Here is a 70269-nt window from a genome sequence, read left to right on the forward strand (position 1 = left end):
GGGCAGTGGGCAGTGGGCACAGTCGGCAGCCGGCACAAAAACTTCCGTTTCAACTTGTGCGCTAACAATTTCCCAGCTCTTGCTCAATAAACCGCTAGAGGCCACACACACACACACAAGCACACACACACATGCACATGCAGTATTGCCAAGACAGCAGCTTGGGGCTGACTTAGGCCCAAAAGATTTCGCTGCTGCTTAAGCAGTAAAAGTTAAGCAGTAAAGCAAAAGTAATTTAAATTTTTAAATTTTTATTTATAATAAATTTCGCTTGCTTTTGTTTATATTAATTTTAGTTGCAGCGTATACAGCATACGGCTTATTCTATTTGCTATTTATTGTATATATTTTGCTTGGCTCGACTGCATTGTTGTTATAGCTATTGCTATAGCTGTTGCTATTGCTATTGTTGTTGCCATTGTGATTGCAGCTGCAGCATTTGAAGTCACCACCTAACCCGCCCGACATACAAAACACGACCAATGGCCCAGCAGTCCTGCTGCTTTTTCTTAACTTACAGCTGCCCCCCCTGCCCCCCCTGCCCACTCCTGCAATTCACAACGATCAGCATATTGGGGAAAAATGCTTACACATTTCAGTTCAGTTCAGCTCAGTTCAGTTCAGTTCGGCTTCAGATTTTCATGGCTCGCACAGTTTGAGCCTTGCATATTTTGCATTTATGCAAAAGGCGCCGTCTAGCAAAACCGACCCCCCCCTCGGCCTTAGCGCCAGCAACGCTTTAGCTGTCATACAAAAAATTAAATGGAGCGCAGCTTGCTGCCCAAAATAGCAAAAGGGAGCTGCTGGCCACGCCCACTGCGAAAACTTTTAACTTTTGTGTCTGTGTCAGTGTCTCTCCCTCTCTCTCTCTCTCTCTCTCTCTCTCTCTCTCTCGCTCTCTCCTTCTCTCTGTGTGTGTTGCGTGCGGTTTTTCTGTGACATTTTCCTAGATTTTACTTTTGGGAACCAGCACAACATCCAAACCTTCAGAACCACCCCCCTCAGCCCCAGCCTCAGCCCCAAGACTAACACCTTACCACTTTAACAAGTCTTGTTGCAACTGCCACAGCTGGCGCCGTGTGCTGCTTTCACCGCCAGGCTTTATGAAATTCTTCAGCTGCTTTTCCAGTTCAGTTTTCATTCTTTTCTCTCTGTCGCTCTCTTTGGCATTTTTGGCTTTGCTTACAGGTCGCCTCGTCTTCGAACATTTGTGGTTAATGAATATTGCTTGCAGTTCTTTTAAATAGTTTCTGAGCCATGTGCACAGACTTATTCTCATTTACTTTGCAATTCACTTTTAACTGCATGGAGAAATTTCTGATTCTCATATTTGAGTTGAAATGATCGCATTGACTCGCATTTTTTATTTCAATTTCAATTTTTTACTATTCAAAGCTTTTTGTTTTAATTTCATTTTTTGTTATTTTGATAACAATTTTCTATAAACTGGCAAAACAACAACAGAGCACTAATGGAAATGATTTCGTGAGTTAGCAATTTAGCAATATACGAGATATAATCAAAGCTATTAAATAAGCTGCATTTTACTTCAAGGCCAACTATAAATAAACTATCTAATAGACTCAAAATTCTTCTATATATATACTTAATGTAGACTTGGGTCTTTTAACAAAATACTTACGCTTGGGAAAAAATAAATGCGCATTGTCATTTAAATAATTGAAACAGACTCAACATTTATTGCGGTAATTGGGAAAATTTGAAACAAAAGTTAATGCTAATGCTGTTTGGCAAATTAACTGAACAATTTCAATTAAAATTTCAATCGATTGGCTTAAGCTAATCCCATGCACTTGAGCTGCCTGATTGCTTATCAAGCTGCAGCTGCTGAGCGAGTGCAATGCCCAAAGAAATGAAAATATTATAAATAGATATATGTGTGTAATATGCTAAAATAAGCATCAGCTAAGCATTGCATAACTGGCTATAGAAACCCTGTAAATCATGAGCATATCAATTTTGAAGTTTTTTTTATCATGTTCTATCTTTAGTTAGAATTGCGTTGGCGACTATGACTTGGCGAAATTGAATATCAAAGGCAAACAGAATTTAATCAAGATATACATCAGTCAGCAGTGGTGCCTGGCTGGGCGCTTTGTAGGGCATGAAGCTTCGATGATTTCATAGTTGTGGCGCAGCTAAGGCTCTGAGACTTACAAGCGGCTATCAGTGACGGCGGCGGCGGCGGCGTCGGCGTCAGCTGAGCAATAAAAAAGAACAACAACAAACGAAACTTTTGCGATTGCAAGCGATTGTACACAATATATAATCGCACATATTAGTGTCATAGCGACAGACATACAAAGCGACATATATATAAATTTTTATATACATGCATAAAAATCAACTCGTTGTTAAGATCGCGCCGGGTTTACCCCAAGCGAGCAAAGCGACGCGCGCGCATTGGAAAAGCCACGTTGGAGGTCACTGCAGCTTGAGGCAGCAGCAGCAGCAGCAGCAGCAGCAGAGCATTGATCATATATTGATAGCATTCCAGTGTCTCAAGCTCAAGCTTGAGTGCAAGTTCGAGTGCGAGTCAAGTGAATCCGTTGAATTAGTTGATTGCCAGCAATTGAAGCGAACTAAGCGCAGTGATTAGCAGTGCAGCAATTAGAAAAACAAGATGCCAAATCAGTTGCTTCTGTTGTTGTTGTTGTTGTTGCTGCCACTAATAGGCGCTCAACAGACGTTGACCAGGCAACAAACAGCAAATCGTAAGTTGTTGGCGCTTTTGTCAGCTCAAAGTCAGCTTAACGTTTCTGATTCTGCACAGTGGCCACCACGCATTACGGCAATTGCTTTACGGCGGACTATGGAGCGGGACGCTGCGTGTATCGCAATGATTGCGACTTCTACGATGTGGATTTGCTGGATGCGTCCAGCAAGCGCCAGTGCTACTCACAGCAGCGACCCGAATTGGTGAGTGCCTGACGTATACGTAATATGCATTGCCTGCAATTGCGCAGCATTAAGTCGATGCTTTTATTTTTCATTTTCAGCAGCATAACAGTTTCATTAGTTAATAAACAAAGCACAGCGACGTTTGTTTAATTAATTTGCAATGCTTAAACTGGTTATACAAATCACTAAACTGATTTATGCTTAAGCTTAAGCAATTCAAATTTGTTACGTATACGTAATGTGTGTCTCTTTGCTGCAGGTTTGCTGTCCACGCGAGCAGAACGCGCTGCCCGCGCTAGCAGCCAGAATTAGCAACAAAACGGCGCCAGCAGTTGCCAAGTTGAGCGTCGCCAGCGTTGGCGCTGGCGCTGCCCCCAAGCCGCTTGGTCAGGCCGATGCGTTGCCTCAGCATCCGCACTGCGGCACCAGCTTCGCCTTCAAGGTGTACGGCGGCAACGACACGGGCCTGCTGGAGTTTCCCTGGACCACGCTGCTCGAGTATACGCGCCAGTCGAACCAGCGCAAGGAGCACGCCTGCGGCGCCACGTTCATCGCGCAGCGCTGGCTGCTGACGGCGGCGCACTGCGTGCACGAGCATTTCCTGGGCGCGGACCGACTGCTGACGGGTGCGCGGCTGGGCGAGTGGAATCAGTCGAGCGATCCGGACTGCATAACGCTGTGGAACGGCAAGCGCGAGTGCGCGCCGCCGCATATACAGGCGCAGATCGAGCGCGCGCTGATGCATCCGGAGTTCGAGCTGGGCAATCTGACGCACGATATTGCGCTGCTGCGTCTCAAGCAGGCGGTCGACTGGCGGCAGCTGCAGCATGTGGAGCCGGTCTGCTTGCCGCCGGTGCGTGGCAGCGCCGCGGATCAGCTGGCGGGCAGCGCTGTCGACGTCTCCGGCTGGGGACTGAACGAGAACAGCACGTCGAGCGTCATAAAGCAAAAGGCGATGCTCTATGTGCTGCCGCAGTCAAAGTGCCGCAGCGACTACGAGCAGCAGGGCTATGCGCTGACCGAGGGTCAGCTGTGCGCCTCGGGCGGCATCAATGTGGACTCCTGCTCCGGCGACTCGGGCGGCCCGCTGACCGTTGAGGCCTACACGCCGCAGCGCGATCGCTTCGTCTACTTGGCCGGCATCGTCTCCTACGGCAAGAAGCGCTGCGGCCGCACGGACTTTCCCGGCGTCTACACACGCGTCAGCAGCTACATGGACTGGATTGAGCAGACGATACGCGACAATAGCGACAGCTAAGCGGGGGAATTTTCACGCAGTTCAAATGTTCAACTGACGTCATTTCAAGAACTGACGTCACTGCTTCCGCTTCCGACCAACCAAGCAACCAACCAATCAGCTGTTGAGCAGTTAAACTAGATTAAATTCCTGCTGCATAACTTGAAACTCTCTACGCGTGTGTGTGTGTGTGTGTGTGTGTGTCTGGTTCATTGTACTCGGACGCTGATTAAGCAAAACGCTTTGCAAACTTTCCATTGGCTGCAGCTTGCACTTTTTCTATTTTTAATTCTATTTCGGTCGATCGGGCTGCAGTTTGTCGTGTAACTCGTTTGTCGTGACTCTCAACTAGTTTGCATAGTCATTTGCTTAGCATTCGCCACTATTCGCGGCAATGAGTAATTTATTAGCCAACACTATCGCCACTAACTCAGGCATAAACCAAATTATTTATACACAGGCGCCCAGCAATGGCAGCAGAAAAAAAAACCCCAGATTTCTATTGAAAAAAATCTCAAATTGCAAACACTTTTAAATCACTGCAACTAAATTTAGTAAGCGTTATGCTGCTTCACTAATTAGCCCCAAAATTTATAATATAACATTATAATATTTACTTTTTTTTTTAATATTGTTTTAAAAGTCTTAAGTATCCGTTTTTTTTTTATAATTTTTTTTTAATTATAAGATTATAAAAGTTTTTCTACAATGAAACTATTTTTTTAAGCAATTTTAATTTATAAGCGTAATATTCAATATTCAAATGTTTGAAAAAGTTCTTCATAAATATTTGCAATTAAGGCAGAGTAGCAATTTAACTGAACATTTAAAAAAAATACAAGAAATTACAAATAATTACAAATTACAAAATAAAATACAAAGAAAATTAATTCTGTAACAATTTATTTAAGAAATGAGCGCTGTTTTATTTCAAATTATTAAACAGCTTTAGCTAACAAATTAAATCGCTTTGTATATTGAAACTTGTCGACTTATTGCTTATATGCAATGCTTACTGTAACAGTTGCTTACATTAAAAAAAAGAAAACCTTAGGCTATTTTTAATTTTTGTTATGATGACATTAGTTATAAATACAAAGCTCTATTGGCTTAATCAGTTTTGCTCAGACCCTTAGCTGCTTTAATTGCAATTGTTAACACACACACACACACACACACATAAGCATAAAAAACAACTAGTTTTGTTTCTTGAATATTATATTTAAACTTAGCTTAGATTTGTACATGCATATAAAATAAATATGCGTAGCTTATTATCGAAATAAACGTAATCAATAAATATTAAAAACGAGTTGGCAATAAATTAGCGCTTACTACGTCGTAAGCGAACAAAAAAAAAAAAAGAAACACAAACAAACAATTTATGAAGATTGAAGTCTGATGAGTGGTGTGGCAGGCTGCACCCGCTGATTATTCCTGTTGTCCTGGATGGATATTCACTTGTTGCGGACAAAGATGACGGCGCGCCGGCAACGACCGCGATGATCGCGCATCTTGCCCACCGGACACTCGGGGCGGAATCTTTGCGAGACGAGCAGCTGGCTGTGATAGGTGCTGGGGTGCTTATTGTAGAAGATGAGGCGACGCGCCTCTGTCGTCTGGCTGCACTGCAGCAGCAGCAGCGTGATGAGGCAGACAGCGGATAAGAATAAACGTTGCAGTTGCATTTTGTGTTTGGAATGGGAACTGGGTGCGCGCTTTGTTCGTTTGGCCTGGCGTCTGGCACGGCGAGCGTTACTTTTATGACTGGGCGTGATCTGCAATTGTTGTGCCGATATATCGACGTGAACTAATACCGCGCTGCGCTGCGCTGCCCTGCCCTGCCCTGCGCGCTGTTCTCTGATTAGATAAAGAGCATTCCATTCCATTTCCATAGCAAATGTAGCGGCGGCTCGCGCGATAAGCGTGCGACGTCTGTTTTTCTTTTTCGTGTTTTTAATGCCTTTGCTGCTTTATGAGCTCTCAAGGGCGGGCGGGCGGTCAGGTCGGCGGGCAAGGTGCGCAGTGTTGCCCCTGGACAGGCACAATAATCTCACCCAACTCGGCCCCAGTGAGCACACGCAAACGCAACTGGCTCGTGACGAAAACTCTTTGGAATTCGATTAAATTCGACGTTGCTTGTTGCTTTCTATGATTGTGGGGTGGGCTCTTCGTCAGCAAGACGTGTGTCGAATCAATGACGTGACTACATCCGGTGTGCAACGGACTGTGGACTGTGTGTTGTTTCTTATAAATGCCTAAAATTATGCTGCAGCGATCGCTGAGCTTTTGCCTTGGTATGGAAATTAGTTAACACTGTGCAGCAAGTTTGCGCTTGTTTGCTCAGCTGCTGTTTTCTATTTATATGCAACTCAATTATTTATATTTAATTGCCAAGCACATGAAGCTAATTACCTCACTCATGAGACACTCTTATCTATCACTGCCCTTAAATGCAAAGTGGAAATCACACGTTCTGTGACGTAGTGCGTCGACTTCGGTGCAAGGTTCGATATTAATCCATAGAGCAAAAAGGCTGATTCACACTGATTTCTGTTCAAACTGTTATCGCCTCAGCGTCGCGTCGGCGCCCACACCCGCAACCACTACAACTACCAGGCCTGCAAGTCATCTAATCATCGCTCTTCCAGGAACAGTCAGGACTTACATATGTTGACTAAGTTCGGCGTTCGCCGCTATCTTCGAGCTCAACTAATCAATGCTAATGAATTCGAATACAGCAAATCAATTTATTTATCTAAAAGGCGTGACAGCTATTCAAATTTCAGTTAAGCCTGCAAGCTAGAAATGACCTTGGGACAAAAGAAAATTAAGTAACGCATAGTTTACAGTTTTATTTATTATTTTATTTTAAATTAAACTAGCTTTACTTATATTTATATAAATAAATTTTCAATTATTCGTTGTCATTCCAAAATAATTTCAAATAACTTTTTTATAGTTGTAAGTTTAACCTCAAATACTTTACGTATTACGGCAAAATAAAAAACAAATATTAGCATATAGCAATCTTTATTTCAAATAAACAAAAATTGCTTAACCAATTTTTTCTTAGTTTTAGTTATTTTGAATAAACTCATTGGAATTGGAAAAGCTTTTCAATTATTTGTAATCAAATAAAATCAGAAATTGTATAAATATAATTTATAATTATAATAAATATAATTACCAAACATTAGTAACATTTCTATAATTTTTACGACTATTGCTATTCAGTTTCATTACTATACATATAAATTTCTTGAATATATTTGCTCAGATTCATTTGAATCGATTGAGTGCGGTAGGTTTTTCCATTGATAAATAGAGCATTAGGTTTGGCTTGAAGTCAACTTTATCATTAATTTCCAATTGTCAGTATGTGCAAATGCTAGAGCAAAGTTCATCATTATATATTTTGTGTATATGTTCTCAACAAATTGACGCTTTCTAATTAAAGACAAAACAAAACAAAACATCACTTCAATCACAAGAGTGTCAAATGAGTGATAATATCGCAGGTTGGATGTCATAAATATATATAGTATGCATTAATATTGGGATTGCTTGGATGATTCTAGTGCATTCCGATCTCGAAATGTGATATTATTATAAAGATATTAAAGACTTGCTACTTTACTAATAAACACATTAGAATTCAGTCGAAGAAAATATAGTTTAGTGACTTTAAGCTCTTTGAATTAATCTCTTTGAATTATGCAGAAATAAAAATATTATATACTTACTCATTTATAAGTTACACCAATAGCAATAATTTAAAAGCCATTCACATTTATTAAGCATTTTTGTTGTTGAATTTTTATTCATGAATTTCTTTTATAAATTGTGAAAATTATCATTAACATTGTGTGCATAAAATTCCACAAAAGAATTAAATTTGTATGTAGTATAAATAGGCATGTTTAAAAAAAAAAAAGTAAAGTGAATAGAAATGTAATAAATAGTGCAATAAATAGGAGTTGGCTTTGCTGCGAGAGAGAGAGTGCGAGATTCAATTGATGGCGGATTCTCCGGATGCGATGATTGATTCAAGGTCAGCAGCCGTTGCCATCTGTGAATAGAATGGGGCATAGAATAAGTAAAGAGGGAACTTCAGATGAGTCGAGCTTGCTTACCAGTGTTGTAGGATATCATGCGACGGCAGTGGCCACGATGATCTTTCATGTGGCACTTGGGGCAATCATTTTTCATGCTACGCGTGTCGAGTATTTGGCCGCGACTGATGGTGGGTGCCGCCAAGAAGATCACACGGCGCGATTCGGCGCAGGTGGGGGCGCAGATCAGGGCCAAGGCGAGCAGGCAAAAGGCGTAGAGGGCCAAGTGTTGAAGGCGCTGCAGCATCATCTCAATTGAATTGCAATTAAATGTGAAATTCTCGACTCGCGATCGCGATCCGAGCTATGGTGCGTGTGTTGTGAGTCGATTCGCCGTCTCTTTCTATTTCGGTTTGTAGTGCGGCTGGCTTGTTTGCTGTCGCCTTAGTTACTGACACACTCAAATGCCGGCATTTAACTGATTATATACGATTTGGGCAAGCACTTCTTAAACAAAATGCGGCGGGCTCTGGGCTCTGGGCTCTGTGTGTGCCATAGAGACTACTATTGATAAATATTATACAGGCTGCGGCCGCAGTTCTCTCCCAGCCGGCCAATGTGCGCCCTTTTAAATTGTAGTCATCGTCACCCTGTATGGGTCGCCGCGTCTACGAATCTTATCTGGGCCACGAAGCGCTCGATGTCAAACGCAATCTGTGTAATTGACTGTCTTTGGCTTTGGGCTTTTACTTTGCTTTTGGCTTTGCACAACAACAAACAAACAAATCAAATAAATAGATAAATGCAAAAAGAAAAAAATATATAATAAACACTTATAATCGAAAGAAAGAACCAGAGCATACAAACGTCACAGGCCAACAGGCGATCCCTTTTATTGATTATGAATTTAACTACGCAAACAGACACAGAGATAGAGAGAGAGAGAGAGATATAGAGAACTATCTTTGATTTTATGAACGTGTAGCTATGCACATTTATGAATTAACAATTAATTCAAATTCAGCAAAATGATCATAAAGCCAGACGCCCAACACATTTATGATTCGTGCTAACAAAGTCTTATGCTTTGTTCTAAGCTAATTAAGTATTAACAAATAAGCAGTTGTAACTGTTGTTGTTGTTGTTGTTGTTGTTGGCTGATAAGTGCGGGAATAACTACGTTGCCAGGCACAGGCGACTTGTTATGATTATAAACCAAAAGCCACAGCAGGCCAATGAATGTGCCAATTGGTAATAGCCCTAAGTGGCTGTCTCATGGCTTTCTCGGTAAGCCGCTAAACGCACGACGTCATGGAGCAGCTGCCAGTGCTTCTGCTGTTTGAGACATGTGCCTGATATTACCCGAAAAATAATAGGAAATGTGACCGAAGCGGCGTGTGTGGGGTTAATGGCAAACGAAATGCGCTCATATCAATGCGAAAATAGCTGCTTGAGTCAGCGTGGGCGCCTTTATCTCTTCGCTGAATATATTTTGTGTGTGTCGTCGTCGTCGTCGTCGTCGTCTTGTTGCTGTGTGTATCTTGTAATTGCGGCTGTATCTCTGGCGTATACGTAACGTAAATACCGCATTTGATTTCATCATAAGCACTAATAGATATAGCATACATATATATATATAGAGAGAGAGATAAGTGCACCAGCTGCGAGCTAGACAATCTGTAAAATGAAATGCATCAAAGCAAATCGCGCATCACACCAGAGTCTGAACTTACCCGTCGACAGCGATTGTGATGATCGGGCATGTAGCCATGTCTACAATGTGCTCCTGAGATCAACAGCATCGCCTTAGTTGTCGTATTCTGCTCCTCGCTTGGCTTATTGAAGTAAATAACGCGTGCATTGCTGCACTGCAGCCACAGACTCGAGATGATGAAAGCGACCAGCAGGCAACAGAACAAAGCGCTGCGTCTGGCTGCCATTTATTTTTTATTTCCTTACCGTTCACGCTGCTGTCTGACCAACGTTTGGGCAATGAGAACTTCGACGTGGACGTGGAGCGCGCTGTTTGGCTTATCAGTTTGTTTACAGCAAATGCGATTATCGCTTTAATTTCATGTGTGATTAAGTCTAATGCTGCGCAGTTTCTTTCATTTTGACATGCTGCTACAAAAAGCGTTGCATACTCTTGGGCTGTTCGGTTCAACTTAACAGGCGCGCTGTTAAGCTAACATGTTGTGGCACTGTTAGCAGCTGCTTAATTGCTCAATTGACTGTTGCCCTTGAAACTGAAGCAGCGGCCTTATAAACTGCGCTTTGAACTTTATTAACTAATTGTAAGCTAAAGTAGCGACCTTGACACAATAAGTTGCCAAGCATTTAGCTCAGATATATATTGCATTAACCCTCTAAGACTTTCTCGCCTCTTCTTGCTTTATTATGATATTTAGCTATGCGGCATACAGTGCAAATCATTGGTATAAATTAATAATTAGTAAATGTAATCAGCAGCAATTTAATTTTATAACAAATTGTCTTTAAGCTTCGACAGCCCATAATCAACTTTTAATAAATAAAAGATTTACATAATAAAATTAATTTTATTTTATAGGCGCACTAATGATTAAATTACAATTATTACAGTTTCGCTCAACAACTTTTCGAATACGATTACAAATAATTGAAAAATAAAGTGGCATTATTAGAGATAGTTAAAGTATTTTGAACACAATTTCAATTATTTTGATTTCAATTATGTTATATATTTTCAAGTACCATAATGCCGCATTACTTTTCGTTTTATTGTAATCATTATCAATAAGTAATTGAAAATATCAACAATTAATCAATAATAATTCAATTAATTTTGAACAGTAATCGAAATAATCGTTTTCCAATACTGCTTGTCAATTAAATGTTTAGCTAGCAAAATAGAGTTTGAACAAAATGAACGCTCAGAGTATAAAAATTTAAACTAAAATAAATCTAACTGAAGAAGTCTAACAGCATTCACTGCTATAGAACTTCAGCATTAAAATTATTTTGTTTATATATATTTAGCTATCTCTAGCTTCATTTTCAAGCAGTTAATGTGTTAAATTTTGCTGAGCATTTATTTTTGTGCAAAACATTGAATCAATTGTTAAATATTTTATTGACAGGCAGTGTTGGAAAATGAATTTTGATTAGCATCTAGCCAAGTTAGCTAGCGAACTATTTAGTTGGCCTAATTTTTTATACAGATTTAACTCAACTGTAAATAAAAATCCATAAAAGACACTTTTACGTCTTAGAGGGTTAATATACATACATAAGAAAAAGATTGTTTATATATAATATACTATAATATGTATGTGTGTGTATTTGGTTTATGTGCTACTTAGTTGTGTTTTGTTTTCTTCTTTATACAATGGACAACAACAAAAACAATGCCGCTGCGGCGAGGAACGAGGTGAGCTGCATACATATGCATATGCATACGTATGTGTGAGTCGCTGGCGTCATCATGGCTATGCAACGTCATTAGCGTGCCGTGGCGCGTTGTACACAATTCCCCGGATCGACCGTGATAAGCTCTGCGATGCGAAAGAGATGCGCAGCATGAGTGAGTGAAAGAGACAGAGACAGAGAGAGGGCGTCACTCACCTTGTGCTGCAGCATCCTTGCCACAATTGCGCTGATTGCGTCGCAAGCGCGGTTGCCTGCCTCTTGCCCGCTCCTCATGCTGCTCCTCTGCCTCCGAGCTGGACAGCTGTGGCTGTGGCTGCTGCCGCTCCCGCGTGCGTACTCTGCGCGCCGCGACCTGCACGACGCTGCTGCTGCGCTCGGCCTGAGCGCTGAGCATGTTTTCGCTGGACGAACACTTCTGGCGTCTGCGGCGCTGCCGCAAGCGACTGAAGCTCTCCTCCTTGATCACCAGCGTGCCCGCCTTGCTGCTGCGCAGATAATAACGCGGCGCATGCTCCAGCTGCGTCTCCTGCGCATATTCGGGCGACGAATGCCTGCCACGCGACATGCTGAAGCGCTCCAATATGGAGCGCTGCCCGCTGCTCTGCGAGCGGCGATAGCGTCGCTTCTCGCGCGGCCCCGACGACGACGAGTTGGCTGTGGTGGTCAGCGTGGATGTCGATGGCGGCGTTGGATACACTGGCGACACTGGCGACTGCGGCTGCTCATCCTCGAAGCGCACGCCACGCAGCGAGCTGGAGCGACGCGAGCTGGCGGCTTCATGTGGCTGCCAGTCGGGCAGCTCGTGTGTGCTAAAGTCGATGCAGCTGCCCGCCAGTCGCTCTCGCTGTTGCTGTTGCTGTCTCTGTCTATGGCTGTCTGTCCAGCTGTTTGCAGCGCTGCTGCTGCGCGTGGGAGTCGCCTCGCCTATCTGCAGTCCATGGAACTCCTGCGGCAGCTGCGACTGCGACTGCTGCTGCAAGCTCTGCTCCAGATTGCTGGTGGCTGCTCGTTTGCGTCTGCGTTGCTGCTGCTGCTGCTGGCGATAAGTTTGCTCGCTGCGTCCGTCTGTTTGGAGCAGCAGCGTGCCCTCGTGGTCGTAGAGCAAGATGCGAGGCAGGGCAATGTTGTTGCAACTGCGCGAGGTGCTCAGCTCCCAGTTCCAGTGCGCGGGTTTGCGCAGTTGCAGACTCAATAGATTTGCCAGTGGATCGTATTCCTCCTGTGCATCTGCGTCCTGATCCTGCTGCTGCTGCTGCTGCTGCTGCTGTTGTTGCTTTGACATTGCTCTTGAGGCTGACTCAGCTGCTGGGGCTGGCAATCAGCTGCTGCTGTTGCTCTTGCTTCCACCTGTTGGCTGTCCACTGGCCAATGGTGACAGTCGCGCTCTCTTTCGCTCTCTCTCTCTCTCTCGCTCTCGCTCTCTGTGTGTGCCTGGCAAGCAGCCAACTAATTGTTTATCTCAACTTTGTTGGTGTTGCAATATCTGTTTGTTTGCTGCCCACGCGTCCGCGTTCTTGGGCCTGCTTGTCTCTCTTTTTTCTGCTTTCAGTCTTCTGGGCTTCTATTTATAGTTTGCGATTCCTGAGACTCCCGCTTTCTCTTTATTTATGTCGACTCTCCCCCGTGACATTCAACTGCGCCACTGTGCCACTTTCAATTTACAAGCAACAGCAACAACAAAAAAAAAATAAAAAAAAAAACAAAACAGCAACAGCAACAATTATAAATATTTTGTGTCTTTGAACAGTTCAATGCGTTTACAAATTTCGATTCTGCACTAAATATTTTTAGTGCACGCGCTCTCTTTCGCTCCCTCGCTCGCTCGCTCTCTCTCTCTCTCTCACACCGTTGCGTCTGCTCTTGCGACAACGTCCGCCCGCCAACGAGCGTCGTCGCCAACTGTTTGGTCGCTTCTTCTTTTGGCCAAATAATTCGATTCGATGCCGTTGCCGTTGCCTTTGCTACACCTTGCTCGATCGATCGCTTGTGGGTGGCTCTGGGGCTGGGGCTGGCTGCGAGGAGGCACGTGTGTGCTTCTTCTTCTTCTTGTTCAGCTTTGGATTCAATGCAAATCTCACGCTCTTGCTCACATTTGCCATTAGCCTTTCCCGCTGATCTTCAGCAATCAAAATTTAAATTTGTGGCAAAACTCAAAATGTGATTAGCATAGAAACTGAATTTCAATTCCATCAAAGCAAAGCAAAGGCGCAGCATTCTTTGCAATGCGACTTAGTAAGTTATTTATTAATTAATAAAGTGTATATCAAAGTCGGTTTGAATGTTGGCATGTCGCTTGTTTTCGTTCGTTTTACATTTGTTTATATTTTCGCATACATTAGGCACACAATTTGTTCAATGCTGAGTAGCACATCTGGGCGGCATTTTTATTTTTAATAGTTTCCTTTTGTTCGCTTTCAAATTAATCGTCAGCACTACAGTCAAATAGTTGATTACTAGCTACGCTCTAATATTTATAACAAAAATTATAATTGCCGCTGCTTAAAGTTTGTACTGAGTTGTAAATTATATGGCAGCGTTTGCTCTCTCGATTTAATGCAGGGCATAGCTTAGCCGGCTATAGCTCAGCCGACTGCTGGCAAATAGTTCTCGCTCAGCTGCCACTGAAAATTAAATATGTAGCTGACATATGTTCAAAGCAAACAATGCGAACAAGACTTTTGTTATTTGATACATATAAACAAAAACAATAATTTATTTCATGACTTGCGAGCAGGACAATAAATTCACTTTCACTTTGTAGTTGCCAAGTGTTCCGTTTAGTCTGCCACCACTTACTATATATACAGGCTAATCGGCTGATGTACTATATAAAGCAGCAGGCAAACGCTTGCTGAATTTTTTTGTTACAGTCATACCTCAAAGCGATCGAACTGTGTGCGATGAGAGCGGTGCGGATTTTCAATTATTTATTTTTATGTTCAACACAAATAGCAAACAGATTTCAGTTCAGTTGGAAAATCTTTATTCATTACTTGAGACAAGAGCAACGCTAAACTGATTAAGATCAAATATTTAACTATGTGTCCTGCTAAGTTAAAATTGTTAAAACACTGAAGACGACAGCAGCGTAATATGTTAGAAGCCCAAGACTATGTGTGTTCATCATCGGCATTGCAAGATCCATTTGCCATTTACCATTCGCCTCAATGCACGGCAAGCGGCATTGATAGATTGATAGCTTGTCAGAATTGCTTGGCAGTCTGCCCTTCATTTATTGCATTTCAAGAATTCATTTAAAATATGAATTTGTATATGCTTAGATATGAAATATTATCCTACCTAGCACGCCTCACTATCATTTTACAAGCGTGCCATTTGGCCTATGAAATTCACCCCTCCAATTGGCATGATCGGCTATTGGACTTAGCAGTCCCATATCACAGATTTCCACTCGCTTGTGCAATTAATTATAAGGTCTCACTATAAATAAATTAATCTTAGTAGCTATGGCTGCATCTTTGGTCATGTTTGGCAAGCCCTCACACAAAGCTGAGCCGCTGCAATGCAAAATATAGTAAGCATTCAATATAAACAATCAGCTCACTAGTAAAATTCTATTGTAGGAAACTCTGTGCTATGAAATTTCTTCTTAGTTTTAATAATTTCTATACAGGCAGTTCAAATTTATTCACTCTTTGACTTTTTTTCATTTAATAAATTATTCATTTAATAAAGATCTTCTTTCTGGGTTTCGTTTTGAAACTAATTAATAAGTTATATTCTGATCACAAAATTGACTTATTTAACTAAATTGTACACTCGTTGCATTTACAGATGATTTACTGTACAAGACTCATTTGATATTTGCGCTTGTTACAATTGACATGAGCGCGCCCTTAGCAATTCTTTTTATTCTCATTTAACAATAATACTTAACATTGTCTGTAACATTGACCGAGCATTAACAGCATGCCGCCCAAAAGTAGGCAATGCTTTGCTAACAGCAACAAGAGCAATTGCAGACTGAGACAGCAAAGTCGTTAGGTTATCAGACCCAACCCAACGCCTGAAGATCTTTGATAGGCCACCCGCCAGCAAAAAGCAGCAGCAAGTGCTCGCCTCAGTCTCTAGACAAACGAGATGCTGCTCAAGTCGATGGGAATATTATTTGTGGCGGCGCTCTGCCTGAGCAGCGAATTGCTGCTGACCGCGGCCGCACCCACAGCCGCTTGGAACTCGGAGCCGTCAGCGTCGTTCGAGCGGCCCGCCAATCCGGTGTACTACAAGCGCTACCATCGCCGCCGTCCCGTGCCCAATCGCGATGACTTGGAGATGCTTGAGCTGCGCGAGGTGTTCTATGTGCGCCGCCCCGCGCCAACCACCCCGAAGCCCATACGACGTCTAAGCGATGAGCAGTTTGATCTGCGCATTAAGTGCGATTTTAATCCAGCGCTGCCCGAATGTTAGAATTTAGTTAGAAGCTGTAGTCAGGCTATGTTTTAATTAATTTTTAATTGTAGGCTGGAGTTTGATCAGCAGCAGCAGCACAACAACAACAACGCCCAGAGCAACAGCAACAACAACATCAACAACCACTAGCAGCAGCAGCAGCACCACCACCAGCACCACTCAGTTGCCTATACTGCCAGAGCCTGAAGTTGAATTTGAAAGCGAGCCAGAGACTTCAGTCAGCACTCAAATCGATGAAGAAAATATAACTGAGCCGCAGCCAACGGAAAGTTCTGCGGAGCTGACAACGCCGCATGCTGAGAATGCGGATAACGATGACATTGAGCTGCCGGAAGACGACGGCACGGACGAGCAGGATCTGGAGGATACCTATGGCGTTGACACTGTCACCGATGCCACCGAGCTGGTGGACGAATACGATTATTCGAATCAAGGCGGCAGCATTGGCGGCATCGATCTGTCCTAAGCGGGCGGCAGCCAATCTAACTATCAATCTAGCATATGAACTAATCGTAAGCCGGAAGCGCTCATCAGTTGCCATTTAAAGTTCAGCGCTTTGTGCTAATTAGAGAATAATAAATGCGCTCAATAAATGGCAATGTCCATCCAATAAGCGATGCATACAAAACCAGGCCTACTACGTATGGAGATAAATACTGCCAAGTGGCTGCTGCGAAGAGTCGAGCGTGCAGCTCACAGACTCTGTAGGCAGTGCACAAAGCGGTCTTTTAGTTTTGTTTGGCTCAATGCGCAGCAGTTGTCAATTGCAATTTTAATTATTTACTTAGCATTTGATTTTTGCATATTAATATTTAATTAAGTGGAAATAACAAACCGTTGATTGTCTTGAGCTACAGTTAGTTCTATAGCTGCAGCTGCAGCTCTAACTGTCTTTGTGGGGCAATTGTCGAGCGAGCCGTGCGTGGCGTAAGGCGTAAACAAAATTGACTCAATTGAGCGGCTGATACGCAATTTGCGTAGTTGATGGTTTTAAATTTAAGTTGAATGTTGAATGTTGAATGATTGAAGGCCTTTAACCTATGCTCTCTATATAGCTGACTTATCAGTTTAGCTGCTTACAGGCAACACGCTGCGTATACTCAACTTTGAGTAAAACAACAGTCATGCTGGTCTAATGATATGATGTTAGTTATACTTATAATAATAATAAGAAAATTTGCAGCGCAAAAATTAACAAGCAATTGGCACAGTCACTATTTGTTATTGTTGTTGTTGTTGTTGTTTTTGTTGTGAGCGTAAATTGAATTACTTGTGAATCAAGAAAGGCAACGTCGACAAATTGAATTAAGCGGAAAGCAAAGCAAACAAACAAACAAAAGGCGACAATTTTCCACAAATATATCTCGTTCTACATACTTATACACGCATTACTTTTCTCATTTTTTTTGTGCGTGTGTGTGTGTTGATTTTGTTATTGTTATTTATATGAAAATGTCATTGTCGCCAAGCTAAGCGAAGAGCGCATAAAACGCTCGTACAGCCCTCGCCCGTAGGCAGTCAAGCGTAGTCAGTGCTCAGGTTCAGTCTGGTCAGGCCAAAGGAACCTCCTCCTCTCAATTGAATCTCCAAAGGAATACACAAGGATGCTTAAAGTGCAAGGATCGATGCTGCTTATGCTGCTGCTGCTGCTGGTGGCGGCGAGCAGGAGTCGCGCGGATCTGCTGGACTGCGAGGAGAAGCTGCCGGCGGTCATGTCGGAGATTGGCGACAAGTTCTCGGAGATGACGGGCAGCAGCAGCAAGTCGGAGCATGAGGTGCGCGATTTCTTCAAGAACGTCGGCTGCCAGATCAAGAACGGAGCCAAGGCGCTGGGCGAGAAGGCCAAAGATTTGGGCGCTGACATCTCGGCGGGCGCCAAGAAACTCAAAGAGCGCTTCGATGACTTTCGCGACAGAATGGCCAAGGATTCGGCTGAGGAAATGAGCAAGGATCGCGGCTTTTTGGCTAACGTCGAGATTATCAATCCCGATTTGCTCAAGGGGGAGCAGCAGTGCGGCCATGGGCATCTGCTGGATGCTTTGGGCAAATGCAGCAAGTTGAGAAAGTGATTATCAGTTTTTTCGTTTCTTCCATTATTTTTTTTTTACAAATTTTTAAGTGTTTAAAGTTATTAGTTTTTTTTTTTTTTTTTTTTGAGAAAATAAATAAACAATGAAAATTGATGTAAAGCATCGCACAAATGCCAAATGAGCTCAATTGCTGGCAAGCAGGAAACTAGAAACTCAGCGAGAGAACGAGAGAGAGAGAGAGAGAGAGAAACAGGCATAGAGAGTGTGAGTGTGCACAGTGGGACGAACAGCATAGCAAATGAAATTGAATTTTAGTTTGCTTTTAAAGAATTTGATTTTGCAATTGTTGGATTTGGCCCCACTGTGCGCTGTACGTTGCACTCAAATGAATTTATTCAAATATACAATTGCTCAAGTGGCTTGACGACTTTCTCAGAGCCCCGTCAATGCAGAGCCAGAACTTGGCCAGCCAGCCGTCTATACGATCTGCAAACTGGTTTCAGTCTGGTTTGAAACCCTAAACGCTCAACAACAAACAACGCTCTGGCCTAAGCTATAAAACTCTTTCGAAAATAAAAACAAAAGCTGCTGCTGCTGGCCCCAATAAACACAACGATGAATCATCGCCGTCAACTGTGCCCGTTGCTGCTTTTCGTGATCTGCTCTGCTGTGGGCCAACTGCAGGCGGCGGCCATCATCTGCTCTGGCGCTGGTGGCGCTGAGCTGGACGCCGCCGCTGCTGTGGCCGCCAAGGCAGCGGATGGCAGCGATGCCAGCGATGCAATGACAACGCCCAAGCCCAAGCCCAGCGAAGTGAATCAGTTTTTGCACAGTGTGCAGTGCACGCTGGAGAAGGCCAAGCCCTGGATCGAGGATCTCGAGAAGGAGGCCAAGCGTCTGGAGGAGACTGCCAAGCGTGTGGGTCTCAGCATTGTCCATCGCTTTGGCAGCATCATGGACACATTGCTGGGCGCTGCGGTCAACAGGCCTAGGCCCATCATCAGCAGCAACAGCAACAGCGACGACAGCAGCAGCAGCTGTTGCTCCAGCTCCAGCGCCAGTCCCAGCTCCACAGTCGCCAGTGAGAGCACAAGTGAGGCCAAGCCCAGCACCGATTCGCCCATCAATATCGTCACTGGCAATGAGGCGGACAACGAGATTAAATAAGCACACAATCAATATTATAAACCAACCATAACTACAATACATAAACATATACATATACATATTTATTTTATTAGCAGTTAGTATTGAGAGCATAAATAATAAATACAATACAAATTCAAAATACAACAAATGCAATTTGTAAAGAATCTTTGACATCGAAGCTGTAATTGCTCATTTAAATTTCTACTTTTTATTGAATTCTATTATAATACATTGGAAATTTAAGAAAATGATAACTGTTAGATTGATGTCTTTAAAAAGGGCTTTACTGTACTTGCATATGCACCTGCTGGCGCATTTATATTATTGATATTCTGATAAACACATATGCAATGCAAGTAAGTTTCAAATGACAGTTTCAATGGAAATTAAATGTTCCATAGGCATTAGGATTGATACCACAGATAATCAATTAGAATACAGATACAGATAATCAATTAGAATTATGTCAGAGTTTATTTTAAAAATATTTCATTAAAGTAAATCTTTTGATAAAACTAAATTTCGATTGAATTTAGTAGTACGTTATACAATAATAAATCTGAGTATATCAGCAAATCTGCTTAGACGTTAAATTCAAACGAATAGGCAAGAGCTTTGGCTAGAGAAGTTTTAATTGGCTTTGGAGACTCAGATTGAGGTGCAAGTCAAGCAGGCAGAAATTGGAGATTTTAGAAAACTTTCGTTAGCCAAATGGCTCAGCTGATGTTGCTTTATTCATTTCTTGGCGTCATCACTAACCAGGCAATTGCATACGATGTTATTATAAATAACAAATTCATATATCATATCTATATCAGCATTTTATTACATTATATATATCTATATTATATAATAATAAAAAAGTAATTTGGAGATAGTAGTAGTAAAAAATAATTTCTTAAGCATATTTTTGACGTTTTTTCATAGTAGACTCGACGCATAATTTTGTAATTTGCACCAAAATGTCGAAAATACATATGCAGCTAATACTTAATATAAACAAAAATACTAAATTAATTGCCAATAAATTAAATTGCCGCCTATGGGGTATGCTTAAAAAAAATGTTTACATCTTTACGCCTGAGTTAACATAGTGATAATCTTTGAGCTCAGCTCGGCGTTGTTTGATTCATCATTTGCTTTTTATGAGCCAGCCGAACTCAATATTTCTATGTCACATCTTTTCGTAAACAATTTTAGACTAATATGTGAATTTCGCAAGCATTTAGCCAAATTCAATTGGCTTAAGTTTTGTGGTAAATTAAAAGAATTTTTCTCTACTGTTGGTACTGATAGTAAACAGTTTAGTTTAGATAATTGTGTTAATAAATTGAATTAATTAATTAAATTGCTGCAGCTGCACTAAGCGCATTTTTTCTCAGTGTATAGCTTAGAGATCGCTACAAGGATGGTGCTGGATGTGGTTAAGACTAAGGAAAAGCCTCCAAACATGGCTAGTTCAATTGGCATTGAAGCTAATATGTCAACTGACTAAAATGCTCAAAAGCAAAGCGCTTAATTCAAATTAATTAATCGCTCTGTACTTGCTTAGGCGCTTTGCCGTTTGAGGGGCGTGGAGGAGGGCGTAGTGCTCTGCTCGACGAAGCGTTGACATAACCGGTTTGCTTTAGCTCAGCTAACTTGAGTCTAGCTCAGCGCCAGCTACGCTCAGTCGAAGATTAAACATCGACGCGACTGGTTCAGTCAATCGCAGCACAAATCAAAATATAGCTACAACTATATCATATATATATATATATATAAAATGAAGTGGTTTATTATCTGCGCGCTGTTCGTTGCTGTGGCGCTGCTCAGCGCTCGGGCGCACGCCGCTGATTGCGATCAGGCCAAGAATCCGGAGGACAGCGATTTCAAGAACTTCTTCCGCAGCGTTAGCTGCAAGGTTAAGCAGGGCGCTGAGGAAGCTGCCATCGTAGTGAAGCCCTATACCGATAAAATAGGCGATGGCGCCAAGGAGATTGGCAGCTCGGTGGCAAACAAATTCGATGAGCTCAAGCACAAGTTCACGGATGAAGGCACCACAGCCAAAGCTCCAACTGTTATGCCCTTCAATGCGCCCACTGAGCGCGTGCCCCTGGCCCCAATTGCTCCCGCCGTGCCCACTGAATTGCTTGCCAGCACTCAGCCCATGGGTAAGTCAACAAAAAAATTACTCATTCGCCCCATTTTCACACAACTCACTCTACTTTCTACTTCTAATTGCAGCTGGATAAAGTCAAAGACTTCAGTGCGTGCATATATATGAATTTTTTTTATGTGTTAATTTTTTTTTCTTGTTACCAAAACTTGCTCAATAAACGCTTCAATTTCTTTTAAATACAATTCAACGTATTGATTCAAAGCTAATGCAGAGTTTAAACTAAAAAGTGTCAGCTGAGCCAGTTAAATTTGTTTTCTTTTTATTTTACGCTGCCCTCGTCGTTGTGCGCGTTGAACTATAATTAGAGCGATGATGATGATGATGATGATGATGACCAGTGCCAATTTATGCGCTTGTCTCGTTATTGCGAATTTAAATTAGATTCATTTAAAACAAACGTACTGCTTACAGTTTGATAACAACTTAATTTTAAGCTAGCAATGATTTGTGAAAATATTTGTACTTCAGCTATAGTCAAAATCAACTTTAAGCTGATGCTACAGATTCGCCTTTCTCTTTATCAGTTCTCAGTTAGCTTAAAATATCGAAAGCTTCATTTCAACACTATTAAGCGATACTAACTATTTGTTATTATTGTATTTGTATACAAATTAACTAAAACAAAATACGATTAGTGTCATGCAACAAGATTTGTTGCCACTTGTTTTGGGTCTACTCAACTCGTTTTGAGTGTTCCCATGTAGAATATTTTGTATTCTTTGTTTTGAGCTTAGCTACAAAAATATAGAAACTTGATTCACGCACTCAATGTCGTTGATAAAATATGCAAATTTATTGTATACAAATAAATAAATAATAGTAACGCAACAATTGGAATTAAGTCAACAAAAGCGTCAGTACAAAATATAACTATATATTTATATATAATATATATATTTGTTGTAGTTGATAACCTCAGTGGCTCTCAGCTGAGCAGCTTTGCCGCTTTGTCTGCTTGGGAAGAGTCGAGTGGAGTGCAATAGATCGCGTAGACTAAACGAGCTAGAGACACTAAATTCGCTTTGTTCGAGATTGTTACTCGTAATTGGAATTCTCAGTCCACGCCTGCATTGCGTGCATTTTGTTATTGTTAGGGCAGAGCGATGATGCAATTGTTATTGTTAAGGGTATGCAAGTGAGCACAGCATTAAAACTTAAATAAAATACACGATAGCCCAAACAAATATTTTAGCAACAATAAAAAATGTTTACTGTCCGAACTGTACAGTCGATTAAGGCTGTAATAAAACTGTAAATTAAATTTGGTGTCTCCATCGGCTTAAAATTGTTTATTGCTGGTTTTGCCTTTCTTAATTCTAGACTAAATTGTCTTGATTTGAAAATGTTCAAACTGTTTTACAATCGAAAAAAAAACACGCAAGTATCTAGTGCAATATTAAAACTGTAACTATTGAGAACTATTAACAATGCATCTATATAAAATATTACAATAGAACTTGAACCTAAACAGTGTTCATTTGGTTTTTGATGTAACGCAGACTCTTGTTGCTGATGTACACAATAAACAAACTTGTGAAGAAATGTCTAAGCAAACAAAAGAACTTGCTGTGGAATAGGAAGCTTTGATCAGCTAGTATAACTCAGCGAAATGGCAAAACGCAGCAACAAATTCATGTATCGAATAATTTAAAAAAAAATTATAGCCAAAAAAATGAATGCAAAGAGAGTTACATTAATAACTAAAGCTTGTTACTTCAACAACTAAGGGCTGCGTTGCTTAAACTTTAAAAGGCGCCAACTGAGCAGGAAAAGTAAAGTAAGTATTTTCTCATTGGCAAACAGCAGCGAGGAACAAAGAGAGTTACATCATTCAGACTTTGAGAGACTCTAACTTAGCGAAAAAAAAACGATGTAACATTTTATTTTGGCGTTGCAATTACAATTTATATGAGTTTATGCATGTCAACAAAATTCCTTACTTTATTTGTGTATCTGTCATACTTATCTTCGTTATTTCCTTTAGTTTTATCCAATTCAAATTGAACGTTAACATTCAAAATGAACTTAGTTCTGAGCAGACAACATCTAAAATGAACAAAATAGTGAGTAAGCAATATAACTACTAAGCTATTAGCTATTAGCAGCGGAAGAACAAATAGACTTACAGCAGTAACAAACGACATTTACATAAATAACAAAAGACAACAACAGCCTTTGGTTTTCTGAACTTGGGAAGCTTGGAGAGCAGATCTCGGTGCATTTTGTGATTTAGCTCAAGTCGCTACAGGGAACGACTCCTGACCCACACGAATCACCTAGCGGCTTCATTGGCAAACCCATTGCCTAGACGAAGGCCATCCAGGAGACCTATGGACAAGAGGCAGGCAAAGAACGGGAGTCCAGTAATTCATTTAATTATTTATTTTTTTTTCCATTGTTATTACATCTCCATCGCTCATCAATAATTTTTTATTTATCGTTGCTTTTATGTTTGCATTTTATGTTTGTTAGAGTGAATTTATTCTTTATTCTTCTTTCTTTAGCGTATTTCTTTTATTTTTTAATTCATTTGATTGCTGTGATTAATAACTAACTAAAATAGCAAAAGATATTAAACAATCCAAGTTAAGCGACAGTTATCCAAACTCAGTTGCAAATTATCAATTGACCAAACTGAATATACATATGTATATGTGTGTGTGTGTATGATATGCTTTTAGCTAAATGCATTTATGGCAATGGGACACATTGACATGAGGAAGTTATATTTGTTCATGGCTATGTAAGCTTTAATTGGAATTTGTCGAGAGTCGCGCACTTGTCAACTACAAATCACACAACAATCAGAATAACAAAATCAAAATCTATTTTAATGTTAATATTAGCAAACTGTTGACTGCCGACTAGATTGCTGGATACACAGGCCGTTTGTTTATTTAGATTGCGTGTTAAATACGCGCTATGATAATTGCTATAATTATTTCACACATGTCGCATTATAAACAAAACATTTAATCGTCGAGTCTGGCGGCGGCCCCCATGCTACTCCATATGCAATTAACTTCAGCAGCAAAATGAAATGAATGCTCATTATTTCAATAAGCAACAACTAACGTTACTTTCAATTGTTGTGCGCATCACGTTTGCGACTCAAAGTCTCTGGCGCATTGAAATTGAAATTGAAATTTATTCAATGCGTCACTTTTTGCCAACTCAGTTTAATTATCACTGTCAAGTGCTAAGCGTCAGTAGCAGTCAAATTTGATTGCTTATTGCGGCTTTTTTTGTTTGTTTTTTAATTTTTTTTGTTCAGCTGTGATTTCCCGGTATTTGTTTTTTTAGTTGGCGCAATGTCAAATTTACAGGTTAATGAGCAAATAACGATGAACATGATTAAATAAGCAGCGATTCAAATCGAACTTGCTACTTTCTAGCCCTGGGCATCGCCCAATTTAAATAAAAAAATAACTCTACTTTATTTATATGACAACACTTTGACAATAAAATGCACAGATAAAAGGGAGACAGAATAAGTTAATGATAAAGTTGTTGTTGCTTGTGCTCTATCCAGTCACCAGCCATTGAAATGCCTGACCTGGACATATACGAATGACTTTATATGATCATTAGACTGGTTCGCCCTAGCTACAATGTTTGACTGTATACACGGAAAAAATCACGCATACGCATACAACATTTTTGTAAACTCTTCTTTGTCTCACTCGTCTGATTTTGAAGCGTCAAATCAATTCTATTTTCAATTTCAAAAATAATTGTTTCCTTAAGAAGGCACAGAGTAAGAGACAGAGAGTGAGAGAGAAATAAATAAAATAATAAACAGGATCAGCAGTAATTAAGAAAGTAATTCAGTTGCAGCATTCGATTCCGTAAGCGACTTTTGCACCACTGGGTCGCGAATAAAGAGTGTTGTGTATTTTTCTACGCTCTCATTCGTTTGCGCTCTCTCTATTTGTGTTTCTAACATTTTACAAAATATTCTCTTTTTTCTGCGCTCTCCGTTACAATTAAACTTTTCCGCATAGCAAATTCATTTCTGGATTCTGTTTGCTTGCAAATGCCAAAAATTATCCTTAATCAATATTAATGAGGCAAGTTCCAAGCTTACGCACAATGTTATAAAATTGCTTTTTAAATTCTTAGACATCAAGAACATACCAAGTAGCATATAAATTAACTGCGAAGTCAATTGCACTGCCTTCCTTTAGTTATTATTACTAATAATATTGTTCCTCCTCCTTGTATTGTAACTTATGTTGATGATGATGGCGGATCAACGTCAAAAAAATCTAACTAATCACTTATGCACTTCTCGGCCATTAGCCTAACCTATTCTGACAATCAGCTAAGGGAACAGAAATTTATTTCTAGGCTGCATTCAGATACGTCGACTGAAGATGTCTATCAAAGATTCCAATCCCAGTAATTTAAATATTCTACAGTTACATCTTCACTTTAAAATAAAACAGACATCAGAACTATTCAACTTCCTTCTAGCCAAATGACCTAACCAATTTGATTTAGCGCAATGATCAGCTGAGCGTTCCGCTTGCAGCTCATAGTTAAATAATATGGCATACTTTTAGGCTCTCATACAAAACAGACAACGCTGGCAAATATCTCCGTTCCAATATATTTGAATATATTGTACTTATTTTCATTAAAATATTCAAATGTGCTGTGGTGCTGAGAACTATTTATGAACTGCTTGATTGATTCGAGCAATGCTCATTTTGTGCTTTCAGCTTGAGCTTGAAACAAACAGCTGGGGGATTTCAAGTTGCCACCTGTGCTATTGTTGTCAACAGTTTTGTGTGCAACACAGCAACAGCCAAAAGACATTTGAGCTTTAGCTGCTGCCATTGCCGTTGTCGTTGTCGTTGGCGTTGCCTTTGACTTTGCCTGAGCGTTGCAGGCTCCTGAGACAATTGCCTGCTGCATAGTTATTTTGAGAAGTTTGCCGACCAGACAGAGACAAGAGACAGAGGCAGAGGCAGAGGCAGAGTCTGGTTTGAGCTGTGGCACTGATGTGGTTTGGCTTGCCGCTGCAATGGGCAGATTGCTCATACGCACCGACTGCCACTCATTACCGGCGCCAAAGTTTTTTTTAGGGTGGGGGGAGGAGGGTGGTCCATACCCATAAGCGTACTTTCGAGACAGGCATCTCAGGGGCATCGAATTATGACACTTTTAGTGGTTTTGGCTTGGCTTGGCTCGGGACTTGGCTTGGCTTGGCTTGTGTGCAGGTTTTTGGCATTGTGTTTTCACTTTGCCTTCTTGAATTTTGTTAGCAACTTTGCTTCGATTTGCGCAGCTTTTCTTTTAACCAACTTATTTTAGTTTCGAAAACAATTTCATATACACACATATACATAGAAATATATGTACAGATTTGAGGGCAAGTTGCTCGAGACAGTTGCATTGCTGCTTCGACTTTTATATTTGCTTATTTTTATTTATTTCCACTTTGCTTGTTGTGATGCTCTTGTGCTCCACGCACATGCTGCTGCTGCTGCTGTTGCTGCTGCTGCTCGCTTACTTAAAAGTTTATCAATAAAATTATGACAACAAAGTTTTTAATTTGACGCATAATGGCCGGACAGGGTGACAATTTGAAATGGAGCGCGCTGATGCTACAACTTTCAGTTTATTTCGTTAGCAAAACAATAAATACGCATTGACTTGAATACATGTGTGTGTGTGTGTGTGTGTTTGTTTGGATTTCAGGCACATGCTTAGCTATCACAGAGGCTACACTAGATGCTGCTCGCTCAGCCCTTGAGCGCCTTGAGCTTGTTCTTCTTTTCGACAGCCAAGCTGTTGGCAAACTGTTGATTCGCCTCGTCCTTGTAGCCCTGCAGATTGTAGTGTGTGGCCTGTGGGGAAAGCAGTGAGACATATGAGAGTGAAAAACAGATCAGTTAGGCAGCTACGCACGTTCAGCGCTTCCCTGAACTCGGTCTGCGCCAAGCGCTGTAGACCACGGAAATTGCGACCCAGTATGCGACCAAGTTCATAGCGTGATATGCTATAAGCCTCGGTAGTAGTTGTCGTCTCATCAGAGCTGACCTCCTCATCGCTGCTGGTCTGCAGGGAAGAGAAACAAAATAATTTAAAAGAGTTATGATTTATTTATTTGACTTAAGCGCTAGTCACTGCTACTAAGGTCAAGTTGTTAAAAGAATGATTTTTAAAGTTTAATAGAATTTTGAATCTAGAAACATTTCATTAGTATTGTGAGCAATAAAATGAGCCACGCAAAGGCTCAAAGTAATTAGTTAAGCATTTATATTTATTTTATTTTAATGTTGCTCAATTTAGATCTCAAATTGTTAGACATTTTCAAGTAATTTAATTATGCAAAACAATTTGCTGGCTGCTGTTTATTTTACACACAAGCAATTCAATAGCAATACAGAACTATCAATATGCAAGTACCCACAATTAATTAACATATCCTGAACTGAATTTTTATATTGCATAATGCTTTCAGTCCAAAATTTGTCATTGAGCTGATATTCTAACTGACAGCCCAAGCTTTAGTACAATTTAAAGCAAATTTGATTCAGCTGCTGTTCGATATAACAATCAAAGGCTGAGTTTGACTAATTGTAAATCTTGAATTTATTTATGTAATACAGCAGCACTTGATAGCTGATGCAGATGCACCCCTAAGAAGATCTTCACTCTAAAGGTAAAGTTGAAGCCGCGAAATTGTTTGTTGTAAAGTTGCCCAAGAAGTCGTTAAGTTGTTTGACTGAAAGTTGCTTAAAGTTTTTAATTTAACGTACACATAATTCCTTTATGATGTTCATTTACTCGAATTACTTTTAACATTATTTTATGATAAATCTTACATTTATACATTTTGCTTACCACCTTTTCCGTTGTGGATCTGGGCTGGTTTGTTGGCTTGGCTGGCGCCGGATCGCTAAACTGTTCGTTCACCATATTGTAGATATCGTTAAGCGTGTTGCGCGTGTCCGTGTATTGCTGTGAGATCAAAACAAGCAATGTCAACTGAAAATGCTTGAGGCAAACGCTTTGGGCGCTACTTACGTCCACAACTAGATTCTTGGTCACAATCATTTTCTGAAAGAAATCCCAGAAGAGGCCGCGCTTGTGGCGCACATGTGGCAGCTGCGCTGCAGTCTCGTTGTCGTCGTCGTCGTCGTCGTCGGCGGTCGTCCCACACACGCCCAGCAGCAGCAGCAGCGAGAGCAGCAGCAAGAATCGATTGGAGGACATGGCGGCACGCTCGGCTGCAAGTGCATGATGCATACTTATTAATATGAGAGGCGGCTTGATTATTTTGTGGCAGCGGCGTTAAACTGCAGCTGCAGCTGTTATAACAGGCTTTATGGCTGGCTGGCCAATTACGAGCACGTATCGTATTACGCATACGACGCGTATGCTGCTGCTGCTGCAGCTTAATCGCTTTAACAGTTTCGCTTAATGCTAAGCGCTTTAAAGCAATTGACTGCTTTTTAAATTTTGAAATACACGCCCACAAGGCACAAGCCAAAGGCATAATGTTTAGCATTATTGTTGCCATTGCTAATGTTAACGTGGCTTAATTGCATATTTTTGCATTATAATTATGCATTCGCATTCGGGTTCGCCTCTGTAGTTGTTGCGTATTAACATTTTTAAAGCCCTTTAAGCCAAAACAGCGAGCGAGCACTAATAGAAATCAATTGCCAAGGGGCAGATTCAGCAGCAGCAGCAGCAGCAGCAGCTTAACTGGCCGTCTGTCCGTCTGGTCGATTGGCTGACTATCTGTCTCACTGGCTGCATAATTTTATTGGCACAAATAATAATTAAAATTATGTATTATGCCAGCAGCAAAGGATACGTGCTAGCGACTGCTATTGAATAAATAATATGTGTATATTTGCAAATAATAATAATAAAAATAAAACACACACACACAATAAAAGCAGCTAAAACCAACAAAGCTAAAAAGCTAACAGCTCACATTACGTATACGCCACTGTGAACATTGCAACGTTGGCAATTTACGCATAATTATGCATTTAGTGCAGCTAAGTGGGCAATGCTAGTTTAATTAAAATACAATAAACACACACACACCCACACACACACACACTTGCCTCAGCTGTTAATGCAATGATGCAATGATTTGGCGTGCTTGGCATTTGAACATTAGGCTGGGCTCTTTTATTTTGAAACTACAAAAAGTTCCAAGTGTATGTGCTATTGAAGTAATGGCTTGAATTTTATAATGTATAAATTTAAAATGGTTTCAATTAAGCCTAAGCCACTTTCTTTTATTTTTTTATTCTAAACAATAAATGAAATTGCTGCAATTTCAAAAGCATTTGGACTACTTTATTATTAGTCAATGCCTGTGTAGCTTGATTTGTAAAATTTGTTTTGTCAAACATTAGTTATACATAGTGCTAGATAATATTGCAATACAAATCGCAGCACCCTAATGTACATCAAAGGAATTGAAATTATATATGAAGATCGCTCTTGGCGCATCTTAATTAAAAGCTGCGCACAAATTTCAGTTCACGCTCTTCAGCTGTTGCTGCAAGCAGCTGATCCCATGGGCAGTGCTGTAAAACGCTGCTTAGAGTATTTTTGAAAAGAGTGGCGGTCCGTCAATATTTGGCACTATCGATAGTAAGCGCCAGCTTAGTAAAATAACAAATAAATATTTTCAAAGCTTTCTGCTGTCTAATAAATTTATACGTATGATACTAATAAAGTTGCATTATTAGAATTTATGTATTGAATTATTTATAACGTTTTTGTAATTTGAATAACTTTGTTAAATGGTTTGCAGTTTCATTATTACAATTTTGATATTTTATATATTATTGGATTTGCTTCATATATTAAATAAGCTACGTGCTTGCTTATTATGTTTCTATTTGAAATAGTATCAAAAATAGTACAAGACAAATTTGTGAGCGTTGTATACGCATCATAATTAGCTTGCCAACTGGCAGTTGCCATATGTGAAATAGATAAATTGAGCATACGTAGCGTAATTAGCTATATAGCTCAGCTGTGTACGCTACAGTGCATAGTAGCAACAATTATTGAGTAACAAACACACAAGCGAGTTGCTGTTTAGCGAGCATTTACTGTAGTGCTGCTAAGCATTAAGGAAATTACTTGAATTTATTTAGGGAGCGGCGCCAGCTTGGCCAGCCGAGCCGAGCCTTAAGCTATGTCGATTCGCAACGATTTGCACTCAATCAATATAAGTATATACATATACCTATATATAAAAAAAAGTATACGAAATATGCATAGCTATGATTCCGCATTGATACAACGCCAGCAGCAAGCACTTGTTCGTGTGTGTGTGTGTGTGTCTGCTCATTCAGCTATGCATTGCATGCACAATGCACAATTTGAAATCAAAACTTTTCAAAATTACGCCAAATACACACACAGACATAGACATAGCGACTGCATAGAGAGTCCAAGTAAAAGTCCAAAGGGGTAGCAGCACTGGCTCTACCTTGAAGAACTCTAGTTATTGCCATATTATGCATATGTATGTGTTTCTGTGTGTGTGTGTGTGTGTGTGGCAAACACTTTGGCCCAATATCATTGCAATGGCCAAACTGCAGACAATTTGATAAGAGAGCGAGCGTAACGGGAGCAACTGGGCAATGCTTTAGACAATCGTTGATGCTTTAATGCTGCTCAAGTGCTCAACTGTTTGCTAGACGAGCGCTGCATCGACAACACAAACAACACAAACAACAACAACAACACTGGATCGAAACTAATACACCAAAACCGAAACCAAAAAGCAAACCAAGCAAACGAAAAAACTACTTCAAGTGAAAACTTTTCCTTTTTCGGAATTCAAACCAAACGAAACAAAATGAGAGTTGAGAGTTAGAGAGAAGACGCCCCGCACTGAAAGCAATGCCATAAAAATGCATTAGAATCACACACACACACAGAGAGAGAGAGAGAGAGTCGGATAAGAACAAATACAAATGCACTTTTCTATATATGAGCGCACATACAACATATCTGTCTAGCTATCTATGTAGTATCTATGCAGCTCAATATGATTGCCTGTTGCAGCGTAAGGCAATCAGTAGAAAAACATTTCAGCATTGGGCGCATCGACTGCTGCCATCGACTTTTATATCTGTTTGTAGTCTCGCACTTCACAATCTCTGCAGCAACAACAACAACAACAACAACAAGAGCAGGGCGTACTTTAAACTGAAACACTGCAGTTTGCAGGTTTGCTTAATTGCCAAAATGCATTGCATACTTAAGTAAGCGGCAAATTCAATTTCAAAGCGAGTGCGAGAGCTAAAGAAATAAAAACGAATCTTTTCACTATTTCAATGTTCGATTCGCTTGCTCTGTTCCAAATAATTAACAGCTTGAGCTAATAGTTTGCTAATAATATAATAATTTGCTAATAAGTCGATAACCTAAGTAGTTTAGTTATTATAAATAAATATGCCTTTGCTTCAAGCTAAAATGAGTTTGTGCATTGGCTTTGATCTTTATTCTTGCTGCTGAGTTTAATGCTTTAAGCACTTATGTTGCAATGCATCATTCATCTATTGCAATTGCAAGCATATTAACTATAATTTTAAGCCTTAACAATCGACAGTCAACAGTTCATGTCGACCCATTGACTTGTTTGTCAGCTATTGTAATATGACTTAGGCCAAGCAGTTCAGTTCAACAAATCACAACTTGCTGCATTCTGCATTCTGAAGGCTTCACACAGACTCCATAAGCTGATGCAGATTAAAATGAGAATATGCAAACCAATTTCTTAGAAATTGAATTCTTGCATTGCTGCAATTGAATTCATTGCATTGCATTTCGCTTATTATATTATTAAGCTATAATTGGAATTGCTACCTGGAATTGGCTCAGAGCAAAGAGTATTTTGCCTATTTGGGGGCCAAAATTAAGCGCTGCCGTCGCTGAAGCTTTAAGTTTGTGATAGCTCAAGCCGCTGGCAATTGATCAAGCTGTGGCTGGCAGCTTTAAGCAAATGCCACACACATTGTGAGCTGCACATATATTGAAGCAGGTGCTGCAACTCCCAGCAGCTAAGCAAAGCTGCACCGTCAACTTCTGTGCTTAACTCGTTACCATTTACCGCTGCCGTTAGCCGCGTACAGTTTACATTGGCAACTTTGTCGTAGTCCTAGTCGGCGGTGGCATTTGTTGTCATTATCAGCGTCTTTGTCTTGCATGTTGCTGCCGCTGCTGCTGCTGCTGCTGTTGTTGTTGTTGGTGTGCAACTTGAGCATTTTAATTATGCCCTAATGGCGCATAATAGCCACCTCAGTATCAGCAACTATTTCACTCCTGCCATTGCCCATTGAGCTCTGCCTTTCACTCTGGCTGACTGGCTGGCTGGTCGGCTGGCTGCTTAAGTTGGGTTCGTTGCAACGCCAAGGCTCTCATTACGCCCCAACTAACTTCATTGGCCTGCCTGGCGCTAACTTTGGCTATTTTTCGACTCGCTATCTGTTTGTCCATCTGTCCTGCTCAACTGTCTGCAGGTGAATTTGCGCTGGCCCGCAGCTATGGCTGTGAGTGCTGCGTATACTCAATATCAAGTATACGTTCAAACTAACGCGACGAGTTGCTATTTTGCTATTTGAGTTAGTGCATTCGACAGTCGTTTTTGCCTTTTTGCCGCCCAGCATTCTTTTTTATATATTCGCTTTGCTGCCTTTTGGCTTTCGCTTACTTTTGCTACCAGTTTTTCGGCAATTCTCGTTGCACTTTTGTGCACGCTTTGATTATTTTATTGCCCCAGCAGCAGCAGCAGCAGCAGCAGCAGCAGCCTCAGTGGCAGGTCCTAGCCGTAGACGTTGCAAACTTCATGCTAAAATTAAAAGTTTCTAATGCTCTGTCTCACTCCTGCTCACTCTCTCTGTCTGTTTTCTTTTATGTCTGTCTGTCTGTCTGTCTGTTTGTTGTTGGGCAAACGGAAAAGCGGCTATGGCAATCGCATTCTTGATTATGTTTTCCAACTGGCTCATCAACTGGCCAACAAAACTTTGTAATTATATCAATGAGTAGCTGCTGTTGCAGCAAAGGGGGCGGTGTGAGGCGTTGGCTGCTGCTGCTGCTGCTCAAAAATCAATCAATTCTCTCTCGCTCTCGCTTGTTGGCTCTTAACGCTAGCAAAATATTTTTGCATGGCATTTCAATTAAATTTGATTTGATTTGATTTGAATGTGGCCAAGGCGACGAGCACACTCAAACGCTACTCCATGGACTCCCATGGCTGTGCATTTGTTTGTCTACACGCACACACACACACACAGACAATGACAATGCATGTAACTAATGACATAAGTGCTCATAGTCAGGCTGACTGCATAGAATAGTCGTCAGGCTAGAACGAGATAGCGCACGTCGCGACACTTGCCGCCTTGGCTGCTGCAACACCCACTAACCCACCCCAACACAACCCCCCCTTATCGCCCTGCATCCTGTAGCCGTTGCCTGCCTCATTTTGCATGTGCATGTTAAGTAGCAATTAAACGAGACTTAAGAGCGATTTAAATGTTGACGATATGTTGGTGCGCCGGCAGCGATTATGCCTCAAATTTGCCACTGCATGTGTGTGTGCGTGTGTGCGTGTGTGTGTGTGTGTGACAGTGGCTGCCAAATATGCTTGGACACAAAGTCAAAGCGTCTAAATATTTGTCGCAAGGCTAAAAATTGCTTAAATCTTATTTTCAATTGTGAATAGTAAAAGCTAAAATACAATACATATACAGCTTAGACTCACTGTGTGTGTGCTTGTGTGTGTGCGCATACTGCAACTGCTCACTGTGCAAGTGCAGCATAATTTATGTGAATCGATGCCATCTTATCAACATTTGTCATTACAGTATGAATAGCACACATATACACATGCATACGTCTGTGTGTGTGTTAGCCTGAAAATGCGTTTTGTGGTTATCATTGGCCTTGCCTGCTGCTCTCAGCAACTTAACGCCCCAGCCAGGCCTCAATGCATTTTCATTTTGGTTCGAAGCGATTTCCAATGCAATGCAAAATGGTCGAAAAATATTTGCACTAATTAAATTGAAAGCAAATATGCACGTGTGTGTCTGTGTGTGTGTATGTGTGTCTGCCACACATACAAAGGTGACTCATAAAACTGGCAGTGCCCAGAATTTTGTGGCAATAAAATAGATTTTTATTTAAATTAAAAGATGGACGGGTCCAAGGGCATAAACGATCATAAAACGTAAAACTACTGAGCGAGTGAGCGAGTGAGCGAGAGAGTTTGCATAATAAATGCAAATAAAGCTTTACGATGCTGGCCTCCCTAGCAAATAATAAAAAATACACACACACACACACGCACACGAACACCCCAAAGGGTGTTTACGTACGTGTTTGTTGCTCTGCCTGCGTGTAAAAGTGTTTTGACTTTGCCCACACGAAAAGTTAAACAACACGGAATTCCATTAAGCGAATGGATTGCCATTCATAACTCTCACCTGCATGTGTGTATGTGTGTGTGTGTGTGCGGGCTTCGAACTATATAAATGTTTGTCCAACTAAATCATATATCATAACCTTATAACAAATACCAATATAATCTGCTCAATCGGCACACATATGAACTCAAAGATTCTATAAACTGCAAGCAGCATAAACTGTTGCCGCACTATGGAAAACTCGCGCTTCAAGTTAAATCAATTGACTATAAATTCAAAATCTTAATTAAGCTGCATTCTATATTTATATTTTGAACTGCTGTATGCACCTTCACTTATATTTATATTATTACCACTAACTTTTTTACGTTTGTACAAATTAATTGCAAATCAAGCTTTTCTTTGCATTTTAAGCACTGCATGCAATTTGAAGTTTAATACTTAGATCAATACTGTATTACTTTTTAATTCAATTAATTAATACATTTTATTTGTTTATATTCTCTTCGTCTACATTCCGCCGCATAACCGATTCTTTTATTTTTGTACATTTCAATTTGAGTCAAGCGATCACTTATAACTGACATACGTTTATATAGAACTAAAACCTGTAGCGATTGATTCCACAAATATTTATTTTTTATTGCATTGAAGTGTTGATTATAATATATTAAATTTAAGTTCAGTGACAAATTATGCAGTATAAAGATAAATAAATAAATAGATAAATAGCAATATGGATAGATAGATGAATAGATAGATGGATAGATAGATGATAGAAATATGGATAGATCGATAGATGGATACAATTATGGATATGGACCTGATAGATTGATGAATAGATAACTAGATGAATAGATGGACTCAACCCACTTCTCAATAATATTTTTGCTTACGCTCTGAAGCAATAAATTTCAAAGTTATGAAAACCTTTTATAGATATAGATATATATGTGGATAGATAGATAGATGAATACATAGATTCGCTAAAATTCAAACCACTTCCCAAATGTATTTGCTACCGAACTTACTGCATCAATTTCAATTATGTTATGAAAGCTTTTTATAGATAGTTATATAATCAGATAGATAGATGAATAGAACTGTAAGTAATTAAAAATCAAAACTAACTGTAATATGCAGTTCTTGTTTTCATTATTTAAGCAATATATTCTTTATGATTATTACTAAGTCGATCTTTTGCTCTGCGACTTCTACGCTTGTTCGTCACCTCTCTTCACTCTTCACTTGCCTAAGTGGCTAAGAAACATTATCAATTGCAATTAAACATAGTTATAGTTGTAGCTACAAAGCTTGTTTAAGTACAAGCTTCATTAAGTAAATGTGTTGTGTTGTTTTAGTCATTAAATCAATAAAACGTTTTGCTTATTTCATTCGCAGAGCCCGCATAAAGTTCTTAATTCAATATAAATACATAAAGCGCGGGCTTTTGAACTTTGCCACAAAATCGTATCTAATTTTCCATAGTGCATGTGCGTATGTCTGTGTGCGTGTGTGTGTAAGGTGAGCAGACTTTGTGATATGTCATTTATATTTCAGGGCTGGCCACCATTTGTAAGCTCAACCGGAAAATTGCTTTTCTCAGCGAGCAGCGCGCGCTTGTTGCAATTTGTTGTTGCTGCTGCTGTTGCTGCTGTTGCTACTCTAATGGCCGACAGGCAACAACAATTAGCAAGCAAACAGAGCAACAGAGCAGCTGCAAATGTTGTGTTTGCTATTTGTTTACTTGTATTTGTTGGCGTATTTTATGCAACTGTTGATTGTTGTTTGGGATTTTAATTTGTTGCTGTTGCTGCTGCTGCCTCGGGCTGTAATTAAATTTTACACTGCGCCGACCGATGTCAGCGTCGCCGCTGTCTCATATTTAATTGTTAATATTAACATTACTTTATGCTGCAATGGGCTATGGGGACTACGGGGTCGGCTACGTGATCTGCGCTGCACTCTTATAACTCATATTGCGTATACGCGCTGTAGCCCATTCCAGCGTCTGTCCTGCACGTTCTGACTGTGTGTGTGTGTGTGTGTGTGTGTATGCACGTGCCAATTGTCAGAGCCGTCTGAGTAGCCCAGCCAACCAGCCAAGTCAGTTCAAAAGCAACTCAATAAATAAAACATATACCAAAGCATACATGTGTATGTGTGTGTGTGTGTGTGCGTTTGCAATTTAAGTTATGCGCACAAGAAATGCCAACATAAGCTACTTGTGCAAAATTCTCTTTTAGTTTCTTGTGGTTTTTTTTTTTGTTTTTTTATCGCTCGCTCGCAGCCAATTAATGTTTGCTTAACCCACAGCTATAAATTTAAGCCATAAATGCAATTAAATGTTTATAAATCAATCAATTGCTTATTTGGACGCATAAGCGATTAACGCTTTTAAATATGCGCTAAGCGAATTTGTTATTAAATTTCTCGATCAAAACAAACTACAAATAATAAAAAACAAAAAAGCAAAAGCCATTGGCCATCAAACAAGCGTCAAAGCCACAAGCTTGCCCTTGACTTTTATGCCGCCAACAACAACAACAACAACAACAACAACTTTAGTTAGCTACTGCTGTTCGATAGACGCGACAACTTCGACAACGCTAAATATGTCGAGGTCATTGAGTTGCTGAGGCTTGGCTACAGCTCATGACAACAAGCGTCGTAGGTAAATCCAACTGAAGGGAGCGGCCGCGCCACAACTCACCGAAATTTTAACTGCTGTTAACGCAAACGTAACTGGCCGAAACGCAACGTCTTTTTGGCAACTGATAAAAATACATAAAGCCAACATTGTCAGCTGCTAATTGATGTGCAAGGTTTGTCTTCACTTTCGGTTTGCGCTTGCCTAAGCTCGATGACTGAACTTTGCTGAGCTGAGAACTCGTAATCAATTTTTGAGACTGCGGCTTGTTGCCCAAGCAACTTGCAACTTGTTGCAAGGCGAACACGTCAATTGAAGCCTGTCAAGTGGGTCAGCATTGTTTACACGCCGTCGCGCATGCGCTAACAACTGAATTTGGAATTCAGACTGACATCTGCTTGGCCCTACACAGACACACACACAAACACACACACATACTCATCTGTGTCTCGTCTTAACGTTTTCGACAAATATTAGTAACATTTCGTCAAGGTCGCGCCATAGTTGGAATTTGAACGCTTGTGTTTTAGATTTTAGTGATTGATTTGGCTTCGCCTTGGCTTGCATCTGCTTAAATTAAATTTTTAATTGTCACACAGCTTTCAGTTTTCATTTAGCGTTGCAACCAAACTCGTTTCGTTTCGTTTCGTTTCTTTTCATTTATTAAGGTGTCAATAGCAACAACAAATATTTTTTAAGAAACGCATTTAAAGTTAACAATAATGAAACTCACTTTCACGTGTGGGGGGCTCTTGGTAATCAATAAACAAACTGTAACAATAACAATAAAAAAAATGCAACAACAACAAAATAAATAACAAAAACACTTGTTTCAATGCGAAATTGCGCAGACTGCTCAGACGACTGAGATATATATTTTTATTTTTTTTTTTTGGTTACTTGATTTTGGCGCACGCGAAAGAGAACTAAACGCCAACAGCGGCCAAATTGTTTAAACTTTGTGCAGCCGCCGCACAAAATGAAATTAACAACAACACGACGTCGACTGCGGAGTCGGACACACGGGCACAGTGGGCACAGTTTGCCTTTTTCGTTGACAAAAATATGCATGAGCTACATGCCGCTCTATAAATTTATATTAAATGCAAAAATAAATGTAATGTGCTCTTTAATTTATATTAAATATAAATAAAATATAGCAATTAATATTGCATAAATAAATTTTATTTAAATTGAAATAATATATTATTTAATATGAATTCATAAGCACTAAAAATATTTTCTTGCTGCCAATTACATTTTCTCTTTTAAACTGTTTAGTCTATAAAAATATTTGGATCTTTGAGCTATAATAAAAAAATTTAAATAATATTAATTATGAGAGCACTGTAATTTGTGTTAGTATTAGTGCCAGTTAAGGCCACTCAAGTAAAAGCACAATGAACACAGAAATTAACTGAATATGTTTGCTAGTATATTAATTAATATGCATTATAATTCATTTTAATAATATTGAATAAAACGTAGTATTTCATTTGTTTACATAATTATTTTTTCTTTTCTTTGATTTGAACATTTAATTTTAAAAATGTAGCTTAATTTATTGTAAATACTTTTTGTTTACTCTAAATAAATAAACAAAGTTGAAGCCATAACAGAATTAAAAGAAAAGTCGACCACTGTACGCCGCCGCTGCAGCAGCGATGCTGACGCTGACTGAGGCGACGACGCAACGTATTTATAACAACATTACAAACTGCAGCAGCAGCAGCAGCAGCAGCAGCAGCAGCAACATCAGCTGACCAAGCAGCAGCGGCTCAATTGCTGTAAAGTAAACGCTGCAAACGGCACCGGCTGCAAATGCTGCGACTGCGGATGCGCGACTGCGACGCTGACAGTGACGGCGGCAGCGAGAGCAGGTTTAGCTTCAAGATATTGCATAAGCGAGCATAAGCAACCGACCGAACGAACGAATGAACGAGCGAGAGAGCGAGCGACCAACCCATCGACTGACAGCCAGTGCGGGTTAATAGCTCAATTACACACACACACACACACACACACACACACACGCACACATATGCAGTGGAACAGCTGTGTGTGTGCTTTGCATATTTGGTGCAGAGCGAAAGATTTGAGATCGCAACCAATTGTGGCAAGCAGATTTCTAGTTAGCGTATTAAGTATTAATAAACCTCAATTGCAGCCAGGGCTAACACACACACACACACACACATGCAACGCTTATGTGCTTGTACTTTGTTACTCTTGCGTATACGCAATAAACTCAATATTTGCAAATTGCGACAGCGCGCTCAGGTCAAAAGCTTAGCTAACGCAACAAAGGTAACAACAACAACAACAACAACAATTGTTTTTAATAACAAAAATCAACTTTACTGGCGCTCATGCCCCGCTCAACTCCCCGCGCCCTTTGGCTGCAAACTAGTTTATCATTTACACCAAACGTTCGCAAGTTGTTCAGCCATGTGCTAAAGTTTTTAGTTTAATTGCAATTATTTTTGCGCGCATATTTTCATTAAATTGCGCACATGTTTTTTTTGTTTTGCATGTAGTTTGGTATTTCTGAAACGAAAGCATTTGTGATATGAATAAAGCTTATCACATGCATTTTTACGCCGGATGCGCTTGAATAGAAACACGGACAGACGGACTATGTATTGCATATTTAATTATTTATGCTGCGGATTAGACAATGCTAAATTTAAAATGTTTATCGACTACCGCATACAATATTTGCTGCTTCATTAGAGCTGCAGATATGCTACTTGATCTAACTGTAATTGTGCGCACAGACGGACGCAAGGGCAATGGAATTGGAACATGTGGCAAATTAAGTTGCAAACATTTCAATTTTTTATGGCAAGCTTAAGTTGCCAATTGCCAATTGGCACACGCAGCTCAGGATTTGGAATTACAATAAACTTCTCTGTTTAGCTGCTGCAAATTTCGCATTCGGTTCAATGTGTAGACTGCATTTGTTTTGTTTTCTGGGCATAAATGAAATATGCAGAACGTAATATGCAGTTGGCAAAATGTCGGCTTTTGGTATTTGTGCAAGTATTTTGGCCAGCTTCGTGTTTTTCAAAAAGTATTTTTCGCCCATTTAGTGCACACATGTGTGTATTTTATTTATATCAAACATTTCTTTTTTTTACCTTTTTGTGCTGCACACAATGCAAATTATTATGAAATACCAATTTGAGCTAACCCGGCGCTGCTGGGGCACACGAGCAATGTTGCAATGCATAAATATGTGAAATTAATTTTCTGCTGAAAATAACACAAAACATCTATAAGCAAAAAATCAAAAAACTAGCGCAGTTGTTACAGCAAATTGTTCAATTGGGCTGGGCGTACATGGCGTATGTGTAATAAAATGAAGTACTGATAAACTCGGACATAATGAAAATTTGATCAAAAGTGAATATTTATGTGCAAGTTTGTTGCGACTTCCAATAACCAACTGTTGCTTCAGCTTTCCCATGGAAGCCCAAAACTCACCACAGCGCGCAAACTCAACTTCAACACAGCTTTGAGTGTTCGGCTGTTCGGCTGCCCAAACGCGTTCAGTGCAGCTTCGACCAGCAAGCAGCGAGCCAAACAGCGCGCTTCAGGCCACAGGCCACAGGCCACAAATGCATGAATTTGCTTTTCAGCTTCGACTTCATTTACATGAGCTCAGCTCTCAATGCCCAATCCTTAGTCCTGGCACACCCATGCGAGTGCGCCCCTTTAGAGATAACAATGAAAATATAATTTTAGTGCCTAGTAAAAATCCATTGCCGTGGACATAACTTTTGTTACGCTTCGCTTTGCTTTGCGTGCAGCCAAAGGGAACATAAAAGAATTGGCAAGCGAGCAAATATATATATATATATGTATATATGTGTGTATATATAATAATAATAAATAGTTGGGCGAGTTTGGGACTCGCGCGCTCGTTCTTTTGTGTGTGTGTGTGTGGCAAGCCGTAGTACGATTATTATAAAATACAAAAAGTAGACAGCACGCAAAAAAAAGCAAAAGAAAAAACTATGAAAATGAAAATGAAAATGATATTGACGCGCGCTCAAGTCAAATTTAATTTCACGCTTTGCAAGCTTTTTCGCTTTTTGACCTCATAAAAAAAAAGCAAAAAACAACGAAGCCAGCATGATATAAAATGAATTTCTAATAAGCCACGTAACAAGGACAGTCAAAATAGTGGCGCCTACACACACACACACACACACACACACACACACATATATGCGTATGTACATACAAGCAAACAGCTAAATGGCAAACTATAGATAAGTACTTATGAGTATTAAGCATAAAGTATCAAGCAGATTTTTAGATATCGCCCAATCAATTTTAAAGCCCTTTCAATTGCTCAGCTGCAATGCAATTTTCGTCTGCTTTGCTAGCAAAACATTGCATTAAAATAATGCTAGTTATGCTTGATATTTAATTTTTACTATTTTGTAAATTGTATTGCCGCATTTTATTTTTTCCCAAAGTCTTAATTGCTATTTGTTCTTTTGCCATTGCAAAATTTAGTTAAATTATTTAAACAAAACTGAAACCACAAAATTTGCATCTTCAAACTAAACCAAAATCAGCTTTAAAGAAAATCTGTTTTTATGCATAGCACTAAAGCATAAAATTTAGCCAAGCCTTTTACACTTTGGACTAATACAATTTTGTCAGCTGAGAATCTATAAAAAATTCAAATATTTGTTTAATAAAAGAGACGCAGCTGAATAAAATTAAATTTAAGCTAAAGCAAATGTAAGCATTTTGTTAAAATATATGAAGCTGACAGTGACAGTGATTCAAATTTAAATACTGCTAGTTCATCTGCTTATTTTCTAACTTAACTTAGTTACAGTTAAGCGCTTAGACTTACTAATAGCAGTACTGCTGGCATTAAATTACAGCAACAATATTAAATGTAATTGAAAAAATAAACTACGAATAATTTGTAATTATACATAAGTGAGTACAACTAAAATAATTAAATAATTACTGACACTAGTTTATGTGTATTAAAGCTTGACTATAATATATGCCATTGCCATTTATTATTAATTAGTATATTAAGCTATTTACATAAACAGTTTATGAGTATGAATTTCATTAGCAACTAATTTGAGCTTTGGCAAATTCGAATTCTTTAGCTAATTAAACTGTTTACTTGCATTTTTTGCAGTGTAAACTCAACGCTTCACTTCAGTTGCTTAAGCTGCTGGCGCTTGAATCAAAATTGAATGGATTTTTGTTAAGCAGCGCGTGCGAGGCTAAAATTCAATGCAAGTTATTTTGAGGAGCGAGCAGCGAGCAGCGTCTGTAGTACTCAAGCGATTTTAGTAGTTGTGTGTGCTTTATTTATATGGAATATGTATGGCGTATATAAAAATAGCGCAGGGCATGAGAGGCACAGACGATTTCTAGCTAAAATTGCCTATGCTGGCGCAAATTGCACACACACACTCACACACACACACACACACACACATGACCATCAGGCTGGCCATAAACAATGAAATTTGTTGCTCACTTTTATGAGTTCCTTCCCTCAACACCAAAGTTGCAGACAGCGACGCCGACGTCGACGTCAGCAGCGTTGGCGGCATCAACATACTCGTCCGGCCACTGAGTCCTTTTAGCCAATTTTAGTGTCTTACAATTTTCCGCATTGTCTCCGTTTTTCGTGCTTATCCGTTTCCGCTCTCCCTCTCTCTCTCTCTCTCTCTCTCTCTAGCGAGTCAGCGAGCACTTTCACGCCACTGTCATTGCTAAGCTTAAGTTGTAGCAGCATTTTGTTGTCCTTGTTGTTGTCCGCTCGTTGCCTGGTTAAAAGCATCTTAGCGTTGGCAAAAAGCATATCAACTGCCAAGGCTACAACAGCAACAGCAACAAGAGCAAAACGCACATAAACTGAGCCAACATCTCACACTCACTCGTTGGGATTGGATTGGAGACGAGTTAGAGGCGCCATATCGCCCAACGCCCACTCACACATATGACAGTGGCACGCCATGCAACGCGTTGAGCCTTGTTGGCCCGCCTTGGCAGTTGGCTGGCCGCAGTTTGATGCCACAAAGCAGCAGCAGTAGCAGCAGCAGCAGCAGCAGCAGCAGTAGCAAAAAGTAAAGCAAAATAAACAGCGCAGAGCGTGCGGCGTTAGTTGCTAGATCTCACTCGCTCACACTCTTTGCTCCTCCCTTACTCCGTTTCCCTTCAAGCTTCCACTCTTCAGTCGTAATCTGCTGCGTTTAGTTTATTGCCGGCCATTTGTTAAAACAAAAGCGCTGCCATAGCAGCGACAACAAAAAAGGAAGCGAGAGGCAGAACCGAGGTGAAGTTTATGATGCGCTTTGCTTAAAAGTTATTAACTAAATTGTATGCGCTTGAAATTGAATGCGCTGCTCAGCTCAGCGCTGGGGCGGCAACTTAATCGCTGCAACTAGATGAAGCGCCATAGGCATCTGCATCTGTTTGCCTCAGGTGCTTGTCTTAGGGTGTGGCCCGCTGGCGATGGGCCTGATGATAAAGCAAAAGTTGCAACACAATATTTTAGTGTCATTAGAACGCGGCCAGAGGACAAACGCTGCCTAAGGGCGTGGCACCAAGCACTAAATTCGAAGCACTGACAGCCACCAAAGCAATGCCAGAAGCTAAGCAACTGAAACTGCAGCTGCGATTAAATGCGCAGCGCAGCGCAAATGCAAATAGGCCAAAAATAAAAATTATCTTTCAGTCTCAGAGCTCAGCATGCGGCGCACTTAAAAGGCTCAAGCTGAGGCCTAGACAAATGCATTGCATTTGAAAGTTATGCTGCTTGTTCTTAAGCTCCTTTATCTGTTATTATTATAGTATATTATTATTATTTATATAATACAATGCTAATAAATAAAAGTTTATAAACGAAAGTGCCACAGATCTGTGGAGATATTTTAATCTCTCTAGCCAAATTCGTAGCAGCTATACATAGAGATTTACTTGAGCGTTTATATAGCTCGATTATACTACTAAGAGTTGCAAACATTCATAAAAAATGTTTTAGAGTTTATCTCTTGTCTTTAAAATAAAAGTGTGTATCACTTAAAGTCAACTCTAAGCGTTGCTTGGTTTGAATTTCTATGACAATCCAGGGCAGTGTTTGCTTTTACAACAGATATATATATAAATATATGCGAGCCAAAACTCAAAGTGGTCAGTACAGTGAAAAATTTAATTTAAAATTTACTATTTCGGTTTTTTTTTTGTTTTTAATTTTGTTAGCTACTGTTTAAGTTAACAAAACAAAGAAAAGCAAATAGTCCAAAAATTGATGCAAATTTTGAATGTGCAACTTAAAAGAGTTTTAAGACAAGAACAGTAAAACTTAGTACAAATTAATATAAATATAAATGAAGAAGTTATAAGCTTTGTTTTAAATATAATTGGCTGCCACTCTCTTGTTATTCGTATAGTATATATAAAGTATTTAATTCCTAGTGCTTTCGTCTGTACTAAACACTTAATATAAGACTTAATTTAGCGCATATACTAATAGTTATAATTGTGAAAAAAAACTCTGTGAAGAGCAATCAAAGTTAATTTTTAGTAAAACTAAATGTTTTTAGTTTATATAATCGCTGACATTTCCCCCTGTCTGCCTTTGCCAGTCTTCGTTCTATATGGAATACATGTAGCAGTAACAGAATGACAGTTATGTTAAGCTAAAGGATATTAAGCCAACTATTAGCTAACATGAGTTAATAGAATATATGAGATCCAGCTAAGGCGTTCGAGCAGAGCAGAGTGAGCTGCATGAGAAGCGGTAGACGTGCCGTATACTTAATACTTAAATACAAAACTACTTTAATGCTAAATAAACATGCTGCGCCAACAAAGAACAAAGCGAACAAGCAGTATCGTATCGTAGTGACAACAAAGATATATATATATCACTTGCATATAGTAGGTTGTCATCTATACTTGATTGCCTGTTGCCAATTGCCATTTTGACAATTTTGATTTCGATTTCGACTTGTGGTGTGGCAAATAAATGTTGTAAATCTAATATGCTCAACTGTTTGTGCATTGAGCTGAGCTCAGTTCAACTTCGAGCTGTGCATTGGGCTGTGGTGTTTTGACAAGCTTGCGGATCGACTAGCCGCATTAGAAAGTCTCTGAGCTGAGCTGAGCTGCTCAGCTGCTTTGCATATGCAACTGTCAATATTTTCGACAAAAATATATATTTAAAATCGAAGGAGCAGCTGCCTCAGCTGTCGCCTGACACAATTACAGTGCGCGCTGAAATGCTTTGGACATTTCGATATATCAAAATTGATGCTTGGCCTAGCCGCTGCCGCTGCAACATAACTTTGAAGTGAAGCGTTGCAAATGCGAGAGCCTTGGCTCGATTTTATTATTTTTATGCATTTGCTGCTTGTGTGCGGTCTGCAGGGGGTTGCTCTGCTCTGGCTTGCTGACTTGTCCAGCTGGCTGAGTCGAGTCGACTTGGCTTGGCCGACAGGGCGGATGTGCGCTCTTAGTGAAAATTGCATTTTGAAAATGAGTGCAGGACACACAGGAGCTCAGGAGCTCAGGAGCACTCGGCCGGCTGGCAGCCAGGACGACGCTTAATATTTCATCTTTCATGCTCATTTGCACTTACAAAGAGCGAAAGAGCGAAAGAGAGAGATAGAGAGTGTCAAGGCAAAAGAAGAAGAACAATAGCTCCGACCGCACGGTGTGTAATCAAAAGAAAACGTTGCCTTTGGCTGCTGCTACCACCCACTGGCAAGCCAGCTTCTGCTTTCTTTATTTTCATTTTCACATTGGGCACGGCATTGAGGACGTCTTCAGCGACGATGGCACCTGCTGCGAGTTATTTACAGCCACTGGAGGGCATTCTATATACACATACCTCTCTCCCTTTCTCTCACCCACTCTCTCACTAAGCCGAGCCTGAGCATGTGCCGTGCACTGTGTACAGCTATTACACATCGCCGGAAGCATTTGAATGTGTTTATGTGCAAGCGTCCATCGCCTGGGGGCAGCTAACGGCAAACGGCAACGGCAACGGCAACGGCAACGGCAACGGCAACGGCAACTACAAGCTACAAGCTACAAGCAGCAGCAACTAAAATGTTTCCGTTATTAAGCTAAAGAAACACTTAACTTTGCCAGGATCACGCTCACGCCAGGTGCAATGAATACGAGTACGATGCTAGCACCTTGACGAGCTTCTGCACTGGAGAGTGGCTGAGTGGGGGGTAGACTTGGGTTTGTGGCATGCACTTGGGGCAGCTGCTTTAAGCAAATGTTAATTTGGGGCGCAACGCTGACAAAAAAGCGCAGCAAGCAGCGAGGCTGCCCCCCACCCACCCCCTTAAGAACAAATTGTAATGCAATTGATAAATTAGAACGCTAATTTGACAAACTCGAACTCGAGTTTTCGCTTTCAAACTGCTTAGTGGAGCATATATAATTATATACATTTAATTTATATTCAAATAATAAAAATAAATTTATCTTTAAAGTCTTATATCTTTATAGTAAAAAAAAATGCAAATGTAATTGATTAAAAGAATATCACAAAGAATTTCCTTGTCACTTTTCAATAACAAAATTCTTTATTTATGCTTTGTATGATTTTGCAGCTGCAAAAGCTTTAGCTGCATTCAAAGTCAAAAGAATTCAATTCAATTCAGAAAAGTTTTCATTTGCTTACAGTTCCAGCAACTCTCTCTCTCTCTCTATCGCTCTGTCTCTCTCTTCAAAAAGCCAAAGCAAACAAGAATGAAAGCATTTTGTGAAAACAATTTGTAGTTACCAATCAGCATAGTCTGACAATTATTTAAAGTTATTACAACAAAATAAAGTGAGTTCTCTCTCCCTCTCTCTCTCTCTCTCGTTGGTGCCATTTTGTCAATTGTTTTTGTTTACCTTAACGCTCTCTTTGTTGTCAATGCTCGCTCTTGACAAAAAAAAAGAAAAATTAAACTGAAAATTTTATCACTTGTGATTTTATTTCGCTGTGGCGAGCGCACAAAAAAAATTAATAAAAGGAAAATTAACAAATTTGTTTAACAAGCGCTCGACACAGTTCGGAACACAGTTCGCCCCCTGCCCCTCACACTCTCCCTTTGTGCCAGTTGTTGTTATTGTTATTGTTGGCCGAGCATGTCCGTGGCGTGAGCTGCTTTTGGTTTTATGTGCTTTCCATAATTTTTAACATATTTCCATTGTTGATATTACATTGCGGTGGTGTCTACTTAGCGACTTACGAACGCTTCGTTGGCTGCTCGTTCAGGTTCAGGTTGCTGCCTCATATTTTGGCCCACTGTAGGTTGTACGTGCAACGCTGTGTGGCAACTTGTAAATATTTCCGTTCAATTTGGCAGGCATCGAATGCTGTTGCATGGCGACTACAAAAGGTTGCCCAAAATGAAAACACAACTGCCCCCCCCCCCCTCGCCTACTCACACACACACAGGCCACCACACACACATACACAGAGACATGCATGTACAGCAAGTCGTTGACTTGCAACAAAGTTAGTAAATGCTCTGGCCCCATTCCCCCAACAGCGTTTTGATGGCCGCCGCCATGGCGTATACGCAACATAAAGGCAACTGCAGTTTACAGTTAATCGTAAAACAAAATGAAAAGCGAAAACAATAAACTGAAATTCAATTTTCGCATTGTAAAACATAATTTTCTACAACTTGTGCCGTCAGCTTGGCCAACCAACCAACCAACCAACCAACCAACCGCCCGCCCAACGGACTAAAAGGTAGTTAATATTTGCAGCCAGTCCATGCTACATGACTGCTTGTTGTTGTTCTTCTTCTGCTGCTGCCGCTGCCGCTGCTTCTTGTTCTGTACTTATTTTTTGTTGCTGTTGCTGTTGCTGCTATTACATTCCACTCCAGTTGCAAGTTGTGAGTTGTTTTTTAGCCCCGGCTGCTTCCTGTTTTGAAATTTATGGCGCCGTCGTCGCCAGCACCGCCGCCCGTCGACTTCATATGAGTTATGCGCGTTTCATTTCAACTGCTGCTGCTCCTAACACTGACTCCTATGCACATCCAGAACCTTGGCGCCCGTTAAGTGTTAAATTGTTTTATGTACATACAAACATGTGTACACACCTATCCAAAGTCCTCGGCTCGCTTCTCTCTCTCTCTCTCTATCGTTCATCACTTGACAGCACGGGCCATTTAATTAAGCGCGTTGATTTTCACTAGCAGCGAGCCATGGCCAGAAAAACTTTCAGACACGATTTCAATTTCATCAACACACACACACACACACACAAACACTTTGCAATAATTTCTAGCACGTTTCTTGGCCAGCAAACAAAGCCAACAAGATGGTTACTTTACAGCTTTGTCGCAGACAAATGAAATGGGCAAGGCAAAAGTCAATAGTTAGTAAGCTAATAGTTATTAAACTAAACGTTTAAAATAAAGCCAAGCGCACAGTAAATATGAAATGTCTTACACAAAAACTCATTTGGCTGAACAGTCGCTCCAGCTCAGCATTGGAATCTCAAGGATTTCGAAAGGAACTTTAAGTTTAAATTGGTTGCAGCACTTGGAATTTATATGCCATGCAACCAATTCAAGCTCAAAAGTTATTTATAGATTAGCAGTTCAGCACTAAATTTATGGCTGACATCAATATTTTCACATTGAATGAGATATTGACTTATTAAGTGACACTTAAGTGAATTAACGAACTAAGTAATTAATAAGTTAAATATTTATTTATATTTTTCTATATGTATATTTATATACGATCTATCTATTTAACATAATAAGTAAATTCTATGACTATTCACATATTTACAGGGTTAGCTACCACTCCTTGGGAGGCCTAAAGGGAAGGTCAAGTGGGTGATGTCGGTTCAGACATCTGTGGTGCTGGCTCTTGTCGAGGAGGTTAACGGCCAATGGGTTGGTGTGCCGATCCAGTCTCTTCTGGTATTTCAGGCTACGCCTCTTAACTTCTTCGGTTACGCTGAGTACTCCAATGTCCTTGAGGATCACCTGATTATTCGCGTAGTGTTAAATATTTAGAATTTAGGCTAGAATACGCCAGATGTATATGAAAATTGCCACATTGTTTCAAAATGTGCTAAGTAAGCTAAATTGGCATCAAAAGATGCTGACAGTTTAGCAAAAGTTTAATTTATTTAATTATTTATTTTTTTCCCATTGTTATGTTGCTGTTATGTTTCCATGTTATGTTTGTTACTACTGCCGGTCCCTACGTTTTATTAGCATATAGATTAAATCAAAGCAGAATTTTACTAATCGCATTGTTATGAGCAGCAAGCAGTGTTGTTAAACGACGTTTGCTTGTGAGGCAGCCCTAACTTTATATCGACTAGCGAACTAAATATTCTCTGACTGTTGTTTTCTTTTTTTTTCGCATTTTCGCAGACGATCAGCGTTGCTAATTTAGCTATTTACACGTCAAATCTGAAATTTCTGGAAAAGGAAATGCGGAATACACTGTAAGCTAGCGGGAATTCTAGCTATATCATAAATGTTGCCTTTTAAACATTTGAGTGGCTTTAGCTAAAGCTAATTTTAGTTACCTCAAGAGTTGGCAACAATTGCTGACAACATCAAGTGTTGAATTGTATAGTGTTGGAAAATACGCAAACATTTGTCATTACTTTTATATTTATAAAAAAAAAACATAAATTGAAATTGATTAAAGCTAGAAACTAAAGTTAGCAGCCCGTACGGCCGGACACGCGATTGCGTCTACGCCAGTGCGCACGTTGCTGCTGCCGCTGGAGGGCGCCACTAGTGCGTTGGCTGGCGTACATGGCCCGCTCGCGCTCCAGCTGCCAGGCTCTGTCCTGAGCCTGCCCCCAGTTCCAGGGCCAATCCCAGCTGGCATCCACATAGGGCTGATGTGAGCCCGTGTCAAAGTAGAAGCTGCCCTGAGTGCGACGCCGCGAGTGAATGCCGAAGCGGGCGCGACGGTTCTTGTCACAGCGACCGGCGCTAAAGTCGCGATAGCTGTCGCATTGATAGCCCACAAATGGATACTTGGGGTCCATGGACTGCTTGAAGAATATGGCGGCCGACGAGTGACTGCAGGCGATGGGATCTGCCAAAGGAATGAAATCATTTGAATTTAAATTATTTCCATTGCTCACTCACTCGTATTCTGCATGTCGCGCAGATTCATAAACATCAGGCAATTGCGCTGGGGCGCACGTCCGCCATTTGGATAGAAGTCAGCATGGCCGCACTTTAAGCTGGTGCCGAGCGTGCCGCCCGAGGTGTGCAGCACCTGGACGAACTGCGCGTCTGTCGGATCGAGGCGATACTTGGGCGAGACCACTGCGGGCAGCGTAAACAGCGGCCCCGCCGGATCCAGGCCAATAATCTGCTCCACCTCGCCGCCCAGCACAGTGCCCGCATAGCCGGCCGCATGTGCGCCCAGGCTATAGCCCGCGAGCGTTATGTTGCGCCTGTGAAAATGCTGCGGACGCATCTCCTCCAGCGCTATGATAATGCCCGCCACAGTCAGTCCCACATCGAATATGGACATGGATGCGCTTTTGTAATCATTCTGCGACAGATTGCCCCAGTCCACCACGCACACGTTGTAGCCCTCATCGAACAGCGTCCAGGCTGTGAAAACCAGAGCAAGCAAAGACTTTTGTAGCAAACTGTGTCATGTTAGCCACAAATTGTTGAGTGTGCAACTTCATAGGCAATGCTAATGAGCAATAATCCCAACCACAGAGCCAAAGGCTGTGTTTATAGAGAATTTAAATGTGGGCCACTCTTAAGGTGACCTCAATTCTCATCAAAATAGCGCTAAGCTGTTACGATTTAAAGATCATGTCACGAACACAATGTGAAGCGTTTATTATACACAAACATTGCTAAATAATAATAATCTATTATACAATGGAGCGCAACCGACTAGACTAGACTCTGTAGCAAGCTCAAGAGCATAGAAGAGCAAGTTTGAAGTTAAACTTATAATTAAAGAACTTTACTTGATCAAACAGACTGAGTGCGAATATTTTCTATATCAAAGTAATGTTTTAATTGTGCGCGCAACCGACTGTCTTAAACTCTGTAACTACAGCATAAGAACGTAAGAGTGCAAAGTTACATTAACCTATAGTTAAAGATCGCTACTTTAGTTTTAATTTTTCAAACAAATATTTTACTTGTGTTATGAAAGAAATAAAGAATTTCATATAACAAAATTATTTTACATTGGGCTAATGAAATTAGCAGAAGTATAAGTAGATATATTAGAATTAGATTAACAAATTAAAATATTATTTGTATTATTAACAAACTGAAGTGTTAGCATTTTAAATAAAATGTTAGGCACCAAATTGTTCAGACATCTGTTGTCGCTTAGCAGAAAGTGCTGCCAACTTTATCAAAATCGCATCATTTGCTCAGCAACTTACTCAGCAATAGCTCCTGCACCCAATCCTTGCTGCCCTGATCGTTCCAGCCGTGCAAGAAGAGCGCCAACTTCTTGTTGCGATCCAAGCGACGAAAGCCGCTCAAGTCGCCCAACTGCAGATGGAAATGCACTTCATCGCCCAAGTTCTGATCGGAGCTGCGCGATAGCGATAGAAAGAATATTTGCTGATGCTGGAGCAGCACACGGACCACTTACATGGTGCGGCAGGAGAAGACAATGCCATAGTTGAGATGAGCGCGCTCCAGACTGTTTCTCAGCATCGTCTCCTGCATATAGCGCATGCTCTTCTGAACGATATTCCATTTGTGCATCAAGGCATCGCTGCCAGCAATGGAGCCCAAGAGCAGCAGCGTCAGCAGCGGCCAGCCACAGAACGAGGCAACATTCGCTGGCCAGCTCATGTGCCAAGATTCCGCACACAAACAACAGCAGAAGAAAAAAAACACACACACACACACAAAACCGAATTCACACAAACAAAATAAACATATAAAATATTTCTATTTAGCGCTGCGCGAAAGCTTCAAACTAAATGCTGAAGAAAGCGAAAAAAAAAATTGAGTTTAGGGCAACTTGGTTTGGACCGCTTTGTTTGCTCCCTGACATGCTACTGAAGCCAGCATGGCATTGTAAGCAGCTTCCAAGTCCAATAAAAGCAGAAAAAAAACACACAAAAAAAAGAGCTGGGGGCCGTCATCAACATCAGATGGGAGCACATGTTCTTGTAGCTCTGCTCTGCTTAATGTTTGCACAAGTGAAAGTAAAGCTTGTAACGGCTTTGGAATTTAACGACTTTAGTTCTGTTGTTGCTTTGCGTTGCTCTTCACTGATCTTGACATAGAAGCTGAGCTACGCGACTGCTGTTCAATCAGCTGAGCAAACATCGATCGTAAATTGTTTTATGGCCAAAGACAATGACAATCCAATCCAACAATTTACAACAAATCATAAATTTCTCAAAACGTACCGAAACTATTTATGGCAGGCAACAGCGAAAAACACAAGCGCTAATTATGAAAACCCATCAAAACTGAGCATTGTTTCAATTTCAATTTATGCGCGATAGCAAAGCTTTTAACATAATTCGATCCGAGTTTCTCTCTCTTCGAAGACTTTGAAAACTCTCTTCGAGCTCTTCGCACTTTCTCTGTTGCTTGCTCGCAAGCTTTCGGCCTGGCGCTTGCTCATGATTAACCACTTACTAAATGTAAAGCTTGGGTTTATCTAAATATTTTTTAGCTAATGTCATTATTACAGCAAAAGGTTCTTGACCTTTTTGCTAGCCAAGTGGTTCTGTCTTCAAAATGCTCAAACTAGGCCAAATCAAAATTTGAAATATTTGTTTATTTGCTTCACATTTGTAAATAGTATAAAAGTTTAAGCGATTAATGAGCATTAGCTTAAGTTATTAATGTTATTTCAATCAGAATTTATTAGAATTTTCCAAAACATTTATCTTTATTAAAAAAAAAACCTTTTGAAAACTTATAATTAATTCTTTACATCAATTTTTCTTATAACAATATTGTCCGGTATCAGCGCCAATAGCATTAACTATAGCTGCTCATTATCATTCAGTACATGTATTTATTAATAGTTTGCATTTTAAGCAACAATTGTTTTGTTTTTTTGTATTTAGTATTAATGCAAATATTTGATAATAAACTCAATTAATGCTTAATAAGAAGTTTAAGCTTCATTTTAAAGCAGCTGAATTATATTTTTATGTATAGAAATAAACAAAGAAAATAAAATTAACAGCAGTGTCTGTCATTATTTTTATACACTTTGACATTTTTGTAAAATATGGTATTATGAAGTTGCTCAAATGTATGTAACAGGGAGAAGGAGGCGTTGGCAAGAACCCATCAAGTAATATATTTTCCTTGATCAGCCCTTCCCGAAAAAAAACCCGGCGGAGCTGAGTCGATATACGGCCATGTCCGTACTGTCCGTCCGTCCTCTGTATGAGTGCGTGTTTCCCCAACAACTATAAGAGCTAGAGCAAGCAAATAACCAAATTTGGTGCTCCTATATCCAGGACACTAACTTTTATTTTTTTTTTTTATTTCTCCCCTCCTCCCAATCGAAAAAAAACGATATATAAAGCAGTAAAAAATGAATAAAATCACAAAATTGCCTAGTCAATTTCAAAACGATTGTGAAAGTTTCAGAACGATCGGAAAAATAGCTTAGGACATTATTACACATTGGATTTAATATAGCCATGTCCGTGTGTCGCTGATGACGCTACAGCGAAAACGAGCTGAGACGCGTTAGCTTTTTTGTGTGTATGTGTTTGTGAGTGCATGCGTGTGTTTGTTGCGATACCTTAGTCAAAGTGTATTTAAATGTTGGCGCCCAACTTTAACCTGTCCACTTGTTAAACGTACAGATTATTCAGTTTAGCTATGAGCAGAATGAGATAACAGGAAATGTGTAGAAATAATTTAAAATAACTTACACAACTAACTTGATTGCAATTTGGCCATAAAAAAAAACCGTTTGATTTTCAACATATTTATGCTACAACCTTTGTGAGCTTTTTTAGTCTAGAAGTTAGCATTTGATGCTGTAGCCCGATTTATATACGAGCAGCCAGTTTATTTGCTGTTGTTCAAGTAAAGAACAAATATATTGTATACCATATTGAAACAAAGAATTGATTGATTCATAAATAGGTTTGAGTGTCAGTCAAATTGGCAAATAAACTAAATTAGAAATTTAAATTGACTAAATTTGTGTGCAAAAAGCAAAGCTGTTAATTGTCAGAAACTAATTGTGACAACAAACAAGCAAAACAGACAGACAGACAGATAGTGAGTCTGTCTATCTGTCTGTCTGTCTCTTTGTGTGTTTGATCATCATTACAATTAATAGAATTCGCAAACGTTTAGTGCCAACAGTTTCGAGCTCTTGATGATTCGAAATTTGTGGTAAATATTTTGCCACGCAGCTGCCATTTTTGGGTGTCTTATCATTAATGTAAAGTGCGGCTTAATTTTTGCTGCACAATAGAGAGAGAGAGAGAGAGTGAGACTGGGACACAGACTGTGGCGTCCTCGCTGCCGCCATTGAATGTTGTCGGTCCCATAGCCCATTCGCATATCTTCCAACAGTGTTGCCTATTAAGCAGCATCATAATAATAATGTGTAGCAACAAGAGCAGCAGCAGCAGCTGCGTGCAATAACTTTACATGTGTGTGCTGCAGGCTGGTTGAGTGGGTGGCTGGTTGGGTGGTTGGTTTGGTGCTGCGTTTGGGGACGCATTCAAAGCAATTTCCACAATTTTCGTATTGTTTACTTAATTAATTCTGCACAAAGATTTTCATTTACGCGTATGTGTGTCTGTGTGTGTGTGTGTGTGTGTGTGTGCAATTGTATTGGCATGTTTGTTGGGCTTGTTGCGGCACTCGCAGCTGCTTTGTGGTTATTACAGCAAACCACACACCCACACACACAGACAAACTGTGCGTGTGTGTGTGTGAGAGTGAGAGAGAATGACAAGCTGCTTTTTCCATAGACCGAGTTGCGTAATGAGTTTATAACATTTAATGAATATCACCGCAGAATGCGCAACAAAGAAATTTCTTTCATTTTTTTCGCCCCCGCATTTAAAGTCACGCGCCTTAAAGCATGCAACAAGTTTTTACTTTATTTATTGCTCTGTGTTTGGCTGCAGCCGCACAACAAGTTGCTCTAAACTCTTGAAAGCTAAAACTGAATTTAGTTTTGCAATAAAGTTTCATAAATTTTTCCGCTGCATAGACGCTTATCCATAGTCAAAGTATCGTGTGTGTTGCTGCTGCTGCTCATGCGGAATTGCTTTTTCCGCCGGCAACTCAATACAAAATCGATTCCGTTTCTATGACAAAAGCCGTTGGCGTTTGTGTCAGTTTTGCATACCGCTCGACACTTTGTACAATTTTTCTCAGTTTAGTTTCAGTTTTGCCTCAGCTACTTTTCTTGCTTATTGAGTTTTCTTCCCGACACGCCCACTACTTATGTGTGTGTGTGTATGTGTGTGTGACCCAATGGCAGCAGCACCAATTTGATGGCCTTGCGCTCGACTTGACAGCGTGACAGAGTTCGAGTTCATTCAATGGCAGCAGTGCCAGTGCCTGGCCCTGTAGTTTGCTTAACGCGCTGCTGCAATTCGAAATTCGAAGGCGTTCGAGTAGCTCGTGCTGGGCGTGGCACTGACTTGACTCGCTGACTCTCTGTTCTGTTGTCATTGAAGGGAAACTATTTTACCGCTCAATTGATTTTGCAATTTATTTGCGCGCATTATGCGAACACACACACACACACACAGAGAGACAGGCGCGAGAAGGTGAATCCTGCTGGAGGAGGCGACACACGTGTCCTGAGCCGAAAACGAGCATTTGCCAATAGCGGGCGCATTTCCAATTCTATTTACTCCCAATAATCATCATCAATGTCAGTTTCGCTTGCACTAAAAATAAAATAACAACAACAGCAGCAGCAGCAGCAGCGACAGCAACCAAAACAGCAGCAACAACAACGTTGGGGGCAGAGCACAAAAGTAACAACGTCAACAGGATCATTGGCAGTATTGACAGCAACAAAAGCAAATGTGTGCTGCTGCCATTGCTATTGTTGCTGTTGTTGTTGTTGTTGTCACAGTTGCCCAGACACTCGACACACACACACACACATAGACAAAATGGCAACAAGCAGCTGTAGAGGCAGGCCACGCATTTGAGAGTTGATGTTTATATCGATTGCTGGCAATTTCGTGAATTACAACACACACACACAGAGAGAGACACACACACACAGAGACACACACACACACACACTTGAGACACCACGTCGGCAACGTGCCGCATGTTGCGTCCTTAGATGGCTCCTCATCCTTCACAACATTTGCTGCTGGCCCCGTCTCTGTTTTGTTGGATTGTCACCAGAATCGGTAGCCAGCAGCAGCTCCGAGACCGAGACACAGTCGCCATTTACTACTACCACTCACACTTATACAACAGCAACTAGAGCTACGTAACGTAATCACACAATGCCACATGAACAGGCGACAAAGTTGTCAGCAAGCAATCAAAATATAATTGAGCAGTTTGCGCATTTTTATCACTTTTTGCTATCTATAAGTTGTAGAATCAATCTTTATACCTTTAAGCCTTCAGTGCAAGAAATTAGCAGAAGATAAATCAATAGAACTAATTCTTATAATAATATGAATATGATATCGATAAGTTGTAGCATTGTTTATAGCAAAGTTAAGTAAATAAGGCGACACTTGTGTTTGCTTATTTCGCAAGACTTTGTGGCGAATATTAACATATCTATCGATTGCAAATTTCGATAGATCAACAGCATCAGCTAACAACTAGACAATATCATAACCAAGCCACGAGTGCAAGCAACTTACATCAATAGCTTTGTAATAACAAAAATAACTTAACAAAATAAATAAAGCGCTTCTGATAAACTAAACATGCCAAAACTTTATATAGAGTATACATATATACATATATATATGTAGGGTTTCTCTCTACCATATATATTTATTATTTATTGGGTCAAGATGCTTTTGTTTATTTATATCAAATTAAACTTAAGTGCTCTTTAGCTATGCGTGTCATGCTTTGAACTTAGACGATCTTCCAACTTCTCTCTCACTCGATCTCACTCTGTTAAGCCGCTGCTACTGTTAAGCTACTGTTAATATGCTCTAAGATAAATTCACTATCATCAACATCATACATTAGCTGTATCTTATTTCATTAACGTTATTACTTCAATACGCGCTAAAAATCTGCAAAAATAATTCTTATAATCAAATTAAATATTTTTTTTTTAGAATTAAGATTTAATAAGTGAAGGATTTGTACAATGAAGAAGCGTATGATATATGTTGTATATAGTATATAGATGAGAAAGTGTGCTGAGCCTACCATTCTCATTTGCTTAGCTTAGTTAGTTGCTTCTGCATTTGCCAAATTTTACTTTGATTTAGCGATCAGTAAGCCTTTGGTTCTCACAATCCTCAGCTAGCTGAAATGAACTTAACTTAAGCGTATTAGCGACAATTTTGTCGCCAGTTGCAAGCGTGTGTGTTTGTCTATATGTTAGATGTTGCGCGATTTGCTGCGCCCGATGCTCGTTGACTTTGTTACAGCGACACACACAACACACTTCAGACAATGTCATGTCCGCTTTGCACACGCAATGTTGGAAGGGGGTGGGGAGGGTAAGCTAAAAAACAAAAAAACTATAACAACAAATTACGCTAAATCAAATCTGCTTGTTGTTGTTATTGTTGTTGCTTTTTCGTTATGCTATGCGTTGTTTTACTTTCGCGCTGACGCAAGAAAGTGTTGCATACTTTTTGGCTGTCATTTGTTTTTATGCACACTTTCAAAAAAAAAAAAAAAAAAAAAACATCCCCCAATCCAGTCCATAGCAATGCTGTGGCAACAACCTGTGAGTGAGTATTGAAGTGGCGCAGCCTTTAAAGGCAACAGCCGCAGCAGCAGCAGCAATGAGCGACAGCAGTTTGTGCAGAAAATTGGCAAAAATTGTCATTGCTTACATCATAAAAAGCATTTGAGGCTAAAGTGCGCTTAGCGACAAATCCGCTTGTCATGGCCAAGCCGAAATACACACAAAGATGCACAAATATAAAAATACAAATAAAAATTAACAACAACGCAAACATCTCACGCGCTAAGCTCGCATAATTTGCGCAAAATACCAAACACACAGACACACACACATACAAAGGCAGACAGACGCACGCATAACATGCTTAAAAATAGATTACAATGGTATAAAGTTAACAAAGCGCGACCTCTGGCACTCGCTTTGCTCCAGCTCCAGCGCCAGCGCCAGCGTCAGCTCCAGCGCCAGCTCTAGGTCCTTGCATAAGCTGCGAAATAAATTTCACGGATATTGCGAGTCGCTAAAACGCAAACAAAAATTTGCAGCTTTCGAACGCATAAATAAAGTTTAAAAATAAAGTGAACAAGAAGTTGTACTCGTAGTCACAGCAACAACAACAACAACAACGGCCGTGCCACAAAAGCTGGCACGCCAAAACATTCGTGCCACGCCCCCAAAAACAAACGTCATTTAAAAGTTATTTCAACGTTAGTTGGTGTTTATGTAAAAGTAGCTGCCGGCCAGCCACAAGTGCCAAACGACTTGGCACGACTTGCTGCATACCCTTTGCTCAATATTAAGCATACGCCGCGTGTGGTGCATACCCTTTGTGCTATTGTGGCGCTAGCTGCGCTCGTATATAAAAATTTATCCGGTCTGCCCTCGCTTGTGTTTAAGCAAACTTTACACACTCACACACACACACTACTTGCCTGAGCACGCACATACAAATGAACTAAACGCTACGTGCTGATTACTGCAAACGCAAGGATTTTACCACACACACTCACTGGATTTCACAAAGAGCAAGGACACAACACAAAGCAAAAGGCGACACACCAGAAATTACGGCAGGTTTCTCATTTGTTAGTTTTGCTGCTGTTTGCCAAGTATTTCACGCGATTCACGCACACACACACACACACAAATACGCGTGTGTGCTGTGCTGTTTGTATAAACGTGGACATTGCCCGCTCAACAAAATATTTAGCAAGTGTGTAAATTTTAATACACACACACACACACTCACTCAAAAGAAAGGGAAGCCAAAAGAAACGACTGCAAAAGCTTTTCGACTTCAACGCTTGTGGCATGCGCTATAAAGTGGCAAGCATTCCGACAAAAACATAAACATACAGTTATTTCATTTTCATTATTTAATAGCATAGCATAGCTATCAATTAAATTATTGTTGCAAACGCAGCAATTGCCAATAGTTAAACATTAATACGGGATTCAGCTGAAAACAATTGCGAAATCAACTTTAATAAGCTAAACATGGAAATAGGAAACGCATCCGATCCGATTATTTGGCAGGAGAAAATATGCCCCGAACCAAAATTTGTAATCGTTTTTCTCTATATAAGCAACTATTTTATTTTTTTAATAAAAAGATTTCCTTTCTTTAAGCTATATATTTTTGTATATTGTAAACTATTTCTTATCCTAGTTGTTAAATAATTATGCAGAGCCTAATTGTAATTTATTCATTAATAAGTGAATAAATATAAATAGTCTAATAAGTAATGATTACAATTACAAATGATTTTTTAACTATGATCTTAGCTCATAAATTTAGCGGACTGATTAATAAAATTTCTGGCAATAACTTTGCTTTTTATTTTAGCTCGATTTATTTCAAAAATTATTATTTAATATAAATAAATAGTTCCAATATTAAAAATTAAATGAAAAAACAGCTACAAATCATTAGTATTATGTATAATTTATTTATTTAAATTTATATTTTTTTTTAAAAATAAGAATTACTTTACTATTATCAAAATATTTCCAGAATAGGACTTCTATGTGTTTACTTCTGGCAATTGATAATGTAGAACATATACAATTCTATCTATGTATTAGTATCTAGTGCCAATTTTCATTTTTAAATTTTCTATTATGTAATTATTATTATTACAATTGAAATATTTGTATAACAATCATTAGTAATAAACTAACAAATTCTATTAATTTCATTTTGTAATAGGATATTATTATATTATTTATAGAGTATATACATATGTTTTTTTTATTGTATACACTTCTTATACACGTCTAATAAAGCTCGGACTGCATAAGTGTTGACTGTGTGTGTGTAAATAAATTGTGTTCCTTAAAAGGTTTCCAGCTAATGCTAATCAGCTGAAAGTTGTTAAAGTTAAGCCAATTGAATAGTTTATATTAAAATGCACAATTAGCAACATTTATTGCGCCTTAATTGTAGTTTATATAAAATGTAAGAGTATGTGTGTGTGTCTGTGTACGAATTTAAAATTCCAGAGAACTACATAAGCTGACAACATTTAAATGTCTGCCAAAGTCAATTGAAATGCGACAAATTCCTAAGCTTGTGAATGCGAATGCGAATGCCTGTCTAATTGAAATTTTCATATCAATTAGAAAAGTCATTTTAATTGCCATACAGTTCAGAAATTTAAAGTGCTTTCATGACATAAACACACACTAAAGGGCGCATCGACATGTGTCCTGTAGTAATTAACTCGACATGGCTACAATAAGTAATCAGCATCAACATCAGCAGCAGCATCGTCATCAGTCAACGGCCAGGCCAGGCCAGGCCAGGCTCAAGTTCAGTTGCGTGTGCTCCACCCCCCGCCCGCTGGCATTAACCCCTTTGTATGGGCATTTTAAAAATCAAATTGTACCACTGTCTGTTCACTGTTCTGTGCTCTGCTCTGCTCTGCTCTGCTCTGTTGTGTGTATTTGGCAATCGCAGCCATTCGTCGTCATGGTGATTGATTGATTGATTGACTGACTGTATGATTTATTGGCTATTTAGCCAGACAGCAGCAGCAAATTAGTTGCATAAACCAAATCTAAATGCTTTGTAACTGATGCTACCCACACCAATCAAAAATACACACACACACGCACACACATAGACAAGTGCTGTGGGTGTTGGTGTTCGTACCTTAAAGCACTTAACAACTTTGGGCATAGGTAAAGTTTTCATAGACAGCGCCGCACACACGTTGAATGTGGCAACTCCGCAAACAAGCAATCCAAACTCATTAGCTCGTTCGACTTTACGTCTAACGTCAAAGTTTCATCAACCAAACAGCATAGCGAGGGTTGCCACTGAGTTGGCTAATCAAATAATGAGCTGCATGGCAAATACAAATGTAGTTATCATTTCAAATGTATATTTATTTATTGGGATTAGTAGCTAATTTGAATATCGATCAAGCAAAGTATCGATTAGTATCACATTTATTTGTAACAGCTGATTTGAATTATGCTAAATATCGATAAATGTAAAGTGGAGTGAAAAAAATCGACACATTCGGAGAGAGAAGCGAGCGCTAACACGAAGTTTTTTAAGCGCTACGCCTAACTTAATCAGATTTATATTAATAAACATATATAAAAGTCCAAAATTTTTGTTGCTCAACTCAACAATAAGTACATCGACATCTTTCAGTTTAAAATAAGAAAGGAATCGTAGATGACGCCAATTGAGTTGTTGAGTCAAGTTCGCATTAGTTAACAGTTAGAGTAAATAAATATTAACTACCATATTAAGCTTAACTTTATATTTTATAGCAACAAAACTTTATAAATAAATAAATGTACATTCAATTCAATTAAAAGTTAAGTTTTAAACCTAAACAAGGTTTTGCACTCTTAACGTGACGCTCGCTTTCGAGCTAGACTTCGACTTTTGCACCACAACTGAATTTAATCGATACTATCGATTGTCTCTGATATTGGCGCGCTAATCGAATTGATTTTACTTTCTAATTCCAAACTCACTGAAGTTTCCCTTTTTGTATAGAACTGTCTGCCAATTCATTGGAAACTATTTAGACCAGCCTCGCTATCTATTTCAACAACACTATCGATAGCAGGAAAAAGCAAACAACAAAGCAAAACGATTGTGGCAAAATCAAGCAAAAAGTTAAAGTTGCTCTTGCCATTTCCGGTTTGTTGTTGTTGTCGCTTCCAACAAAGTTAACTTTTTACACTGACAAACAACAACTAGAGCAGCAGTAAGGGGTGTTGGCAAGGTGGGGGCGGTGTGACGCGGCTTTGTTTTGTAATTTGCACCTATCGATGTTAAACTTTGAGTGCGTTCGCGCAATTTTCTGAGCAGCAGCTCAAGAACTTTCGATTCGATTCGATTCGTTCGCTTTTAATGAAAACAATGCGTAATGATACGTAGAGAGAATCGTTCAATAGACAAACACACACACACACACACGTTAAGCTACACTAATAAAGCAAACAATGCTTGGCATTCACTGCCGGTGGCAGCAGCCAAGGTAAACAACAAACACAACAGACAGATGAGAAATTGTGCAAAGCATTTAAAAACGCAGCAGCAACAGCACAGACTGTTGTCCTGCTTTTGTCCTGCTGCTCTGCTCTGCTGTCAGTGGCAGTGAGCTGCGCACTTCGAAGGCAGGCGAAACGTGCAACACTCATACGTCATGTTGTACGCTCGGCAGTCGGCAGCACACACACGCACTATGTAATGGCATTTTTATGTTGCATCACGTAGCGGTCATAAGTCATGTTTAGAGCACTGACTGCTGCCGCTGCTACGGCTGCTGCTGCTGCTGCTGCTCACTCTCTAATGGTATTGCTGGCATTTCTTGCCACCCCAAAGCGTTTCGAACTCAAATGAACTGTAGCTAAATTGGCTGCCTCGACATTTCCTACTCACTCAGCCCTAGCGAGCTGCTGCTACTGCTGCTGCTCCTGCTCAGTCATCTCTCAGCTTGTCTGTGTGTGTGTGTGTGTCCCTCTTGCCGTGTGTCTCACAGCTGTCCAAACTGTCAGTCAGCGCGCATAGCTTAAGCGGATATTACAAGGTGTTGTCCAAACATTGACCGTACATGAGCTTAAAGCAAAATTAACTAACCAACAGCCAATTGTCAATAGTTACTCTCTGATTAAAATCAGCACTGCACACAGCTGGCAATTGCCTAATTGCTTAGCAATTGACATTTTAAGAGCAATTCAATTCAAAGCAATTAAGCAAAGAGTGAAAATAATGTTTAAGTTTAGTCACAGGCTAGTCCATACATCATTGCAGTTCAGCGCTCTGTTTAATGCTTAAAATTCAAACTGCCAACTTAACGTATACGTAATGTTTTGTTTGCTTACGTTTGCGTTAATTGCATCGCTGAACTCGTGCGAAAAGTAGCGCAGCGCAAAAAGTATTATTATTAACTTTTAATAAACACTTTCCACTCATTACTTTTTTTTTAACATACGTTTCGCAGAAATCCGCTGTCAGTTTGTTATTTACTCCACAGCACTGACGAGCACTTTGGTTTAATTTCTGCTCTTTATAGAGAAAACAAGGCCACTCATGAATTAAATCATGTTAATGTTTCACTTACTGCTAGCTATAGTGTTTAGCTAATGCTTCCAACTATTCTTGGCATAAGCACAACTCCGAGTACTCTGCGCGGATTAAAAGTTAGAAACTTTATTTAATATTTAACACTAAGCCAGGCCTGTTTGGACTGCCTTGAATTTTTCCTTTAACTGTGTAGCAATTTATATAAAAATTAAACCAAGTTGGTTTGAAAACAAATTGCAAATAAATTTATTTCATTTTGAATAAATTCAATTTAGTTATTCGTATTATTAGTGTTGCCGATTGAGGGACAGTTTGAATATATAAGAGGCTAAAGCTGTCCGATGCTTAATTGTAATTGAATTGAGAAAAGGCTTGGACGGCAACACATCAATTGAGCACTCGAGCAATTAGTTTTAATAACAAATGTATATTATTTATGCTGGGCTGCAGTTTCCTCAGTTAATTTATAATTTTTCACTCATTAAGAGTTCAGCCAGAACTGAAACTGACCCGGCTGGAGAGGCTGGGGAACTGAAACTGGCCCACACATTAATCTTAGTGCAAGAGCAGAAGCTCCGAGCGAAAGCCGCTCAGTGAGCCTGAGCGACAGTCAATGATTGAACCATGCTGAGCTCGCCCACGCGTATGTAAAACGAAAAGAGCGAGAGCAAGAAGAAGCAGCATAAGGAACACAATCCGCTATCTTATATTATTGTATCATGGCTTGGGCTATGGCTTATACCAAAGACTTATATACTTATACTTTTACTTATACAAATTAGCGTGCGTGCCTGAGAGCGAGAGAGGGAGAAAGAGAGCAGCGCTGCTTTCGTTCGCTGACGCTCGATCGCTCTTTGCTGCTGCGACTGAACGAGAGCTTCGTTTCGTTTATTGAGTGGGTGGGTGGGTTGGGTGGTCTGTTGTTTTGACTTAAATAACTTAATTGTTGAATAGTTTGATAACAATGTGTTTAAAGAATATTAAAGAATAATTCAATAATATATTTCTGAGCCATGCATTAACTTTTAGTTTTTTGTTAAAGTATTAAAAACACACAAATTTTTATAAGAGAGCACAATTAAATTAGTTGAGTTATATGAGATATCAAAGATAAAAGAGCCCATTGGCTGATTGCTCAATATGTGAAACTAATCTTATGTTATATCTAAAATTGTTTAATTTAAAATGATAATAAATTTAAGAGCTACGTAGGGCAACTCATTAGCTAACGATTTATATATTCATAAAAAATATTCATAAAATTCAAGCATGTAAGCTAATTATAAAACGATTGTTTTAATGAAAAGTTGCTGCTCAATTGAGCATGCGAATTAATCTTTAATTACATAACGCACTTGGCTGAAAGCATCGACTTGGCTAATTGCTAACGCTTCTACTTAGTTGCAGTTCTCAGTTTGAGATACATTAATATTGGCTCTGACATTTGATTTCACTATCAAAGCGCGGAGCGTAGCGCGGGAACGAGACAAATGTCGATTTGGTAATATTTTTAAGCAGCTTTTGTTGCCGCACTATCTAAACATAAAGGCTGCGGCCATTAAAGACAGCATCCAAAGTGGGAGTGGGTGGGGGCGCCACTTGGCACTATTGTGTGTTACGCCCACGTGCACGCCTCACTCTGTATATTACGCCTGGGCTGGCGAGTTTTGATTTATTTGCTGTGCCTGGCAGACAAAAGCCGCGACGACTGTGAGCGTCAGCCTGATGAGTTGGGCGGAGTGCTGGGACTGGGGCTGGGGCTGAGCCTGTCAAGACGCATCAGGCAACGACGGCGGCAACGTATCGTTGCATGCACAGCTCTCTGTGTGTCCATAAGCGCCTTTTCACAGCAGACATTGTGTTGCGGTGGGGGGCGTGGCCAAAACTGGGCAGAGAGCAGTAAACTACACGAGCAGACAATTGCCTCGAACCAAGAGCAATAAATAATTGTGCTGTTGTTGTTGCTGCTGTTGCTGTTGCTGTTGCTGCTGTTGCCTTCATAATTCCATATATACATTGCCTGATAGCCGCTCGCTTTGATCAAACGTCAAACTAAGCCTATTGCCTACTCAGCTCGTCCAGAGCTCTGCCCTTTGTGTGTGCTCCAACTTTCGTTTTCGATTTCATTTTCGTTCCTTTTATGATTTACACAGACAATTTGGACGCGCCTCCCAACTCTTTGGTCAATAGGACTAACCAACTAGCCAACCCCTGGCAACAGGCCGAGCCGGGCCAGGCTGGGCCGGGCCGGGCCTAAACTCTGCGCATTCATTGTTATGGCCATGGCCATGGGTGGAAGTGGCCACTGCCAGGCAGCGCTTGAGCTTTTGTAGGTGTGTTCGAGTTCGTTCGCTTGGCTTTGTTCGACTTGTTCGGTTTTGTTTTTACCAACTAATACATTGTATAGTTTTTGCTCTTGCTGCTGGCTGATTAATGAATTGATAAAGTCCGAGTCCCGACCTCTTTTTGAGGGGTCAACGGGGCTGCGGGGCTGCGGGGTCGGTGTCCAGTCATCGCATTTACTAATTAACATGCGGCCATCACTTGAGCGCTTGACATATTCATTAGAGGGCCGAGTGATTTGTGCCTGGCGATAAGCGCACCTTGCCAAACGGACGGACTTATGGTTAAAGTCTCCATCGCTCCATCTCTCGCTCCGCACTAAAGATTAAGCTGGTTTTTAATTAATTAAGTCCCAGCGTGCCAGCAGCCCGAAAGTTGCATGCTCAACAATTTGTTGCAGCTATTACAATAAGAACTAACTAGTTACAACTTAATGTTTACAACTACGAGCAGTAGTTGGGGGTTAACGCTTACGCTCACGCTCAAGCTCTCGCTCACGAATCGCTCGTAGATAGTCCTTGTCGCTATATAAACTGCCAGCTAGCAGCAACTTCTTCTGATCAAGTGGCCCCCGAGGAGTCGTAAACATGACCAGCGCGGGCTCCACAGCACACACACACACACACACAGACAGACAGACACACACACACATGCTCAGTTAGTAGCCCAACACCCATCTATGGGCGCTACGTGCAGTGTCGCCTATTTGTGTGTCAACTTAAGCTTTACTGCAACATAAATGTTTGCTGCTGCTGCTTCTTCTCTTTCTGTAAACAAGTATTTCCTGCTAACACCTTCACACACACACACACACACATGTACAGCCACACACAGCAATGTGCACGCCCTTGAGGACCTCAAACTTTAGCAATTTTTTGTGGCTTTTTAAAAAGTCAAAACAAATACGTGCATTTTTTTTAAAACCCGCGCCAGCTTTATTTAAACTTTTTTTTAATAAAAACAAATGATGTTGCATTTGTAGCGAAATTATAAAAATAAACTAACTAACGAGTGTTTAACAATAGCAAATATTTATATTATTTGTTTAGAGCTTGTATATATATAAAGTTATAAATCTAAGCGAAAACATCTACTGTCAATAATATTAAGCTTAGAATTTATATTTAAATAAATAAACATAATAAAAAACAAAATTATTATGCTTATTTACTTAAATAAATTAAGCTGTTAAAATTATTGAAGTCCAATATTCTTAAGATTTAAAGTTTGTATATCAGCATTAGGTTTATCTATTTCAAATTAACTAAATATTTTTGTTCTGTATAATAATATTTTTAAAAATTATATTGAATGAAATTATAATTTATACTGAAGTCTAAATTTATATATATGTTTAATTTTCATTGTGCTTTGCAACTAACGCACATTACACATTCACGCCTTTAACTGTTATCGATAACAATTAGTACAATTAATCGTTAGCTCTAATATATGCTGAAATCGCGGCGTTCATACAGACAGTTAATTAGGCATATATATTAAAACAGTCTGCCATGCCACAAATTTCATTCAAGTCTAATGAAAATGAAGCATCAACTTTATTATAATTGCAGCAAATCAATTGCAGTTTGTTAAATTCAAAAGTAAATTATCTGCAGCATAAATTAGTACTGAAATAATAATAATTTTGTTTGTTTTTTTGTGCTCAGCAATCAAGTTAAATGCATAAGTATATGTGTAGTCAATATATTGGCTCGCAATGATGGCTAACATTTGCATATGGCCAAATGCTTGTCACACATGTCGCACTACCTTTATATATATATATGTGTGTGTGTGTGTGTGTGTATGTGTGCGTGTGTGTGTGTGAGTTAGTTAGTATATTGAAGCATTCAGCAAGAAAGTTAGGGCTAAAATATGCTCGCATGCCTTAGGCCAGGCTAAGCGCAAATTGCTTTGGTCCTTTGCACGTGTGCTGCCCATAAAATTTGTCTCCCAGCTCAGAGCCTCACCGAAAAAATTGCCAATGGCGATGCCAATGGCAATGGCGATGGCTTTTGGGTTCTGTCTTTTGGGCTAGTATTCTATGTAGTTTGCTTTTGTGTGTTGCTTTTTTGTTGACGCAGCTCATCGCTGGCCGGCACCTAAGTGAGTCATTTGCAGCCTTGTGCCTTGCAATTGCAAATGTATCTCCAGCTACAGCTACAGCTCCCAGCCCAGCTCCCAACCCAGCTCCCAACCCAGCTGCGTGTAATTGTTATGAACTCAACTCATTGCGAATGGACAAAATCGAGATCGAGCTGCGTGCGTGCTGTGACTCAACAAAATGGCGTTGACCCTAAGTATAGTAACAACTGGCGAAATGTGCATTGCAAATTGTGGCGATAATTGTTAACGGCAGCAGCAGCAGCAGCAGCAGCAACAGCCTAAAACGATTAACAATGCTGCTGGGCCGAGTATGGCGAGTATCAAAACGGGATGCTGCTCAATTAACAACAAGTTGCCAGCGTGTGGGCGTATGGGGCGTTCGGGGCGTGGCTGTTCACTTTGCACGGCAACTTGTTATTTGCGGCTGACTAATTGCATGTATGCAAAACGAGCAGCAGCAGCAGCAATGGGTACTGGTAATTGCAATTGCAACTGCAACGCTGCCTGTCAACGTCAGTTTGCTCGACTTGCAGTGGCAACATGAGCAGCAGCAGCAGCAGCAGCAGCAACAGCAGATGGAGCAGCAACGATAGCTTAATTCAGTGGGCGCTGCATAAAACCACTTGCAGCACAATGCAGACATGAGATTTATGCTGTTGATGTTGCTGCTGCCCACACGCTCCTCCCGCTGGTTGGTGTTGCTAACAGTCAGAGCCACAGCAGCAGCAGCAGCACCAGCAGCACCAGCAGCAACATTGCCCAAATGCAAAGCATTATTCGAACCGAGAACTAAATCAACGGCATACACTTGATGTTTTTTGGGGGGGTCCACAGTGCGTATACGTAGTACGTGCGAGTTCATGTCCAAAAGCACGTCCACGTATGCGTGCTACAAAATATACTTGGTATGCGTCTGTGTTATGGTTTTGTGGTTGCATTTTGCAATTTTCGCAAATGATAAAGTGATAAAGCGTAGCTTGGAGCCTGTCCGTCCGTCCGTCCGTTCGTCCGTCTGTCTGTCTGTCTCGTGGGTGTCAGCAACGGCATTGGTTCAAGTGGTCACAACATGACCGCTGCGCAAAAAGATGAATGAGACATTGGACGTTGTTACTGCTGCCGCTGCCGCTGCCGCTGCCGCTGCCCTTGCCGCTTGACTGCATCAGCCTGGAGGAGCAGCAGCAGCAGCAGGAGCAGCAATGGGCGCCCAACTACACCGCACATAAAACAATCAGGCAGCAACCGCAGGCTGCCACAAGCGCCGGAAGAAATGCAAAAATGAAGTCAGTGCCACACACACACAGTCAGACACAGAGAGCGAGACAGCGAGAGTGAGCGAGAGAGAGAGAGAGAGAGAGAGGGAGTGCTTTGCACTTGGCTGCATTAATACTCATGATGAACATGCTAAATTAGCTTGCTTGGTTGGCCTGCATTAGTGAGCTTTGTTTTAGCTAAATAAGTATTAAAATGATTAATATGCTGCACTTAAGTTAAAGCCACACTTGAAATTATTATAATGATAAAACGATAAAAAGGGCGATACTGCTAAAAAAGAAAGCATAAAATAACTAAGAGTTAAAAACATAAAAATTTAAAAATAATTGTTAGGTCGTACTATCTTTGCTGATAATGTAAACTATAGCTACAGTTAAATGTTATCAAACATTCTTTGCAAGAATTATCATTGAATTTTCATATTCATGAAAATGCAAAAAACGTTAAAAGAAATATATGTTAGCATATAAATTGTATAAATTAAAATCAATTCTAGCATTTGAAGCTTGAAGCAGTAATCGCTAATGAGCAAGCAATAAAAGTTGGTTGCTTCAAAGATAAAGTGCTACGAATCCAGAAATCATCGCTAATGCAGAGTTATTACTTCGACTTAGCACTTTATGCAAAATATTGTATATGAAATAAATATGCTAAATATT

General features: G+C 40.1%; 9 protein-coding genes across 9 annotated transcripts; 5 read left to right on the forward strand and 4 right to left on the reverse strand.

Annotated features, from left to right (window-relative positions):
- The first annotated feature begins 2447 nt into the window (after positions 1 to 2447).
- Positions 2448 to 4638, forward strand: LOC108605508 (serine protease easter). The gene is made up of 3 exons (XM_017995256.2): positions 2448 to 2735; positions 2795 to 2940; positions 3182 to 4638. Exons 1-3 carry the CDS (start codon positions 2645 to 2647, stop codon positions 4178 to 4180), a joined length of 1236 nt encoding a protein of 411 aa, XP_017850745.1. The 5' UTR covers positions 2448 to 2644; the 3' UTR covers positions 4181 to 4638.
- A 420-nt stretch (positions 4639 to 5058) lies between these two features.
- LOC108607266 lies at positions 5059 to 10255 on the reverse strand. The gene is made up of 3 exons (XM_033294349.1): positions 9948 to 10255; positions 8296 to 9891; positions 5059 to 6017 (listed from the first exon to the last, which is right to left on the reverse strand). The coding sequence occupies exons 2-3, from the start codon at positions 8522 to 8524 to the stop codon at positions 5617 to 5619; spliced, it is 630 nt and encodes a 209-aa protein (XP_033150240.1). The 5' UTR covers positions 8525 to 9891; positions 9948 to 10255; the 3' UTR covers positions 5059 to 5616.
- A 1275-nt stretch (positions 10256 to 11530) lies between these two features.
- On the reverse strand, positions 11531 to 13511 carry LOC108605609 (putative uncharacterized protein DDB_G0271606). The gene is made up of 2 exons (XM_017995387.1): positions 11818 to 13511; positions 11531 to 11747 (listed from the first exon to the last, which is right to left on the reverse strand). Exons 1-2 carry the CDS (start codon positions 12902 to 12904, stop codon positions 11695 to 11697), a joined length of 1140 nt encoding a protein of 379 aa, XP_017850876.1. The 5' UTR covers positions 12905 to 13511; the 3' UTR covers positions 11531 to 11694.
- A 2190-nt stretch (positions 13512 to 15701) lies between these two features.
- On the forward strand, positions 15702 to 16670 carry LOC108605940 (poly(A) polymerase). Its single transcript, XM_017995761.2, has 2 exons — positions 15702 to 16045; positions 16104 to 16670. Exons 1-2 carry the CDS (start codon positions 15724 to 15726, stop codon positions 16517 to 16519), a joined length of 738 nt encoding a protein of 245 aa, XP_017851250.1. The 5' UTR covers positions 15702 to 15723; the 3' UTR covers positions 16520 to 16670.
- Positions 16671 to 17549: 879 nt separating this feature from the next.
- On the forward strand, positions 17550 to 18160 carry LOC108605553. Its single transcript, XM_017995314.2, has one exon. It carries the CDS (start codon positions 17658 to 17660, stop codon positions 18120 to 18122), a length of 465 nt encoding a protein of 154 aa, XP_017850803.1. The 5' UTR covers positions 17550 to 17657; the 3' UTR covers positions 18123 to 18160.
- Positions 18161 to 18204: 44 nt separating this feature from the next.
- On the forward strand, positions 18205 to 19347 carry LOC108605552. Its single transcript, XM_017995313.1, has one exon. It carries the CDS (start codon positions 18699 to 18701, stop codon positions 19248 to 19250), a length of 552 nt encoding a protein of 183 aa, XP_017850802.1. The 5' UTR covers positions 18205 to 18698; the 3' UTR covers positions 19251 to 19347.
- Positions 19348 to 20936: 1589 nt separating this feature from the next.
- On the forward strand, positions 20937 to 21533 carry LOC108605859. Its single transcript, XM_017995670.1, has 2 exons — positions 20937 to 21385; positions 21459 to 21533. Exons 1-2 carry the CDS (start codon positions 20998 to 21000, stop codon positions 21464 to 21466), a joined length of 396 nt encoding a protein of 131 aa, XP_017851159.1. The 5' UTR covers positions 20937 to 20997; the 3' UTR covers positions 21467 to 21533.
- Positions 21534 to 26883: 5350 nt separating this feature from the next.
- On the reverse strand, positions 26884 to 38388 carry LOC108606063. The gene is made up of 6 exons (XM_017995910.2): positions 38368 to 38388; positions 38201 to 38238; positions 28432 to 28634; positions 28249 to 28365; positions 27310 to 27459; positions 26884 to 27248 (listed from the first exon to the last, which is right to left on the reverse strand). The coding sequence occupies exons 3-6, from the start codon at positions 28618 to 28620 to the stop codon at positions 27144 to 27146; spliced, it is 561 nt and encodes a 186-aa protein (XP_017851399.1). The 5' UTR covers positions 28621 to 28634; positions 38201 to 38238; positions 38368 to 38388; the 3' UTR covers positions 26884 to 27143.
- An 11785-nt stretch (positions 38389 to 50173) lies between these two features.
- On the reverse strand, positions 50174 to 52313 carry LOC108605027 (endothelial lipase). Its single transcript, XM_017994595.1, has 4 exons — positions 52108 to 52313; positions 51893 to 52047; positions 50613 to 51089; positions 50174 to 50559 (listed from the first exon to the last, which is right to left on the reverse strand). The coding sequence occupies exons 1-4, from the start codon at positions 52311 to 52313 to the stop codon at positions 50174 to 50176; spliced, it is 1224 nt and encodes a 407-aa protein (XP_017850084.1).
- Positions 52314 to 70269: the final 17956 nt, after the last annotated feature.

Source organism: Drosophila busckii, chromosome X (assembly GCF_011750605.1).
Source record: "Drosophila busckii strain San Diego stock center, stock number 13000-0081.31 chromosome X, ASM1175060v1, whole genome shotgun sequence".
Classification (NCBI taxonomy): domain Eukaryota; kingdom Metazoa; phylum Arthropoda; class Insecta; order Diptera; family Drosophilidae; genus Drosophila; species Drosophila busckii.

Coding starts and splice junctions, on each gene's coding strand:
- LOC108605508 (XM_017995256.2), top strand. CDS start 2,645: ATGCCAAATCAGTTGCTTCTGTTGTTGTTGTTGTTGTTGCTGCCACTA. Junction 2,736..2,794: donor CAGGCAACAAACAGCAAATC/GTAAGTTGTTGG, acceptor GATTCTGCACAG/TGGCCACCACGCATTACGGC. Junction 2,941..3,181: donor CACAGCAGCGACCCGAATTG/GTGAGTGCCTGA, acceptor TCTTTGCTGCAG/GTTTGCTGTCCACGCGAGCA.
- LOC108607266 (XM_033294349.1), bottom strand. CDS start 8,524: ATGATGCTGCAGCGCCTTCAACACTTGGCCCTCTACGCCTTTTGCCTG. Junction 6,018..8,295: donor CATGATATCCTACAACACTG/GTAAGCAAGCTC, acceptor ATCTAATCAGAG/AACAGCGCGCAGGGCAGGGC.
- LOC108605609 (XM_017995387.1), bottom strand. CDS start 12,904: ATGTCAAAGCAACAACAGCAGCAGCAGCAGCAGCAGCAGCAGGATCAG. Junction 11,748..11,817: donor CAAGGATGCTGCAGCACAAG/GTGAGTGACGCC, acceptor TTCGCATCGCAG/AGCTTATCACGGTCGATCCG.
- LOC108605940 (XM_017995761.2), top strand. CDS start 15,724: ATGCTGCTCAAGTCGATGGGAATATTATTTGTGGCGGCGCTCTGCCTG. Junction 16,046..16,103: donor TAATCCAGCGCTGCCCGAAT/GTTAGAATTTAG, acceptor TTTTAATTGTAG/GCTGGAGTTTGATCAGCAGC.
- LOC108605553 (XM_017995314.2), top strand. CDS start 17,658: ATGCTTAAAGTGCAAGGATCGATGCTGCTTATGCTGCTGCTGCTGCTG.
- LOC108605552 (XM_017995313.1), top strand. CDS start 18,699: ATGAATCATCGCCGTCAACTGTGCCCGTTGCTGCTTTTCGTGATCTGC.
- LOC108605859 (XM_017995670.1), top strand. CDS start 20,998: ATGAAGTGGTTTATTATCTGCGCGCTGTTCGTTGCTGTGGCGCTGCTC.
- LOC108606063 (XM_017995910.2), bottom strand. CDS start 28,620: ATGTCCTCCAATCGATTCTTGCTGCTGCTCTCGCTGCTGCTGCTGCTG. Junction 28,366..28,431: donor CCAAGAATCTAGTTGTGGAC/GTAAGTAGCGCC, acceptor TTGATCTCACAG/CAATACACGGACACGCGCAA. Junction 27,460..28,248: donor GATCCACAACGGAAAAGGTG/GTAAGCAAAATG, acceptor TCTTCCCTGCAG/ACCAGCAGCGATGAGGAGGT.
- LOC108605027 (XM_017994595.1), bottom strand. CDS start 52,313: ATGAGCTGGCCAGCGAATGTTGCCTCGTTCTGTGGCTGGCCGCTGCTG. Junction 52,048..52,107: donor GTCTTCTCCTGCCGCACCAT/GTAAGTGGTCCG, acceptor GCTATCGCGCAG/CTCCGATCAGAACTTGGGCG. Junction 50,560..50,612: donor GCGCGACATGCAGAATACGA/GTGAGTGAGCAA, acceptor TTCCTTTGGCAG/ATCCCATCGCCTGCAGTCAC.